This window comes from Telopea speciosissima, chromosome 2 (genome assembly GCF_018873765.1).
Source record: "Telopea speciosissima isolate NSW1024214 ecotype Mountain lineage chromosome 2, Tspe_v1, whole genome shotgun sequence".
Taxonomy (NCBI): domain Eukaryota; kingdom Viridiplantae; phylum Streptophyta; class Magnoliopsida; order Proteales; family Proteaceae; genus Telopea; species Telopea speciosissima.
The window spans coordinates 55462702-55524021 of NC_057917.1; the positions used below are offsets into that span (position 1 = coordinate 55462702).

General features: G+C 39.3%; 3 protein-coding genes across 3 annotated transcripts; 2 read left to right on the forward strand and 1 right to left on the reverse strand.

Annotated features, from left to right (window-relative positions):
• Nucleotides 1–22210: 22210 nt before the first annotated feature.
• LOC122650155 (2-hydroxyacyl-CoA lyase-like) lies at nt 22211–25233 on the forward strand. The gene is made up of 2 exons (XM_043843474.1): nt 22211–23671; nt 24852–25233. The coding sequence occupies exons 1-2, from the start codon at nt 22223–22225 to the stop codon at nt 25164–25166; spliced, it is 1764 nt and encodes a 587-aa protein (XP_043699409.1). The 5' UTR covers nt 22211–22222; the 3' UTR covers nt 25167–25233.
• A 9990-nt stretch (nt 25234–35223) lies between these two features.
• Nucleotides 35224–37158, forward strand: LOC122650886 (protein NRT1/ PTR FAMILY 2.8). Its single transcript, XM_043844251.1, has 3 exons — nt 35224–35332; nt 35479–35696; nt 35773–37158. Exons 1-3 carry the CDS (start codon nt 35251–35253, stop codon nt 37156–37158), a joined length of 1686 nt encoding a protein of 561 aa, XP_043700186.1. The 5' UTR covers nt 35224–35250.
• A 6398-nt stretch (nt 37159–43556) lies between these two features.
• Nucleotides 43557–59110, reverse strand: LOC122650156 (THO complex subunit 4D-like). Its single transcript, XM_043843475.1, has 7 exons — nt 58778–59110; nt 57985–58243; nt 57267–57410; nt 57087–57155; nt 46899–47089; nt 45810–45860; nt 43557–43971 (listed from the first exon to the last, which is right to left on the reverse strand). The coding sequence occupies exons 2-7, from the start codon at nt 58189–58191 to the stop codon at nt 43788–43790; spliced, it is 846 nt and encodes a 281-aa protein (XP_043699410.1). The 5' UTR covers nt 58192–58243; nt 58778–59110; the 3' UTR covers nt 43557–43787.
• Between the last annotated feature and the right edge of the window lie 2210 nt (nt 59111–61320).

Consider the following 61320-nt stretch of genomic DNA (forward strand, 5'->3'; position numbering starts at 1 on the left):
ATGAAAGGATGATACATCAAAAAGCCAGGTATGATGGAGAAATAATGAATACAAAAGTTCCCTTGGTGTTAAGAAGGTTTGGTCTTTAATCTCCCAAAAGGAGTTGCGGGTGGTCAGGAATGGGGAGTCAATCAATTTATGGTTTGATAATTGTTTGAGTGACTTTTCCATTGCATCGTCATCTTTGGATTGTTGCTTGGCTGAGGCTTCCAAAGCCTTTGGATTGACTGTGATTCAGTTGTTCTGGTATTATTACTAATTCAATCTAATCAGGTATTCAGGTTCCATGGTTTGCACTTCAAGATTGGATATTTTTGCAACGCTTACTTATCATTTATTCCTTGGAAGATTTCACACTGTCTTAGGGAAGCAAACTGATTGCTGATTTCTTGATGAAGGAGCCAAGCACCAAGGATCTCTTCTTCATCTGGTTTTACATAGATGAGGAAATTGTTGTGGCTCAAGGAAGAGGTGGTGGAACAGCTTGTGGTGCCTCGCCGTGTGACATGATTATATATATATGGATAGGGATGTAAACGGATCGAATTCGGTCGGATAGTGGCATTACCATATTCGTATCCGATTATATTCGGATGGATTCGGATAATATCCTGCCGGTTTTCGGACGGATTCGGATAATTTTCAGATAATGATTTTTTGAATACAGGTTTTCCTAAATAGATATGAATACGGATCGAATACGATTTTTCAACTATCCGTTGACATATTTACCGTTTTTATGATGAGGGTTAGGGTTGAGACTTGAGAGTTCAGTGATTACCCTTTCTTCTACTCTTCTTAGTATTTTATTCTCTTACGTTTTTAACTTTTGATTTTTTAATAGATATGTAATTCCATGTATCACATTGCATAAAACAATATATATAAATCAATAGCAAATCTAGAAAAAGAATCACATTATCTTAACTTATAAATTTATAAAAATAAGATAACAAAATCCAATAAGGTAACTAAAAGGATAGACAAACATAGAGTTATATTTCAGATATTTTATTATCATCGGACTGCTAAACGAATCGGATAATAATCGGTCGGATAGGGGGATTATCATATTCGTATCCGATTAATTTCGGACGGATTCGGATTCTCTTAAACGGATACGAACGCGGATCGAATACGGATTTACGAATATCCATTTACATCCCTATATATGGATCTCCCTTTCTCTTTTCCCTTTCTTTTTGAAAAGAAATGGCTACTGTACACATTGTAATCTTTATAGACAGAATGAGTGAATTAAAGACCAACATCTAATATTCGGGAACTTTTGTTTTCTTGGATGAATGGAAAATCAATTAAGAAAAAAGACCAGAGTACATCAAAGGAAGCCCATAGGCAAGACTCGGGTTGGGGGGAAACCAATCAAAGCAACAAAACAGCTAATAAGGATGATACATCAAAACCTTGGGGGGGGGCGGGGGGGGGGGAAGGAGAGAAATAATGATTACAAAAGTTTCCTTGGTGTAAAGAAGGTTTGGTCTTTTATCTCCCAAAGGAGCGGCGGGTAGTCGGGAGTGGGGAATCAATCAATTTCTGGTTCGATACTTGTTTGGGTGACTTTTCCATTGCATCATCATCTTTGGATTGTTGAATGGTATTTATAAGGTTATGTATCTGGGTTCCAAAACCTTTGGATTGAGTGTGATTCATTTGTTGTGCTACTACTAATTCAATTTAATCAGGTTCCATGGTTTGCACTTCAAGACTGGATATTTTTGCAAAGCTACTTATCCACCATTCTGTGAAAGATTTAACACTGTTTTAGGGAAGCAAAACGATTGCTGATTTCTTGGTGAAAGAAGCGGCGAAGAGCAGTACCTCATCTTCGGATATTGTTTTTCCTTCTTTTATTTTAAATGAAATTTTATGTGATGTATTTGGTAGGCCAAAATTTTGGTTTCTCTAGTTTATAGGGTCTTGATGTTGGTTCTCTCTACTGATGGCAATGCCGAAGTTAGGGTATTCATGTGGGTATGCCTTGATGTATTTTGTTTTATATCTGTTTTCTTTTTAATATAATTTTGCTGACCCTTAAGCAAAAAAATGTACAATTAATATGCTATGTGGAAAGCAGAATGCCGACAAATGGACTCCATTGTTGGCAGTGGCAAAATTATAATGGCACCCTTAATCACTGAGGAAGATGGTGAACCCATTCAGGATCCTTTAAATGTTTTGGAAGCAGATCCAAATAAAGAATGGGCTTCAGAGGAGATGGTAATACTTCAAACTGATCTGAGCCTTCAATGGAAAATGCATCTGATAATTGTCCACCCTATGGTTGAGTTCAAGCATGTCTACTGTTCCAAAGGGGTTAATTGAGGCAACTAGTCATATTCCAAAGGAGACCACAAGTCATGTTCCTCTGGACAAGAAGGAAAAACAGAGGAAACTTACATTACATCAAATTTGTGCTTAAACATGTGAACTTTATGAAATTGCTAAGCAGGAATGAGTGATCTTAATTTTCTCCCCAATGATAATTCTTCTTGAAGATGAAGCAGATGCATTTTTGTGCTTAATTTGAACGCTTGATGCTCAGATTGCGAGGAAATTTCAAATGCACTGAGAGCTAAGTTGGGGTGGAGGCACAACTTAGTAATCTAGCCTCAATTACTTTGTTAAGTACTTGGAAAGGAATATGATTATACAATGGTATTGATGCTAACATTAGCAATCCTTAAATGGTACAAATAAAAAGGCTTAAAAATGCCACCAGAACTTTTGGCTGCACAATTGCCCCCTCTAGTGGCAGTTTTTGCTTTTGATGGACTAGCCTTGATATTAATAAGAACAAGATTAATTATTTTATGGCAGGAAATGAAATTGAAGCTCAAGTCAGAGGGCTCCTTAATGAGATTAAGGCATGTTTAGCAAATGGGCTTAAATTCAGTTGTGGCATTATATTGCTAAGGAGAAAGAGGTGGTGTGGCCTTGGGAATCAATCAATCAATCTGTTTATGAATATTTACTTGGGATGTACTAAGTTAAGATATTTCTCTTTTAAGTGTTATAATAATTCTGTAATATGTTTCTACCAAAAAACAGAAATAATTCTGTAGTATGTTTGGTTAGATTCTTAGCACAACATGCATGGCTGAAAGGCAATAAGGGTATTGTAGCCTCAGATGAGTATAAATCTTTCTGCTCTTTTTTTTAACAAAAAACTAGTACTCAGATATATATTAATACTCGTAGGTGATTGAAACAATTACTATTTAAAAGAAGGGACGCTATTCTCTGTGCCGCAGTGCAGCCTGTACCCAAGCACATGGGGGTGGGCGCAATGACCACCCTACCCCCCTGCACAGGCTGCCCATGTGCCTGGGCACAGGCTGCGCTGCGGCACAGAGAACATTCTCCCTTAAAAGAAAACCGTGCAATGTATTTTCGAAGTTATATGAAGGGTGAAGAGAATTCTCATATTTTATATTAATACTTAAGTAGTTCTTTCTCTCTTGGAGCAAGTAGATTGTTCAAGATAATATTACTATTCATATTGGTCAGTTGTATAACATACATGGAGCTGCTCCTATATCTTTTTCGCACTTTTTTTTATTGAAAGATTCCAAGCCTCCAGAGATCATATATGGATGAACTCAGAGGGGGTTGAAATAGATATTTTCAATACATATTCTGAAAGTCTTAACAGAATATATTAGACTGGATGTTCATGGATATCAAGCTATGCCAATATTTGTTGGGCTGTAATCTTGTCAGCTGTTGCCTTTGGGAGATATTCCATCTCTTGTTATACATATTATGAGGATACTTGAGACTGTTTGGCATGCCTCTGTTCTTCTAGTGGTATGAGAGTACATCTTTTGTGTCTTGCATTACCCGGTATTTGGTGAAAAAGATGGGTGTTTATTTGCTCCTTACTTTCTTCTTCTTCCTCCCTTAAACCTGGAAGGTAAACAGGTGAGGGAGTGAAGACATCTTTTATTTTGTAGTAGAATGATAGTATGAGAATGTGTTTTGATGCTTTAATACGAGTTGGGTATCAATAATCAAGATGGAATTGATTAATACTGAGAGGAAATGATAGAGCATAGCTACTAGGGAGCATGGTTGACCTTATCACCCAAGTATTTCCATTCAACATGAATCAAGACCATAGGCTGATGTAGTGAACTAAACAAATAGGTCTATGTTAACTAGAGGTTGTTTGCAAAAGCAAAAGTACTTACCTCCATAATGTGACTAGATGGGAAGGGCCAATGAGCCTGTTAGAATGAAGCAATAATGATATTAGGAAAAGAAAGTATAAGCTTGAATATTATTCAGTGATGATTTATGGAAGATATGGTACAAGTAAATATAAGTATGGGATTTAAAAGACTGAATATTTTGATCGGGACAATTATTCTTTGTAATTGTATATTGGAACTGAGTAGAGCTATTTATTGGGCTATTGGGATAGCTTTGTGGATTGTGACTTCCCACCCTTAATTAGAGTCTCATTTATTCTCATGGAAGCCTTGATCTAGGAATTCTTTGGCAGGTGAGGCAGCAAAGCATGGGACTTTGATCTACATTTAATTATGACATGTCTCCATCAATCCTATCAGTGATTAATATATTAATTCATATTACTGAATCATTGTTTATGAACTATGCTAATTGAGTATTCCATGTTGATCTCTCTTCTTCAGCTTCTTCGAAATCTCTATCTTTCATTTTGGGGTTATTTGATAATTCAATTTCAATGTCTCTGTTGATACTCAGATGGTCTGTGTAGAAAGAGGAGGAGAAGAAACAAAAACCTCCCAATTTTGTAGAGAAATTATTGTACTTGTCTTTCCCTCTTCTCTTTCTAGGCTCCTACTTAATTCATAAAATATACTAATTTATGAATTTTGGATCTTCTTCAAGGAAGTTCTATTAATTTTCTCTAATTAATCTCTCTTAGGGGGTATTTTAGTAATTTTAAATTTACATAAAGTGGATCCTCATTTTTGTCCTACATCATCCATCCATCTCAAACCGCTACCTGCTGAAGCAGGTCTTGGAATCACTTTTCGTGATTGTAATGGAAAACCACTACATGCTGCCTCTAAATCGCCTATATTCTCGACAATTTTGATAGGCGAAGTAATGACAGTTCAAACAAACATCCTTCAAGCTATTGAAGAAGATTTGGGAACATCTTGATCTATGTTCTCTTCCACGAGGACACCAACCCAATAATTTTGGTGATCCCTATTTTTCAAGATATCACTCATTTCATTTGGCTTGAGTTTAAAATCATGTACTTTTGCTTTTATTCCAACCGATGATTCCCTTGGGACGAAATTTTGTTGTACAAGGCTGGCAGCTAAGGAATCTCATCATAAAGGGTATTTTAGAAAATACTAAAACCTAGGAGGGTGTATATGAACCCATAGTAGAAGTGAATTATTCTATTTTCTTGGCTGCCACCCTTGTAGCAGGAACATTAAGTGTAGCAGCAAAATTTCTTCCATTGGGACCCCATCCTTGATGTGTAGGATTGCTTGGTTACTTTTGACGTTCTAATTACTAAGTCTTTATTTAATATGGAAAAAAAAAATTATTTATTTCATCAAAAACGAAGAGTTATCGAAAGCTCTTCTTCTTTATTTATTACATACTCGAGGGCTAGATGGATCACTTGCTACTTGCATGGTTAACTTCCTCTTGTTGTTGGTCTTTATATCTCTGCTTACAGCGTCGTTGGCACTGTTGTTGTTGTCGAGGGTCTCTCTCTTGCTACTGGCAGTGCCTTTGGCATTGTTGGTACTCTCTTTGAGGATCACGCCGGTTATTCTCATCTGATCTCTCCTGGCAGCGTTGTTGGCATTGTTGTTGCTGTCGAGGGTCTCTCTCTGGCTGCTGGTAGTGCCTTTGGCATTGTTGGTACTCTCTTTGAGGATCATGCCGGTTATTCTCATCTGATCTCTCCTGGCAGCGTTGTTGGCATTGTTGTTGCTGACGAGGGTCTCTCTCCTACTGCTGGCAGCGCCTTTGACATTGCTGGTACTCTCTCCGAGGATCACGCCGATTATCTTCCTCATCTTGGCCGCACTCTTGGGATCTTTCCTCGCAACATCTCCGGCATTGTTGTTGCTGCCTTGGGTCTCTCTCTTGCTGTTGGCAGCGCCTCTGGCACTGTTGGTATTGTCTACAAGGATCGTGTTGGTTGTCTTCATTCTCGTCCCACTCTTCAGATCTCTCTTCACAGTGTCTCTGGCACTGTTGTTGTTTCCTTGGGTCTCTCTCTTGCTGCTGGCAGTGCCTCTGGCATTGTTGATATTGTCTTCGAGGATCGCGTTGATTATCTTCGTCCTGACCCCACTCCTCAGATATCTCCTCGCAGTGTCTCTGGCACTGTTGCTGCTGTCTTGGGTCTTGCTCTTGCTGCTGGCAGCGCCTCTGGCATTGTTGATATCGTCTACGAGGATCGTGTTGGTTATCTTCCTCCTCCCGAACCCACTCCTCAGATCTCTCCTTGCAGCGTCTCCGGCACTGTTGCTGATGTCTTGGGTCTCGCTCTTGCTGCTGGCAGCGCCTCTGGCATTGCTGATATTGTCTACAAGGATCGCGCTGGCTATCTTCCTCCTCCTGAACCCACTCCTCAAATCTCTCCTCGCAGCGTGTCCTGCACTGTTGTTGCTGGCGTGGGTCTCTTTCCTGCTGCTGGCAGCGCCTCTGGCATTGTTGGTATTGTCTTCGTGGATCACGTTGGTTATTTTCATCCTCATCCCAACCCCACTGCTCAGATCTCTCTTCGCAGCGTCTCCGACATTGTTGCTGCTGTCGTGGATCTTGCTCCTGCTGCTGGCAGCGCCTCTGGCACTGCTGGTACTCTTTCCGTGGATCACGTTGGTTGTCGAGTTCCTCATTGCGACCTCTCTCTCCGCAACGTTGTTGGCATTGTTGTTGCTGTCGGGGGTCTCGTTCTTGCTGCTGGCAACGGCGTTGGCATTCTTGATATTCTCTCCTTGGGTCGCGCTGGTTATCTTCCTTAATTTCAACTTCAGCTAGAGACAAGGTAGTAGAGAGAAGGAAAAGGGAAAGGAGGAAGAGAAGGGAACATAACTTTGTTACTTTGATCGCCATGTTCATAACACAGGGATATGATGCTTCGCTAGGTGAAGAACACGGGTGAGGGTGTGGCTCTATTTATAATGGTGAAGTGGTGCTTAGTGTGCTCCCGATCCTACATCTAACGAGAACATTTGGCAACTTTCCATGGAAAAAATTTGGTTGCAACCTCCTGCTGCCCCCAATTTTAGGCACAAACTTGGAATAATTCCTTTCCTCTTTGGGTTTACAAATACTCTCTTAGATTTTGCTATTTTCCAAAATACCCTTCTGAATTCCAAATCAACATCTACAATTGGGGCAGCAGGAACATAGGGCAGCAGCCAATTTTTGTTTGCTTCCTATTACATCTTACATGACCGTGTCGCCTCATCTAGAAGAACCGGTCACTTGGCATCAACTACGGGATAAGATTTCATAGCTACCAGGAGATGATCACAGGACTCGGGTCAGGTTCACATCACCTGCAAGTCATCTAGATGGAATCCAAAGGAGGAGTGGATTCCATCTGGATGGCTTGCAGGCGTGTGAGAATGTTAATCTGAGCCGGCCTCTTGATCACGAGTTAATGGGTTGGAGCATCCGAATACAAGTACGTGGTGGAGTTTCTTTGTTCCTATTAAAGAGATAATTGAGGTAGGAGGTTTTCCTATAATGGCAACGTAGGCAACAACAAGACAACGTATGTGACTATGTGAGACATGTTCGAGTAATTACGGTGCAGGGAGGAGGATTTGGATTTTGGATTCATCATATGTGAACAAGAATGCTATGATTCGGAGTTTGGATCCTATCTCTCTGCGTAAGGTGGAATTTTCTCAACATAATCTAATGTTGATATTTGTCTCACTCATGATGTTGTCAATATGGTAAACTCTAATATTATTTTTTATTCAAAATCTAAGATTAAGTTTTTATAATGTTTTGGAGTTCACTTCATAATGTAATGGTTATAAGTTGGGTAAATTACGTGTACACCCCCTGTACTATGGCCTGATTGCTTGAAACCCTCAAGTTAGAAACTATTACTTGAAGCATCCTGCTTTTTAAGATTTCTTACAACTAGTCTCTGTCTGTTAGTCAATTGTTTAGTGAATGAGGTCATGGGTTAGAAAATTCCTACCTTGTCCAAACTACCCTCCAGCTCTAAACCGTTGATATATTTTAAATGAATCGTAGCCATTCATTAATTTATAGGTCTCTTTCTCTCCCATCTCCGGCTGCAGCTCATGGCCCCCACACCTTGTCTGCTCACCCCACATCTCCTTTGCCTCACTGCCCCTCTCCCTCCCCCAGTTCAGACCTCTACAACTCCATAAGTTTCTTGATCAGACCCTCATCCAGCATTGCTTCTCTCTCTCTCTCTCTCTCTGTCTCTCTGTGTCCATCTTTGTTTTACTCCAATGACAGGATAACTTCAATTTCATTGTATTTGCTTGAAAACAAAACAAGGGTGATGTGTCAATTTCATTGGTGATCATTGTCCTAGTTATGATTCTGTTGAATATCGTGCTATTGCAAACACTGCTGCCAAGCTCACACGGTTACAATCTCTACCAAAGGAACTACATATATATCTTCCTCCCATTGGTTCCAATTCTTTGGTGTGACAATATCGGGGCAACTTATCTCACAGTAAATCCAGTGTTTCATACAAGAACAAAGCATGTAAAAATAGATTTTTACTTCGTCCGTGACAAAGTGGCAAAAGGAAATCTTGATGTACGATTCATTTCTACAAAAGATTAGTTGGCTGACATATTTACCAAACCTCTTTCCACGCAGCTTTTCACAACTCTGTTGTCCAATCTCAAGGTGCCTCCACCCTCCTTGAGTTTGACTGGGAGTATAGGAGAGAATCTCGCACTAACAGCAAGATTTGCTAGGGACCAGCTGGACAAGAGGATAAGAAAAGACTCCACACATGATAGGCAAATCAATTGGATCAATTCAAATTCAAATTTGAAGGGGATCAACCACAGTTGTAAACAAAAATATGTTGCCTTGTATAGAAGGATTCTTTCCTCAATCACTCAACAGTCTTCCTTAAATAGGACTGTGATTACAAGAGGATAATATAGTGAAAATATTTCCCACTGTGGATGTAGGTTGCTTTAGCACTGAACCACATTATCTCTTAATTTTATCTCTTCCTTTCTTCTCTCTCTCTCTCTCTCTCTCTCTCTTTTCTAAGAATCCTACTCTAAAAGGATATTACCAGTTACTAATCCTTGGGCTTTCTGTAGTCCAGCTCTTGCATAATTACATGCCACATTTTCTTCTAGTGGAATGAGAATACATTTTTTGTGTCTTGCATTACTTGGTATTTATGGTGCTTTACTTTCCTATTTTTCTATCATTTATTTTGTTATATTTGAGTTCCTCATACTTTCATCTTTTATTTCTAAACTTCTGTGATCAGATTCTCTTAAATCTGGTCTCCAGTCTTGATTAATTTATTCTGCATAGTTCTCTACTACTGACCTCCCTATTTTGATATTAGATATAAAATCAGGCCTATTTATAGATTAGAATTCAGCAGAGAAAAATTCTGTTTCTAGTTTCTATTTACTGCTCATACTTTTATGGTTGTTGATATCTTATTTATAGAGGATGGACATTGGCGCAACAGTAAGGTATATTGGAACTGAATAGAGCTATTTATTGGGCTATTGGGATAGCTTTGTGGATTGTGACTTCCCACCCTTGAGAGTCTCATTTATTCTCATGGAAGCCTTGATCTAGGAATTCTCTGGTAGGTGAGGCAGCAAAGCATGGGGCTTTGATCTACATTTGATTATGACATGTCTCCATGAAACCTATCAGTGATTACTGTATTAATTCATATTACTGAATCACTATTTATGACCTATGCTAATTGAGAATTCCATGTTGACCTCTCTTCTTCAGCTTCTTTGAAATCTCTACCTTTCATTTTGGGGTTATTTGATATTTCAATTTCAATGTCTCTGTTGATACTCAGATGGTCTGTTTAGAAAGAGAAGGAGAAGAAACAAAAACCTCCCAATTTTGTAGAGAAATTATTGTACTTGTCTTTCCCTCTTCTCTTTCTAGGCTCCTATTTAATTCATAAAATATACTAATTTACGAATTTTGGATCTTCTTCAAGGAAGTTCTATTAATTTTCTCTAATTAATTTCTCTTAGGGGGTATTTTAGTAATTTTAAATTTACATAAAGTGGGTCCTAATTTTTGTCCTACTTTATCCATCCATCTCAAACCGCTACATGCTGAAGCAGGTCTTGGAATCATTTTTCGTGATTGTAATGGAAAACCACTACATGCTACCTCTAAATCTCCTATATTCTCGACAATTATGATAGGCAAAGTAATGACAATTCAGACAAACATCCTTCAAGCTATTGAAGAAAAATTGGGAACATCTTGATTTATGTTCTCTACCGCGAGGACACCAACCTACTAATTTTAGTGATCCCTATTTTTCAAGATATCACTCATTTCATTTGGCTTGAGTTTAAAATCATGTACTTTGTTTTTATTCCAAGTGATGGATTCCCTTGGGATGAAATTTTGTTGCTACAAGGCTGGCAGCTAAGGAATCTCATCTTAAAGGGTATTTTAGAAAACACAAAAACCTAGGAAGGTGTATATGAACCCAAAGCAGAAGTGAATTATTCTATTTTCTTGGCTGCCACCCTTGTAGCAGGAACATTAAGTGTAGCAGCAAAATTTTTTCCATTGGGGCCCCATCCTTGATGTGTAGGATTGATTGGTTACTTTTGACGTTCTAATTAGTAAGTCTTTATTTAATATGGAAAAAATTATTTTATTTATTTCATAAAAAACGAAGAGTTATCGAAAGCTCTTCTTCTTTATTTATTACATACTCGTAGGCGAGATGGATCACTTGCTATTTGCGTGGTTAACTTCCTCATGTTGTTGGTCTTCATATCTCTGCTCACAGCGTCGTTGGCACTGTTGTTGTTGTCGAGGGTCTCTCTCTTGCTGCTGGCAGTGCCTTTGGCATTGTCGGTACTCTCTTTGAAGATCACGCCGGTAATTCTCATATGATCTCTCCTGGCAGCGTTGTTGACATTGTTGTTGTTGACGAGGGTCTCTCTCTTGCTGCTGGCAGTGCCTTTGGCATTGTTGGTACTCTCTTTGAGGATCATGCCGGTTATTCTCATCTGATCTCTCCTGGCAGCGTTGTTGGCATTGTTGTTGCTGACGAGGGTCTCTCTCCTGCTGTTGGCAGCGCCTTTGACATTGCTGGTACTCTCTTCGAGGATCACGCCGATTATCTTCCTCATCTTGGCTGCACTCTTGGGATCTTTCCTCGCAACATCTCCGGCATTGTTGTTGCTGCCTTGGGTCTCTCTCTTGCTGTTGGCAGCGCCTCTGGCATTGCTGGTATTGTTTGCGAGGATTGTGTTGGTTGTCTTCATTCTCGTCCCACTCTTTAGATCTCTCTTCACAGTGTCTCTGGCACTGTTGTTGTTTCCTTGGGTCTCTCTCCTGCTGCTGGCAGCGCCTCTGGCATTGTTGATATTGTCTTTGAGGATCGCGTTGGTTATCTTCGTCCTGACCCCACTCATGAGATATCTCCTCACGACTTCTCAGCTGCTTATTCTTCTTGTCTTGGGTCTCGCTCTTCTTCTTTGCGGCGCCTCGGCATTGTTGATATCGTCTACGAGGATCGTGTTGGTTATCTTCCTCCTCTCGAATCCACTCCTCAGATCTCTCCTCGCAGCGTCTCTGGCACTGTTGCTGATGTCTTGGATCTCGCTCTTGTTGCTGGCAGCGCCTCTGGCATTGCTGATATTGTCTACGAGGATCGCTTTGGTTATCTTCCGCCTCTCGATCCCACTCCTCAGATCTCTCCTCGCAGCGTCTCCTGCACTGTTGTTGCTGGCGTGGGTCTCTTTCTTGCTGATGGCAGCGCCTCTGGCATTGTTGGTATTGTCTTCGTGGATCGCGTTGGTTATTGTCATCCTCAACCCAACCCCACTGCTCAGATCTCTCTTTGCAGCATCTCCGGCATTGTTGTTGCTGGCGTGGATCTTGCTCCTGCTGCTGGCAGCGCCTCTGGCACTGTTGGTACTCTTTTCGTGGATCACGTTGGTTGTCGAGTTCCTCATTGCGACCTCTCTCTCCGCAACGTCGTTGGCATTGTTGTTGCTGGCGGGGGTCTCGTTCTTGCTGCTGGCAACGGCGTTGGCATTCTTGATATTCTCTCCTTGGGTCGCGCTGGTTATCTTCCTTAATTTCAACTTCAGCTAGAGAGAAGGTAGTAGAGAGAAGGAAAAGGGAAAGAAGGAAGAGAAGAGAACATAACTTTGTTACTTTGATGGCCATGTTTATAACATAGGGATGCTTCGCTGGGTGAAGAAAACGGGTGAGGGTGTGGCTCTATTTATAATGGTGAAATGGTGCTTAGTGTGCTCCCGATCCTACATCTAACGAGAACATTTAGCAGCTTTCCATGGAAAAAGTTTGGCTGCAACCTCCTGCTGCCCCCAATATTAGGCAGAAATTTGGAATAATTCCTTTCCTCTTTGGGTTCACAAATACTCTCTTAGATTTTACTATTTTCCAAAATACCCTTCTGAATTTCAAATCAACATCTACAATTGGGGCAGCAGGAACATAGCTGCAACACGGGCAGCAGCCAATTTTTGCTCGCTTCCTATTACATCTTACACGACCGCGTCGCATCATCTAGAAGAACCGGTCACATGGCATCAACTACGGGATAGGATTTTAGAGCTACCAGGTGATGATCACAGGACTTGGGTCAGGTTCACATCGCCTGGAAGTCATCTAGATGGAATCCAGAGGAGGAGTGGATTCCATCTTGATGGCTTGCAGGCGTGTGAGACTGTTACTCTGAGCCGGCCTCTTGATCACGAGTTAATGGGTTGGAGCATCCGAATACAAGCACGTGGTGGAGTTTCTTTGTTCCTATTAATTAAAGAGATAATTGAGGTAGGAGGTTTTCCTATAATGGCAACGTAGGTGACAAGAAGACAACGTATGTGAGACATGTTCGAGTAATTACGGTGCAGGGGAGAGGATTTGGAGTTTTGGACTCTTATCATATGTTTGAACAGGAATGCTATGAATGGGAGTTTGGATCCTCTCTCCCTGCGTGGGGTGGAATTTTCTCACTATATAGTCTAATGTTGACATTTGTCTCACTCATGATGATGTCTTGTTTTATAGTTTAAATGGAGTTTTAATTTTTCTTCATTTTGATTATGAAATATGATAATGTAATCAAATGTTCTCTCTATAAAACCAAACACGATGTATTGAAAAAATTGAGATGAGATGAGATCTATTTCACTATCTATGGAGAATAGGGTTACAGTTGCTCGTTCTCAACACATCTCAATTTTTTCAATACAGAAAAAGAACTCTCGCTACAAATTTATAGCGAAACCCTGTACAAAATACCGAAATACTCATATCAGCAGTCCATCATCAAAAGTCAAGACACCAAAACCTCAACTCTCTCTCTCTCTCTCTCTCTCTCTCTCTGTGTGTGTGTCTATCTGTCTTACCCCAAGGCCAGGATAACTTCAATTTCATTGTATTTGCTTGAAAACAAAACAAGACTGATAGGTGAATTGTGAAGTGAAAAAGAAAGGAACCCTCGACAAGAAATCCAGCAAATCTTAGCAAAGAAGAACAAGGAAAGCGACTTTCATTTTACAAGTTCATAGAGAAAGAGAGGAGATAGGGGTGAGATGATTTGCAAATGTGTAAGAATAGAGGACAGTTGCCACTTGAAAATTCGAGAAAAAAAGCGAATCATCAGAGACAGCAATTGCCCAGTCCCTTTCTGCATATTTCCTCTAAACTCTTTAGGATTTCAATGTCTCTGATTCCATGCGATTCCTTTCTGAATCCTTCCCCTCAAAAGCTACTCTGTCATTCCTTTCTTTGCTCCCTTTTAGGTGAGTGGTAGCAGCCACCTTAAACGCCCCACTTACAAATGAAACCATTGGAGAAGAAACAATTTCTGAGTAGCGATGGAGATGTACAAGTGAAACCGCCGAATAATAGAGAATTTTCGAGCAATAGAAAAGTTGCTCCACTTACTTAGCCGGTTAAGGGTAAAATGGATTTTTCAATTCAACCACTAACAGCAAACTAACACTCTTGTGTTTCATGGGGCTTCAAGTAAAAGATTCAAACGTTGAGGGTGTCAAGCAATCAGGCCATAGTACAAGGGGTGTACAAGTAATTTATCTTATAAAGTTTCTATTTTAATTTTGGGATAATCTTATTGTCACCCTTGAAGGTGTTAAATATTTGTAATTTTAAATTTTTGGCGTTTATAACAAGAATTTTTTTCCCAATGAGGGTATCAGTGTCATTTCAACTTATTTTTGAAAATCCTTTTATATCTCTATGGTAAAGGACTGAATAAGTCAAAAGGGCAATTATAAGAAGGTGTCAAGTTCTAAATGCATATGTTTACCAAAAAAAAAAAAAAAAGGGTTCTAAATACATATATAGAGGTGTCATTCAGACACTGCTTTAAATTTTAATTTGATTTTACTTTTTGTCCTTTTCTTTTTCTTACAACCATACTTATAAGAGTGAAAAGCGTGAGTAAAATACGATGATGGGGATCACTGAATGTGTCTTTAGATTCTCGGGGGTTTCATGATATGATATTGAGTTGCTACAGTGAATAAAAATCTGCTATTCTTTTCAAAAGAAAAGGGGCTTCTAATAGTCATTCCTTTCAGATGAAATAGAGCTTTTAAAGACGTAGAGTTTCCACCTAGATTAGGCTATGATCCATAAATAAAAATTGGCTTTAAATATGACAACCTCTTGGTTAAGGAGAATGTTGTCCACAATATTCCCCCAGGAATGAAAATAGCCTGATTTGTTCTAACAATATTATGTACAACTCCCTTACGATAAATGACAAGAATTTTGGCGATAAATTTGTAAAGAAGATTGTTTAGGGAGACCAATGTGGTCTTCTCAAACTCATATGCTTCTCTTTAAAAAGATCTTTCATTTTTTATTTTTTCCATTCCAAAGGGATCTAGATAATAGCACAGAGTATAATATTTTATAAGATTTAATTTGCCTTATGTTAGAACTTAAAAGAATATGTAATTGTGACTGTCTAAGGGAAAGGCATTTGGTTTGTGCAGGTCTCATGAACCGTTGAAAATCAAATTTATGAATAAATGGTGTTGTTTAGATAAATATCTATACCTAAAAGGAAATCAATAACTTTTTCAGAAGGATATTATGATTAAAATAAAAGATAGGCAGATTCAAATTATGGGCTTTTGAGATTTTGATTGGATTCTATTATGTTGATTCTAAGGTGGGACCATTAGAATCTTAGAAATTTATAAATCTTATTTTGTTGCAGATTATTAAATTATGGGCTTTTACCTCTCATTTGAAACTAATAAATAAATAAAATTTTGTCTGCCTCAAATGTGATATATATTATTATTATTTAAATTGATAAATCATTTCTGCACTAGACATGAATTGAAGGATGAATAATGTAGTCTTCATACATGATTATCAAAGTTATTAACCTTAACATGTCTCATGTTTAGATGAATAAATGGTTTTGTCTAGATAAATATCTATACCTGAAAACCACTAATTTTTTAAAAAATAAATTTTAATTAAGATAATAGTTTTCATGCACGGCCTGCATTGAGTACAGTTTGGAAATGCCTATTCAAAATGACCAATGCCCCTCCCCCTCCCCAATAAGACAAGCTCGATGAGGAGAATCTCCCGTGCACGAGTCTTGTCCCCTTTAATTAAAATAAATACAAATGGGCCTTAAGAAAGGCCAATAATAAAAAAATATATATATATATATATATAAAGATTGAAAGAAATTGTGAAAATAAAAGAAGATAAATCATCCTAGATTATTTGACGGTAACAACTCTAAATTACTTCTCAAGCCATGCCAATTAAGGACATTATGTAATATGAGTTGTAAAACCATGTACCTCCCCTAAAGATGATCCTTATTGTTTCTTTCATTCTAAAGGATCTAGATTGTAGCACAGTGTATCATATTTTATGAGATTCTTCTTTAATTTAGAACTTAAAAGAACATATGATACGATTGTGACTCTTATGAAAAATATATTTTGATTTCTTGTCTCTTGCACCATTTAAAAAAACAAGGAAAATTACATGATTACAAATGGGTTTCAAAATTAATAAAGAAAGGCCAATGAAGGCCATGTTTGAGTTAACAAAAATAGCAAAAAAAAAAGATTTAAAGAAACCACAAAATAAAGAAGATCTCTCCTCTCACACTTGATTTTTTAGACATTTTTAACAACTCTAAATTGCCTTCTGCCTAGGCATCTTCCATTCCAGGACACCCTAATATGAGTTATAGAACAAAGTCGCCAAATTCATTTACCCCCAAGTAAAAAAGAAAAAAAGAGTTTTTTCATTCTAAAATCAGAGGAAGGAAGGAGAGTCACAGTTTTATCTACTTTTTAAAACTAAACTTGTTTCTTTATTTTTGTTAACTAAAAAACATATGATACGATTGTGACTCTTATGGAAAATATATTTTGATTTCTTCAGGTCTCTGGCACCATTTAAAAACAATAGCTTGTACCACAAATATTTAAATTTTTATTTCATATATGTTTGACTAAGCTCCTAACTCTTTTAGATTTTGATAAAATTCTATATTCTTGATTCTGAGGTTGGACCATTAGAATCTAAGAATTCTAGAAATTCTATTTTATTGTAAAGGGAGAAAAAAATGACTACCACACCCCTGGTCATTTCTATCTTTCTAAAGGGTGTGGTGGTCATTTTGTGCATCCTTGTGTCTAAACGCAGAGGTAACGTGCGCTATGCTGCATAATCGGATGGCATTCTTTATCCCTATTGTAAATTATTAAATTGTGCTTTTAATGGGCGAAAGTCTATCAGAAGAAATGACTGATGTCAACTCTTTGAACTGTTTCTAACCAAATTATACCGAAACATGACTGGCTCTTAGTGCCCAGAGTTCCGAATGTGCCTCTTTTTTTTGTATCCCTTGCATCTGCATGGACATAGTGAATTAAATCACCAACATCGGACTATAGCATGAAACATGGGTCACAAAATAAGTTGACCAAAGAAGAAATAGATAATATAGAGGGAGACCTTTTGATTTCCTAGAAAGGCCAAAGAAATGAAAAAAGTTGACTCCATTCATTCATACATGTATCTTCCTTTATGAAGAAAAATGAGTTCTAATCATAAGTTCATAACAAAATTTAACACTTCTACAAGTGTGTTTAGAACATGTAATCTTCTTTTGATTATCTTTCATCGTTTTTCAAAGAGGATTTTAAAGTAGGGATAAAAATGATTTTCAAAATAATTTGAAAATATACTTGTCATTATGTCATTTTCAAGAACTAACATTGTTTCACACATGTTTTGAGTACAGATATGCAATGACGAGAAAGAAGTGTGCACTAAAAGGACAAATTAAAAGATTACAAATTATTTGACAATTTAAGAGGTATCAACTATCAATATAAAAATCTCAAATTTAAAATGTTAAATGAATATTCCTATTGCAAAGGACTGAGTTTTCTTTCACCCACGATGAAGGACGAACCCCCTCCCTACTGGCATTGGTCCCGTCTGATTGGATTAGGAATGGGGTGTTTTCAACCCTATACAATAGGTGGTGGAGTTTATGCGGACACATAAGTCCAAACTCAAGGTCAAGTCACCGAGGTAACGGGATTGTTTCATTTTCCATGGGTGAAGGAAAACTTTTGTCTATAATAAATCAAAGTTTTAAAAATACTAAAATATAATGGTTAAATTATATCCTTTAAATTAGAATATTTTAAATTTTTTTTATTAAATAAAATTTGGGAAAAGTATCTCTAAAATTTTAAAACTATTCCTCTTAACATGAAGCTCTTTTTTTTTTTTTTCCTAAAAAAATTAATGGAAAACTCAATGTGCGGAGGCATTCGCTACGTCAATGATTCAAAGAACCCTTTTTCCCATAAATTTTTTTTTTTGGGGTAGAAAGATGCAAACTTTATTAAGTTAAGATGTATTACACATCGAAGGAGTTGAGCATAACCCCAAAATCCATGGATCGGAATTTGGCCAAACTGTTGTACATCTAACCAACAAGACGCCTTCTTTGCCAAAGAGTCAGCAACACTGTTTATCTCTCTTGGAATATGAGGAAAAGTACATGAAATATAATAAGATGACAAGTGAATAATGTCTTCCACTATATGTTTAATCTCCAATGGAGGGTGGCAATTCGGTTGCACAAAATAAGTGATCAAGTCCTTGTGGTCTGATTCCACCTCTAGATGGTCAAAACCTTCTGAAATCCCTTCCAACAAAGCCGACCGAATAGCAATAGCCTCTCCCACGAGAACTGTAGGAAAAGCCAACGGCATGGAAACAACAAATAGTGGTGTGCCAGTAGAATCTCTGAAGATAAAACCAATCCCACCCTTACAGTCCTTCTGGCAAAAACTAGCATCACAATTCACCTTGACATAGTTACATGGTGGAGGTGACCATTGAGAACAAGTTGTAATCTGACTACCAATCAACGTAGTAGTAGAAGACACCACATTACCATAAAATTCCTGATAGCTCTTAGTTGCAAAACGGATAACATCCTCCGGGCTCCAAGTTCATTTACCAAATATGAAATCACAACGAGCAATCCATATATACCAAAGAATAAACAAACAAAGTGAAGATAGAGCCTTACTCCGCCGACTTGCAAAAGACTTCCAAGTCATCAGAAAATTGGAAATATGAAAAACCTCTGTTGGAATAGAAGAATAACCCAAATCACTACCAAACCAGACAGCCTGCGCAAAACTACAGCCAAGGAGGGGCAGAAAACGATTTCATACATAAGGGGCAGAGAGGCCATATCCTATGAGGAGAAGAAACATAGAGATAGAAAGAGGGTACCGGTGTTCCCTAGTCACTGTTAGCAAAAACGTGTTCCCGTTTCTTACCGTTTTAAACACATTTTGTCGTTTGCTTCCCAAATATATGGGAAAAAATGGAAAACAACAAGGAGGTACCCTGTGCACGAGACTCCCGCCACTTCGGGGTCTGGGGAGGGTCGTAATGCACGCAGGGTGTTTCCAGATACTTGAACCTGTGACCAAGTGGTCACAATGGAGCAACCTTACCATTGCACCAAGGTCCACCCTCTAAAAAATGAAAAAGGACAAGCATTTCCATTTTAAACACATTTAAAACATGTCCCCGTTTTTTGGCCTTTATGTAGTATTGCATGTCGTCCGCAATGACTCCCTTAACTGACCATATCTTTCTCTCCTGAACTTCGATCGAGCTGATTCGTTCGTTGACGTAAAGATGACTCGAATGGCTATATTTCTCATGATATCACCTTCAGCTCAAGATCAATGCACGGACCCCAAAAATTGAGCTACAAACTGATGCATCAACTGAAAAAGGGTTTCTAAATCGATGACTCTGAACTCCAATTGAACATGCATCACTCCACGAGTATGAGTGTGTTGGTTGTGTTGATAACAATGGGCAACACCATTGCCAAGCCACATTGTTCAACAAGACTTTGGACATTATGGTGTATGAATTGGGAATTGATATTGGATGATACTAGATGACATGTCTTGGAAATTACAATGGATTATGTAACATAAACGGATTAATTTTGGATGTTAGTCGTTAACTTGTTATGAACATTAGAAGCAGGTATTCAAGTAAAAATTCCTCAATTTATATGAAAATAATGCTTTTTTTGTTCCCATTTTTTTAAATCTACACGTTTAAAACCCATATCGTCTGTTTCCCATTTTTTTCGTTCTCTATTTTTTTTTTACCATCCATTTGTAATTTTTTACCGTTTAAAATCTCTACCCTTCATTTCCCCTTTTTTTTTTATTTGGCATCTATGGTGTTCTCGAAATGTTCTGTTGTTTTCATCGAAGGCTGAATCTCCTAATGATGCGATCTTATCAGCACATCATGCATGCTCTGATTTTTTCTTGGCTACCATGCCTACTCCAAGGTCAACAGCTATTCTATTGCCTTCTTCAACCTCCATGGTCTCAACTTGGACGGCCCCTCCTTATGGTAGTTTCAAGCTCTCAACTGTGATGCGTCACGGAACCCAAAAACTAATCTAAGTGGTTTGGATTTTCTAATTCGAAATCATCGTGGTGAGACTCGGGTAACTATATCAACTCCTTCTATGTTCAACAACATTTTGGTTGGAGAGGCAATGGCTATTAGGGATGGGTTACTTGAGGCTCTTTCAGAAGGAACCTATATGCTGATGGTGGAGAGTGACAACCAAGAGGTCATCTGGTATCTGCGTGATTTCACGAAGATTCCAACCCTTTCAATTAGGCCAATTGTCACCGATATTAAACATATGGTTACTTATTTTGTCTAGGTTTCATTTCAGTATATTCCAAAGTAAGCCAATGTTGTGGTTGATTCCCTTGCCAAGAGGGCTCTATCTCTTACGGGCCCAATCCTGATCCATGTGTTTCTGTTGATTCAATCTCAGATCCCAGGAGTGTAATCCGTGTTCTTCAATAGTATTTCTGTTTACCAAAAAAAAAAAAACAATATGTTATTGAACCGATTATACATACTAAACTGATTAATCCTAGCATTTTATATATATTTTCTAGATTTTTGTAGTGAATTTAGGTCATGTTAATTAATTTGGATCGAGTTTTCCCTAAGTCACGATGAATAGGAGTCCCTTAACTGTAGCTTTCAGATGGGCAGGGAGGATATTTAGGATCCTAGGATGGTGGCTAAATCCTTCTCACGTGGGGAAAATTTACATCTATCGACTTAAGAGATAATTTCCTAAATTCATGCGAGAAAAAAAATTACAAAACAAGTAGATTTGTAAGATATGTAAGCGTGAAACAAAGTCAAATCTACTTGTTTTGTAATTTTTATCTTGTAAATCTAAGAAATTGTTTAATAAAGGAATCACTTATGCTTTTTGCGAGTCATACCTTGAACTGAATCAAAACCAAATCAATATTAATCAAAATCGAATCAATTAACACCCTTACGAGTGTTTTGATGTGTCATCCTACCAGTTCCTGTCGGATCCGGCTCCTCTGTAGCACACGGTTGCGCTACAGATCTTGTAACGTGGTACCAAAACTCACCACGTAGACGAGCTCCCATGTGGACGGCACGGATCAACCTGGAAATCTGAATTTAAAAATTGAGAAATTCGATATCCTTTCCATCAGATGTGCACTAAACTCAGGATTTCTAGTTCGATCCACCCATCCAAATGGGAGCTCGTTCAAGTAGCGAGCTCTGATGCCGCGCCACAAGATCTAAAGCGTACCCCACGCTACAGAGCAACCCAATTCGTTCCCGCCCACCACCGGATGCGAAAAGACAGGGTCTAAGCTTTGAAGGGTAGGCCAACTAAAAGAAGCGCGAGCGAGTAACTGCCAGCGACTCGTTGAGAACTTGAGATCCCAGGTCTGACATGTTTATTAAAACAACACATAACACATGAGATGAAAATCATTTGGACCAAAATACCCTTGGAAGTGTACTTTTATCATTTCTTTCTTTAGCGTCACCATTATTAATAGTACTAAAAAAATATGTTAGAGTGAGTAAGGTGTGTCAAAAGTATGTCTGTTCGATCAATTGAAGCGCCTTTACCAAAAACAAAAAAGATCAATTGAAGTGCAAGGCCGGGCAAATATGACACTTTTACCTTTTAAAAAAAAAATCCGATTGTTTTACCTTTATACCCTTATCCGTACAAGTGGATGGGATCATTTCGGTAATCCAATCCGGCTAAAATCGACCGATCCAATCCGAAATTATGAACCTTGGTTGGTACAACGGTACAATCCCTTTTCTTTTGTAAACCGTTACCATTACAGTCAAAATCTCCTGTAAATAACTGAAAGCTGGAGTTGTAATCATCAAAGATAAGATCAAAGATCAATGGTAGAGAGGGCAAAACCGTACTTCTAAAAATACACTCCACACTATATATGTATACTGAATCACAGTTTTCCAGTGAACCTATCTCTCTCTCTGGGCAACTTCTCTCGTTGCTTGCTTGATAAGGTGAATGAGTTTGAGCTCAGCTCTAATGGCGGTTCACAATCAAAACTCAGAATCCAAAGATTCTGAATCCCAAGTCGATGGCAATCTTCTCGTAGCTCTAGCCTTTGCTCGCGCTGGCATCGATTGTATGTTCGGTGTTGTTGGCATCCCTGTAACATCTCTTGCGAATCGTGCCGTTGCTCTTGGCATTCGATTCATTGCCTTTCACAATGAGCAATCTGCCGGCTATGCTGCCTCTGCTTATGGTTACCTTACTGGCCGTCCGGGAGTTCTATTAACTGTCTCCGGACCTGGTTGCGTCCATGGCCTTGCCGGTCTTTCCAACGCAGCCGCGAACACCTGGCCCATGATCATGATCTCTGGATCCTGTGACCAGAAGGATTTTGGCCGGGGAGATTTTCAGGAGCTTGACCAGATTGCCGCTGTGAAGCCCTTTTCCAAATTCTCTGCAAAAGCGACGGATATTTCACAAATTCCTAATCATGTCTTTGATGTCGTTGATCATTCCGTTTCAGGGAGGCCTGGGGGTTGTTATTTGGATATCCCCACTGATATTCTTCATCAAACGGTTTCTGAATCCGAGGCTTCAAGGCTCTTGTCTGCGGCCGAGAGCTCTAGGGCCCAACTAGCGACGGAAAAAGCTTTCCCAAGCCTTGAAAGTGAAATTCGGAAAGCGGTGTCTTTGCTCCGAAGCGCTGAGCGACCTTTGATTGTGTGTGGAAAAGGCGCAGCTTTTGCTCGAGCAGAGAATGCCTTGAAGAACTTGGTTGATACCACGGGAATTCCCTTCTTGCCCACTCCAATGGGGAAGGGTTTGTTGCCTGATACACATGAGCTTGCTGCCACGGCTGCTCGGTCGCTTGCGATTGGTCGCTGCGATGTTGTGCTTGTGGTGGGTGCGAGGCTTAACTGGTTGTTGCACTTTGGTGAGCCCCCGAGATGGTCCAAGGACGTGAAATTTATTCTTATTGATGTCTCCAAGGAAGAAATTGAGCTTCCGAAACCACACCTGAGTTTGGTTGGTGATGCTCGACATGTTTTGGAATTGATAAGTAAGGAGATTAAAGATGACCCGCTCTGCTTTGGTAAATCGCATACATGGGTCGAAGCAATTTCGAAGAAGACCAAGGAGAATGTATCAAAGATGGAATTGCAGTTGGCAAAGGATGTTGTACCATTTAATTTCATGACTCCGATGAGAATTATAAGGGATGCAATTCTAGCACAGGGGAGCCCTGCTCCGATTCTTGTCTCAGAAGGAGCAAATACAATGGATGTTGGCCGGGCTGTATTAGTCCAGACAGAGCCCAGAACAAGGCTGGACGCAGGGACTTGGGGCACCATGGGGGTTGGTCTCGGTTATTGTATTGCTGCTGCAGTGGCATCACCAGGTCGACTCGTAGTTGCTGTTGAAGGAGATTCTGGATTCGGATTCAGTGCCATGGAAGTTGAGGTTTGCTCCTTTTCCTACACTTTCCTCTTGCTCATACAGAAAACGCATGTAGAATGCATAAACATGTCGAAAGTTGAAACATCTATTTTTTGGGATCTTATTAGCGTGATCACATGCTAGCTGTACATTCCTTCCTTCTTCTCCATATCTTCTCTCTATGTTTGTAATTTCTTCTCCATATCTTCTTTCTATCTTACCCATATTGGTTTTGACAGATCTATAGAATTACTTCTAAAGTATTTCACCATTATAAATGAGTTTCTGCTTATCTAGTTTTAATATCTTCTTTTCAAACAGTTCTTTTGATTAGTTCGGGTTTTTCCCATTACTGGTTTGATCTAAGGCTATCAACAATATAGTTGTTGGATCATAATTTTTTTGTTACAACTCTTAAGAGTTAAGACTGCAAAGTGATTGCAGTGTAACTGATTGCAGGACAATAGGTTGCCCTAGAAAATCTCCATATCCTTGTCATTATCTAGGGACCCATTAGTCTTCGGCTTTTCGCTCTTGCAATTTCACCCATTCAAAGGGAAAACTGATGGTGGCAGGCCATTAGAATCTCTGGAAGAATGTTATCCCACACTTTTAATTTTATCTAGGGCTCACCGATACTATTACCTAGTTGATGTCGGGTTTAGTCTGTCAATTAAGTGTGAATTAAGGATTTTTTTGGCATTCCATGCTCTGTTATCTTTGTTGTACAAGCCAACCTTTGTCCTCTGTTATTTGTTTTACAATACCTTATTAATACATTTATCTGTTATTTTTAAATTGATAATTCTTTCTGTGGTGAGGAAAGACATGCATAGCTTAGGCCTTGTATCAGTATTACTTCGAATAGAGTTGATTGGAGGGAAAGGAGCCATGTAGCCAACCCCATTTAGTTGGCTGAGTTTGAATGCTTTGGAACTTTGAATGGACTTTGGTTGAGCCATTTTTGGTTGCAAGTTTGATTCTTCTCCTATAAATTTCTCCAATTTCATGTCTTTCTTATTTGAAGTTACTGGGTATTGCATTAATGCAGTCTTTAAGCCAGATTTAATGACATATTGATCATTTAGCTAGTTCATCTTGTATATTTTTGTTTTGTTCGGTACTTATATTTTGTCATAGATAACTCTGGTGGTGGTAGAAAGTTTCATTTGGTTCTGATTTCTGCTTTTCTGTACCTCTACAGACATTGGTGCGGTACCAGTTGCCTGTTGTTGTTATTGTTTTTAATAATGGTGGTGTATATGGTGGTGATCGGAGGAACCCTGAAGAAATCACTGGGCCTTACAAGGATGATCCTGCTCCTACTTCTTTTGTTCCTGGTGCAGCATATCATACTCTAATTGAAGCTTTTGGAGGGAAAGGATATCTTGTTGGGACACCAGAAGAACTGAAATCTTCCCTCGCTGAATCATTTTCAGCACGAAAGCCAACTGTAATAAATGTAACTATTGATCCCTATGCTGGAGCAGAAAGTGGTAGAATGCAGCATAAGAATTGAGGTAGGACTTTCCAGTTTCTGTGTGGATTTGTGTTATCAGCTCTGGCCAGTCAAATTGTCATTGTACCAAAACCTTTTGAGGCCACATCAACACTTTTTGCTAGCACTGGCCACTCATATGGAAAGTTGTAGTGTAGCCCATTGATGATTGATCCCAATAAATTCTATGCCATATTTTGCAGAGTATCAATTCAAGACCCTTTCTCTATATTCAGTACAATGCTCGACTTTATTCACTTACTAAGCTTCTATTTGAGTTTCATTTGTTGAGGGCAAAAAGAAATTAGAAAGATAATAAAGACAATAACACAAGAACATAAGGTGAAAAGGGAAAGGAAATGGAAGCATATGATTATTATCCTGCCCTCTAATGTGGAAGATGAATGTTATTTGTTCAGAGCAAATACAGTATCTGAAGGAAATCCCACAAGATAATAAACTCGAAGATTAGAAAAAGCACCAAAATCTTCTATCACCACTTCTCATATCAGTGCCTACGTGTTGTGTTGATTAGGGGTGGGTACCTAATGATAACTCACTCGTGAAATAATTCACATTGTCAATTAACCATATTTGTTGTTTATATTTAATTTGGCAGAGTAATGTTTACTTACATGGAGGGAAAAGAAATTTAACACATACAATTGCATATTTCAAGACCATTTTTATGGTTAAATAGAGCTTCTGATTTGTATCTGATTTCAAGTTACTGAGTGAAAGTAGCAGACTGGATGCTGCAACCAATGGCATCATACTTGCCACATATGCACTACTTCACTGCTGTAGCAGTAGCCCCAATTTCTATGAATCAAAATCATGATCAAGCCTACTAAGAAGCCTTCTGTGATAACCGTGTATATGAAAACACACACTGCTAGTTTCAGCACTCAATTTTTCTGAAACTCTCCTGTTAAGAGGTGAAGAAAGGGAAACCAATGAGTAATGATAAAATTTCAACAATTTAAACAAGGAAATGGTAGGAAATGTTCCCAATCTTGTAGGAAACCTGTTGGGGTAGGATGTCTTGTATTTGTCGAATGGGTTTGTGGGCTGATCCCGAAGCGTCGTTAAAAGCCCATAGGGCCCGAAGGAGGTAATTCGGAAAATTTGTATCTCTTTATTTCTCTATAGATTGTTGCGATGGGATGGGGGCTATTATAGTTGCTGGGAATTCTTTGTAAACACAGAGAGGCATGATGAAGAGAGTGTAACCCTTTATCCATTGTTAGTGAAAACTGTTCTCATCTCTCCCATAGACGTAAGCAACTTGTTGAACCACGTAAATCCTTGCATTGTGGTTGTGTATTATTGTTTCTTCTTTCCATTTATCATGTTTTTTGGATCGTGGACAGGTTTCAGTTTCTACAAAACTTTGTAGCTCTGAGTCCCATGGCGAGGGATCATAAAGACCAAGGCACATGTGTTTAGGCTGAGGCTTTTGAAGGTTCATCAGTGCTCCAGGATAGAAATCATATAGGAAGTTTTATTGGTTGTAGTAACAAATTTGAATACATGAGTAGGAATTTTAGCCAATTGAAGGAAATATGTATAAAACTGTAATTTGAAAAATGACTACTTAGTCCATGTATGACTAACAAACTAACAAACATTGGTCTGCATTCCACCACTTACTACGATGCTGTTTGAAAACAAACTGCGCAATCTCATGCGGAACAGTTTTTGTAATGGACTAGAGAGACATACATAACAACAAAAGATCTAAAATCTTATTAGCTCCCTTTGATAGATGATCACATTTTTGAAGTTCTAATAACTCATCTTAACTGAATGGACTCGGGCAAGGAGATCCGATTTTACCCCATGCTCTTTATTATTGCTGAGGAAGTGCTATGTAAGGGTTAACTTAAAATCTCTTACCTCAAATGAGAAGCTAAAATTGATCCTAGGACCGTGAGGTACAAATGTTCCTACTCATTTATTGTTTGCTGATGACATTTTTATTTTCATGAATGCATCAATTATAGATGTGCGGGGAGCCTAAGTGACTTTCTTGAGAAATATCAAGGCTTCTCTGGGCAGTGTATCAATTTGGAGAAAAGCAAGTTTTTCTTGGGAAAACTTCCCTCTTCGAGGAAACATGTCATTGTGGAATTGTTTGGGATTCCTATATGCAAATTTCCAACATATTATTGGGGATTCCAATATACAAATTTCCAACCTAAGGGTGAAAATTTTTGAAGGAAGAGTTAGATAAGAGTTGCTTTTACCAATGACAGGTCATATTAAAGGCTAAATGGTTCGTTGGAAAGGGAAATTATTTTCGATGGCAGGTTGGGTGGAACTTGTCAAATCTATGATTTCTAGCATTCTGGTGCCTAATTTCTCGTTGTATTGGTAGCCATCAAGATTGATTGTTAGATTAGAGAGGTGGATGAAAAATTTTATTTGGATTGTGGACATTGAATCATCTAAGTCCATCGTTGTTAAGTGGAATACCGTATGCAGACCGAAGGCTGAAGATGGTCTCGGTCTTAGGAGGTTGCGAGATATTAATAACGCTCTCTTGTGTAAGTTGGTTTGGCAGATTAAACATGGAGCGTCTGTAATGTGCAAGTTCCTCATAGCTCAATTCTTGGACTCCCAATAGTAATAGAAGATCTTATGACTCTTCTTCTATTTGACCTTGTATTATAAGAGTTGGAATTTCATTTCTAGTAAGGAGAGGTGGGTTATTGGAAATGGGCAAAAAATTAATTTATGGAGTGATAGATGGTTAGACAATTCTTCTATTAAGGAGATGTCGGGGTTGCATCTTTCTTATTTTTAGGATTCGTCTACTATAGTTTCGGATTTTATTGATCACTATAATTGATCCAATTTTTCTAAGGCTCGCTCTAATAATAGGGGGATGGGAAGTAATAATGACCCTGGATTCTTGAGCGTTTCCTTACATGACCAGAACCATAAATTCACCTTAGTGGTCCAGTCTAAGCTCCTAAACATCCACAGCTAGGTTGCCAACTGTTACGTAGGATGTCAACAAGTATTCAAAAATTCATATTTGATCCACGTTCGTATCCATTTAGGAGAATTCAAATCCATCTAAAAACTAACCGGATATGAATATGATAATCTCCTTATCCGATCGATTATTATCTGATTCGTTTAGCAATCCATCGGTAATGAAATGTCTAAGATATATCTTTGTGTCCGTCTATCCAATTAAGTTACCTTATTGGATTTTTTTTATCTTATTTTTATAATTTTATAAGTTAAGATAATGTGATTCTTTTTTCAGATTTTCTATTGGTTTATATATATTGTTTTATGCACTATGATACATGGAATCACATATCTATTAAAGTAAATACAAGATAAAAACAAAAAGTAAAAAATGGAAGAAAATCAAAGACTAAGAAGAGTAGAAGAAAGAGTAGTTGTTGAACTCTCAAGTCTCATCAACCCTAACCCTAACCCTTATCACCAAAACGATAAAGAAGTCAACGGATAGTCGAAAAATCGTAAAAGATTTACTTAATCCCCATAATTAGTTATTGGGCATGCCACCTAAGAAGAAAATAAAAGTTAACTTTCAAAAACACACCAACCTCATTTTTTTTTTTTTTTTTTTTTTTTTTGAAAAGTTTCGTATTATATCCCAGCCTCTATATGTTGGGATTATAATTGGAAAAAGGGAAATTATCATCCCCCTCCCCTCTAAGTTTGTCTAATATCAATCCAATACCCAAGTTTTGAAAAATATCTACCCCCTCCCCTACTTTATAAAGATTATATCAACCGTACCCTAAGTATGTAACGGTGTTAAAAAAAACCTGTGTAAAGACAAAATTACCCTTTTTAATATCTATTGAAAGCATATGTCTTTCTCCCTTGCTAATGAAAAGACTATATTACCCTTTTACTTCTACCACCAAAAAAAAAATCTTTTCTTTTCACCGGATTGTTGAATGATCGAACTCCAATCCATTCGTTGTTTTTTTAGCTTTTCTTTTGTTTATGGTTGGTGACTACAACCAACAGGTTAATTAATCTGGTTTTCGTCTCTTTAATTACATCCTTTCCCTCAAATCGTTTCGTAAGATTTGGATTCCTGGTTTTGTTTCTCTTCTTTTGTTTGGCCTTCCAATCCACTGGCCACGATGGATCTGTCAAATTTCAAGAGGAAGTGAGAGAAAGAATGAGAGATTCCTCTGAAAAGTTCGGAGGTTTGAACTTTGAAGGTGCTGCAACTGCCTGGTGTTGCTAGTTGAAATCCGGTGTGCTTGGCTCGAGTGACGAAGTTGTGTATTATTTAATATAAGTTTGCAATTTTTTTCCGTTTGAAAATCTAGAAATCTGAATAATAGATTGGATTAGAAAAATGGAAGGCATATGGGTTTGGGATGGAATCAACGTGGGCTGAGGAAGGCTGAGGTCCCAACTTCCCAACTAAGATCTAGAATAAGTGGAGGTGTAGAAACTAGAAAGAGACGCCCTCTTTGAAGTTTGGTTTTTTGTCTTTTTTTTTCCGGGTGCGGTGGTTGTGGGATGGAAGAGATGAGGGCGAAACAGGTGACAACGGCGTCGATGGAAGAGATTAGGGCAAAGCAGATGACAATGGCGTCGAGGCCCGCATACACGATGTTTTTCGCACATTCTCCTCTCCATGGCTCTTTTGGTTTTGGTTGGGTTTCGTTCCAAGATAAACGGAAACCCAGATCCGGATTTTTCAAAAAGAAACCCAGACGGAGAAACTTGTGAACGGAGAAGAAGAAGAAGAAGAAGTCGGAGAAACCTGAAGCACTCCCTGCAACGAAGAAGAAACCTGTGAACCAAGAAGAAGAAAATGGGATTTGATTTTGAGGGAAAACTGATATAAAAAATAAAAAATAAAAAAAAAAGAAGAAGAAGAAGGGGATTTTGGGATTGGAGGGGTAAAATTGGAATTAAAATAACCTAAGGGTAATTTGGGGTTTTAGATAAATTAGACCTATCCACGTCATCAGTTAATAGTCATTTTTAACGGTTAGGATACGATTGATATAATCTTTATAAAGTAGGGGAGGGAGGGGGTAGATATTTTTCAGAACTTGGGTATTGGATTGATATTAGGCAAACTTAGAGGGGAGGCGGATGACATTTTCCCTTGGAAAAATTTCTTATTAGATCTCAATCTTCTACATGTTAGGGATAAAAATTGGAGAAGTTTCCTATTAGATTTCAATCTACTACGGATAAGAAAATTTGTCTTACATTCATTGTTGGAAAATGTGTGTCACACAGGGTTGGTATTATTGGTGTCGGATTAGTGAATTCGGTATCGGCCGAGATGATCCCAATCCGGTACAGATCCATTGATATAGCCAAAGATAACAAAAGAATACAAAGTTTTTCCTCCACCCATAGAAGACGGTTCACCCATCATCCTAGGGTCCACAAACCCCAATAGGGTTTTAATATTTTTCCAAAAGACCCTCGTGATGCCTTCTCCCATCCTCTCCTGTCCCACGGTGAATGGGATCCCATTCATCGTGGGTGGAGGGAAACTCCGCCCAACAAAATTTTTATTAAAACAAGGGGGCAAATGCGTTCAATTCAGCTTGATTCACCATTCTAGGTGATTCTGAAACTGATCCAATACACCTTAAAATATTCTACGTAATTCCGAAACTGATCCAATACACCTTAGAAAAGATTTTCATTGGTTATAAACAAGAATTGAGGTTGGGGTGTTTTCATTAGTTATAACCGATCAATACACCTTAGAATATTCTAGGTGATTTGGATTATGTAGATTTGTGAAACACGATATTAATGTGAGACTCCAACTTAGCAATTATGACAGTTATAATCAGAAGTGAGGTTTTGGGGGAAAAAACGAAAGGTGAGGTTGGGGTGTTTTCGGAAGTTCACTATGGTATGCCCAATAACTAACTATGGGGATTAAGTAAATCTTTTCAAAATTAATAATAATGAATGTAACACAAATTTAAAATCTACTTATCTTGTAATTTAGTGGATCTAAGAAATTATCCCTTCAATGATCCAAATCTGTCCGAAAACTAATAGGATATTATCTGAATCCGTCTAAATATTCGGATACAAATATGATAATGCCACCATCCAACCGAATTCGATTCATTTACAACCTTACTATGTGCCCTCAAAACATGTTGCGTGCCCTCAATAAATGGCCATAGTTATAATTGGGAATTGAAGGATGATGTAAGTGGATAGTTGTGATAATCGTGTATGATTGTGGACAAAGACCCTTTAAGTTCGATTCGAGTGTATGTGGCTGCTTCACGAGGAGTGCCATAGAACTGCGACTCATGCTTGGTCTGTAAATGCTACTAGCTCTGCTGCTCATCGAATTTTATGGAAAACACAGAGGTGTAAAAATGTGTTCAAGAGGTGGAATATTGAAGTTTTTGGTAATGTTCAAGAGAACATTAGGACCTTGAAGGCCAAGCAGGAACACATACAAGGTCTACCGAAATCCCTTTTTTCACAGCAAGAAGAAAACGATACCCAAAAACTACTAGAGGATGAGCTACGCAAAGAGGAGGAGATGTGGAAGCAAAAGTCAAGGTTGCATTGGCTGCGACGAGGTGACATGAATACCTCATTTTTTTCCATGTATCTACTTTACAAAGGAGACACCGCAACAGGATTATTAAATTGAAACATCCTTCGGGTCGTTGGTCTACCACGGAGTCAGAGCTTTCCAACATTCTTTGCGATCATTTTCAAGCCTTATTTACTTCTGAACCGGTCCATGATGATGCACTGCAATCGGTTTTAGATTCGGTACTGCCAATGGCGACGGAAGATGTTAATGCTGGCCTTTGCATAGAACCAACAATGGAAGAAGTCCAGAAGGCGTTGTTCGCAATGGCTCCGTTGAAGTCGGCAGGTCTTGATGGCATACCCCCTGTCTTCTATCAGAGGTATTGGAGTCTGGTTAAAGATGACATTTTCTCTCTTGTAATTGATTTCTTCAGGACTGGTCATATCCCAAAAGAGTTCAACCGAACTTATATTTGCCTCATTCCAAAAGTGAGTGTACCTGAAACTGCGGACCAATTCCTCCCTATCAGCCTACGTAATATTCTTTTTAAAATCGTTATAAAGCTGGTGGTGGATTGTTTGCATGGTGTTTTGGATCAGATTATTGGCCCAAACCAATCGGCTTTTATACCGAATCGCCTCATCTCTAATAATGTTTTTGTGGCACTGAAATGTTCCATTATATAAAAAAAAATAGAAGAGAGGTAAAACAAATTTCCCAGCCCTTAAATTGAATATGTAAAAAGCATATGATAGGTTAGAATGGAAATTTGTGGAAGGAATGTTGTTAAAACTGGGTTTTTGTCAGTTTTGGGTGGATCGTGTGAGGAAATGGTTATATAAAGGGCTCTATCTCCCCTTCTAGGGGTATAAGGCAGGGTGATCCCATCTCCCCTGCAATTTTTATTCTCTGTTCAAAGGCCCTAACTTCAACTATTTGGCGGGTTGAACAAGCGGGTTCCCTACATGGAATCAGGGTGCGGCAAAGAGGAGAGGCCATTGCACACCTTTTATTCGCTGACAACTGTTTGTTATTTTCCAAGGTCAACTTGCAGGAGATAAATTCTTTGAAAGATAGCCTAGATCTTTATTGTAGAGCAACGGGCCAGGCAATAAACCTGCAAAAGTCATGCCTCACTTTTAGTCCTAATACACACATCAAATTCCAAAGATGGTTATCAAGAGTTCTAAAAATGCAGTATGCTAATGGGTCATCAAAGTACTTGGGACTACCAGCTGTTTTTGGTTCTTCAAAAAAGGCTATGTTTGAGGAGGTGAAAGAAAGGACTATAAACAAACTACAAGGGTGGAAGGGACCTTACTCTCTCATGCAGGAAAGGAGGTCTTATTAAAGTCAGTAGTATCTCCAATGTCAAATTATGCAGGGTCACATTTTAAGTTGCCAGTTTCTTTCCATGATGTGATAAAGAGGGCATCAACAATTTCTATTGGGGGTGGTGCTAGTGATGTTCGGAAGACCCATAGGATATCTTGGAAGAGACTATGTAGGCCAAAGTCGTAGGAAAATCTGGGGTTTATAGATACAAGGAGGCAAAATCAATCTCTTCTTGCAAAAGCGGCATGGTGGCTATGGTCCTCACCAGATTCTTCTTGGGCTCGTTTTATTAAGTCCATTTATTTTCCCCACTCAAATTTTTTACAAGCGAGACTAGGTAATCAACCATCGTGGGGATGGAGGAGTCTTGGAGGGAAGGGATGTGCTATTAGAAGAATTGATGTGGAAAATTGGTGATGGCAAAAGTGTGGACATTTGGTTGGATATTTGATTGTGAATTTGTTCACGTTTCTAATCTTATAGATCCAATTAGGCGATGTTGGAAAGGGTTTTTACTCCACAGATTATTTCAGCCTTGTGACATTGAGGCAATCTTAAAGATCTCACTTAGCCTGTTTGAAGAGGAGGATAAACTAATCTGGGGACCAGCAAAAACTGGAGTTTTCACTGTCAAATCGGCATACTACTTGTTGTCAAAGAAAGAAGAAGAGGAGGAACGTGCAGGGGCTACTTCTTCAAAAACACATCAGTGGGAACAATGCTTCCACCTGGAACCGGATTTGGTCTATCAGGACTCTTCCAAAAATAAGGACTTTCATGTGGAAGATCTGCAATAATGGAGTTGCCACGGGAGCTGGTATGTTTACTCGACATATGCCTATAGATCCTTCTTGTATCCATTGCGAAGCAGAGATGGAGATTGCCGATCACCTTATGCTGGACTGCCCATTTGCAAGGGCCGTGTGGCATGGCAGTGCCTTACAGTATTCTCCTTCAACAAATCTGGTTCCAAAATTTACTGATTGGCTTTGTAGCTGGGACTCTCTTCTTCGAGTTGACAAGAGGAAGGTGCGGGAGGCTTTGTCTGGAGTCTCATTTCTGTGTTGGTACCTGTGGCGAGCACGCAATGAGGTCGTTTTCAATGGGAAGATATGGTCCCCTATGGAGGTAATTACTGTAGCTGAAAAGGCTTTTATTGAGTGTAATTCTGCAAAGACACACCCAACTTCTGTGGGCAACTCAAATCAGTCAAGGAGCGGCACTGTAGTACAGCAGTGGAGTCCTTAACTGTGATTGTAGCACTGCAGCAAGGGAAATCAAAAGGTGGATTGGGTTTGATTTTTAGAGCTTCTTGCCATTCGGCTTGCACTCACAATGGCCATTGCGTCGACCTACTCTCAAATCTGTATCGAGACTGATAGCAAAGAGGCGGTGGAGTATATTCAAAGCCACAGTAAACTCCCTCATATTGGTCGTGCAGCCTTGGTCTCAGATATGAGAAGGCTTTCTCAATCCTTTGGTTCTTGTTCTTTTTTATGTATTCCACGGGGTGTTGCTGATGTCCTGGCTAGGAAGGCCCTATCACTTGTGTATGATGGACTGACTATTATCCACTCAGTAGCTTCATGAACTTTACTTTGTATTTCTGAAGCTGCTGCTTGTACACACTCCCCCTATCAGTAAATTTCTCCATTACCCCAAAAAAAAAAAAAATCGTGTAGGATTGTAACTGTAAAGGAATCCCGCTCATAGTTAGCTATTTATGTGGCAGAGGAATACATTCTTTATCTAAAAAAAAACAGGAAAAGAATGAATTACCAAGATTATCTTATTACCTATAATTTCTCTTCCAGAGAACGAGGCATGACTTCCTCTATTGAGTCAAACTTATCTGATTCTCTCTTCTCTTCGGCAAAATAGGGAAACACAACTCTATTTACCAACCATCAACTTAACATCCATCCAGACAGTTTTTCCAAGACATGTTAGTTATTCTGGATTTTCTAATTTGAGGAGGTTCAAAGATGGAGGTTGATCCAGCTAAGAGAAAATGTGGACTAATGAAGAAGCGCGCTGTATTCTTAAGGAAATTTCAGTTTTGTAAGTTGCAACAGCTTCCAAAAGAAGAATTCTCCTTCTTTCCTTTTTTTAAGGCAAAGAAGAGACGAGAGAGAGAGACAGAGAGAGGTTTGACAATAATAGCAAGAGAAGCAGAGGGAGTTGAGGATGGAAGCGTCAGAAGGAGAGCAGAAGACCATGGAGCAAGGACTCTCCATCCCTCTTTCTCCCCATTCCCAAAGAAAAGCCGGAGGATGGAAATCCATGCCTTACATCATCGGTAATACAAAATCTTCTCAATCTTCAAATTTCTTTCCCACTATTTGGGTATTTCTCTCTCTCCATTTCTTCTGCAATTGCGAGCAGACAATTAAGAGAGACTTAAATTAACTCTGATCTGCTTCATGTGATTGGATGGGTGTGTAGGGAATGAGACGTTCGAGAAATTGGCTTCGATGAGTATAATAGCTAATATAACGGTGTACCTGAGGACCAAATACCACTTGGATGGGATTTTATTGGTGAATGTGGTCACCATTTGGTTTGGGTCCTCTAACTTCTCACCTTTGCTCGGCGCTTTCATTTCCGATGCTTATTTGGGGAGGTTTGGTACTCTTCTCTTGGGATCCTTCGCTTCTCTGCTGGTGCGTTTTCTTAAACTGGCTAATCTCTCTCTCTCTCTCTCTCTCAAAAGCTTATTGGCTTTTTCAATTTGAACAGGGTATGGGAGTGATGACCTTAACTGCAGCTGTACCTCAACTAAGACCACCCACCTGCTATAAAGGAACTGATTGCGTACAACCTCAAAAATGGCAGCTCGGTGTCCTCTTCACAGCTCTTGGGTTACTCGCCATAGGTGCTGGTGGTATTAGACCCTGCAACATTGCTTTTGGTGTTGATCAATTCGATCTCAGAACAGAGAAAGGAAAAAGAGATGTAGAAAGTTTCTTTGATTGGTATTACTTGTCCTTCACCATTGCTCTCTTCATTGCTTTCACCATAGTTGTTTATGTCCAAACCAATATCAGTTGGGTTGTGGGTCTAGCCATTCCAACTGTTTGCCTTGCAGTCTCTATCTTTGTCTTCTTACTTGGTACCTCAATTTACTATTACATGAAACCACAAGGAAGTGTCTTCACTGATCTCATTAAGGTTGCTGTGGCTTCAATTCGGAAACGAAATCTTACATCGAAGCAAGTCGAAGAACATGAACTTTATGATCCTCAGGTTATGGAAGCTGAACCACTTGTTACTAAACTCCCTCACACTGATGGGCTAGTGTGCCTTGACAAGGCTGCAGTGATCACTGACCCAGCTGAGTTAGACAATGAAGGTGTAGCAAGGAATGGTTGGAAACTATGTAGTGTGCAACAGGTCGAACACTTGAAGTGCATTATAAGAGTAATACCTGTTTGGTTGGCAGGGATCACTTGCTTTACTGTCATGGACCAACAAGGCACTTTTGGAGTTCTTCAAGCATTACAAATGGATAGACACATCACACACAGCTTTGAGGTTCCACCAGGTTTAATGGGTATTGGTCCAATGGTCACTCTATCTTTATGGATAATTATCTATGAGCGAGTAATTATTCCCTCTGCAAGCAAATTGGCTAAGAAGGAAGTAAGGTTATCTATGCGTACAAGAATGGTAATTGGTATTATAATGTCTATACTTTGTATGGTAGTTGCAGGGACTATTGAACGGCAAAGACGCAATAAGGCATTAAAGGATCATTCTTATGCTGCATCCATGTCCTTCGCATGGCTCGTGCCGCAGTTCATGTTATCGGGCTTAACTGAAGCTTTCATGGCTATTGCAATCATGGAATTCTTAACTATGCAATTGCCTCAGAGTATGAGAACCATTGCAGGTTCTATTTTCTTCCTGAGTTTGGCTTTTGCAAGCTATATAAGTACTTTTGTTGTCAACACCATTTCTTATTTAACTAAGAGGAATGGAGGGGAAGCTTGGCTAGGTGGTCATGATCTCAACATCAACAGGCTTGATTACTATTATTATATCATTGCACTGCTTGGGATACTAAACTTAATCTATTTCTTTGTTTTTGCTGGTCATCGTGTGCCTTGTGGTAATCCAGCCTAACTAGGGGAGAGAACAAGAGTAGAGAACATACATGGAAGTTGTATTAGTTTTTTTTTTTTTTTAATGGTAAAAAGTTGTTGTATTAGTTAATCTTGTTTAATTGAGAGTTTTTTTTTTTTTTGGTCTTTATGAAATAAAGTAAAATGTTCTTATATAGAGAGAGAAAGGAATTTACATTGTAGTCTTGTAGAGAAGTATTACAATTTACAACTGTCTATTATTGCCTTAGAAGCAAGAAAACTAACCTTGTTATAAAATTTATCATCAGTACTGCAGGCAAAACTAATATTAGTAAAGTTATTAGTTAGGTCAGCTAACTCAAGAAAAGGCTTAACTATATTCCATGGTATGTGCATGTTGTTAGAAGGGTGTAGAAGATTGTTGAGCTCTCTACTACTGCATCAAATTCCTTTGAGTTTGATCCTTGGTTTTTCAGCATGTTTCCACCCCTGCAAGAGCCCGAATAATTCTGCTTCCATCTTATCTTTTGTTGTAAGGTAACCTGCAGATGTTAAAAACCCTGTCCAACTAGTAAATGCAGAAAGCCCAACCGATTAATCTTAGTTGAGGGTCATATATGTCTCCGCATATTAAAACAAAGAATTGGAATTCATGGTTAGAAACATAAGTCATCAAATTGGGGTGGGGTATAAGTAAGGGAGATGCAGTTGTAGCGGATGCTAGGGTTGGGGGTAAATATTTAAATCCGATAGCAACTTATTTACAGACCGAATTACCAAATGAGGATCAGCCATCTCTAATCCTTTAACCATCTTGTTCCTTACATGCCATACATAATAGCAAGTAATAATAAAAAATGAAAATAAATAAATAAAAGATTGTTTATCTAAGACCATGGAATGAAAAAGAGAAGCACATAGTTGTGCCATTGTAGGGTTGGAGTGAAGCTTTGTTCAAAATCTGAGAGGACCTGTTGCCCAGATATGCTTAGTCCAATCATATGATAGAACAAGATGTCAAATGGATTCATCACAAGAACCACATAAAACACATGTAGGTTCGATCACCATCCATTTCGAGAGAGTCGCTTTGACAGGCAATCCTGCATTTAAGACACACCAAAAGAATATTTTAAATTTCGGATGAATATTAATTTTCCTGAAAAATCGCCACCATTTTGAGAGATTGGGGCTAGATTGTGCAGTCGTCGTAATGAACTTTGCAGCCTGCTGAGTAGTAAACAACCCATTACTAGATAGGGAGCAACTCCATTGATCATCAGAATTTGTGAGATTGATCTTTAGTTTCTCATCAATAAACACAGAGAGTAAGACATTGTTGAGCAGTGCAATATTCCAACCATTATTAGAAATTAAATCCTTGACCCTATGTATAGTATGAGTAGGTTTAATTTCTGGTGGGATTGAGTATCCTGGGATCGAGGGGATCCATGGATCAAACCAGCAGTGTACTCTGTCTCCCTTACCAATCTTGACCCATATAACTTTTTTTAGAACTGGTAACAGTGAGACAATGTTGTTCCAAGTCCATGACCTTCTTTTTGAAAGAACTTTTGGGTCAAACAAGGAAGTTCTTGGAAAATATTTGGCCCTGAAATTTCTGGCCCACATGGATGTCTCCTCAGTTAAGAGTTGCCATCCCAACTTTAAAATTAGAGTTTTATTGCGAGTCATAGACCTTCAAAGGCCTAATCCATCAAAGAGGATTGGGGTACAAATTTTGTCTCATCCAATTAGATGGAGTTTATTATTGGTCCCAAAGTCACCATTCCAGAATCAAAGACAAATAGAATCAAGTGATTTACAGATTTTTTTAGGGAACAAAAAACATGACATTAGGTATGATGGAACAGAGGCCAAGACAGATTGAATTAAAATCCTCCTACCAACAAATGATAAAAAGTTCGACTTCGAAGTGGGATAGTTTATAACTTACCCTTCTCACAATATAATCTAGGTCTTCTATTTTTGATCGGGAATGACAAAGCTTGGTGCCCAAATAGGCCGAACCAAGTGACATTTTCGAGATTCAAAGGAAAGAGCAAATTTTCCTTCTATGTGAGATATCCACATTCTTGCTAAAGAAAATTTCACTCTTGGAGTATTTGATTTCTAAACTTGAAAGATCAGAGAAATGGTCAAGGATAGACTTAATAGCAAGAATGTCCTCTTCATTTGCCCTGCAGAAAACAAATGTGTCATCTGCAAAGAGAAGGTGGGTTATTTCTAGAGCCTCTCGGGCAATTTTAATACCCTTGAACATCCCTAAGTCTCTGTAGACTATGAGGAGTCTAGAGAGAACCTTCATTGCAATAAGAAAAAGGTAAGGGCCCAGAAGACACCCTTGTCTAAGCCCTCTAGCTGGTTTAAGAAACCAAAAGAACTTCCCAGCCTCAAGTTTGAAAGAAAAAGATGTGGATGTGATAAGGATATGGATAAGAGATACCCAAGTGTCATTGAAACCCAAGTATTTAAAAAGATTGCAAATAAGAGACCATTCCACTTTGTCATATGCTTTGGCCATATCAATTTTAATGGCCACAAACCCAATTTTTCCCTTTTTTCGATTAAGGTAGTGAAATATTTCCTGGGCAATGGTAATATTATCAGTGCACATGCAATTTGTCTTCCAGTTAGGAAAGCTGCCTAAAATGGTGAAATTATAGAAGAGAGAAGACCTTTAAGTCCACTGGCCATGATTTTTGCAATAATCTTATAAGAGACATTACAAAGACGTATAAGTCTAAACTCAGAAGCAGATGTAGCATTATCTTTTTGGGAATCATGCATATAAGAGTATGGTTACATCCAGGAGGCAATGTAAGGGAAGTGAAGAAGGTATGAACCATACACATAACATCATCACATATTACATCCCAAAATTTGTTATTGAGTTGGAGCTATCCAAACAACTAATTAAATTAAATAATAGTTCTATAATTTCTCGTCTTATATATGATTTTCTGCTCCATCTCCTTCCACTTTTTTTTTTTCTTTCTCACAAACTCACGCACACACTATGGACAGAGAGAGAGGGGGGGATTTGTGTTTATAACCGGACCAAGCCTACTTGGCAAAAAGACGTTTGTATATGTTGGAGGGTCCAATGCCAACTCAAATTGTTAAGGCGTTAGGTGGGAAGAGCTCCTCAAGTATATGACTATACCAAGGACCTAAACAAATAAACCGATGTGAGACTATAATTCTATAACTCTCAATATCTCAACACTCTCCATCATGTGTGACTTCATCTTACCTAGCTCAATACATGGATAGACAACAAAAAGACTGGACTCTTATGCCATATTGGAAGGTACAACCCAAAACCTTAAGAGAACATTAGACAGATAGAGCTTTTTAAGCATATGAAGATACCAAGGACCTAAACAAACTAATGTGAGAGATTATCACTGTAACCCCCAACATCTCAATCGTATAAAAAATTTCTCATCATTTCTTTGCAACTAATGATCAAAGTATGTGGTCTCAACCAAAATAGAAGTAGTAGTTTGGGGAGGGTCATAAAGTCATAGATAAAGACCTGAGAATTGTGGCTGCAAAGGAAATCTTTCACTGATTTTTTTTTTTTTTTGTTTGTGTGTTGTTGGGGGTTGGGGGGGGGGGGGTTGGAGGGGTAAGTATTAATTCCAGAGTTCTAGATAAAGACCTGAGAATTGTGGCTGCAAAGGAAATCTTTCACTGATTTATTGCTGACACCCATATTTAAGCAAATTTTACTTGAGAAATGGATAGTCAAGGCTAGACTTCTGATCTACATTTTTTTCATGTTTGTGACACGTTGCCTCACTATGTTTATGACTGTTTACCAAAATAAAAGATGTATAAATTTTGAATTAAAAAATATTAAATTTGTAATCCATAACCTGTAATTCCATACAATCCTGAATTTGATGTTCAGCTTGAGACTGGCCACCAGAACTTGTCATTATAAACTTTGGTGTCCATTTCACCTGTGAGTATATATTTGTAATACATTCTAAAAGTGATGCTAAAGGGACCGTCACTTGAAAGACCTGCCTTGTTTTAGAATCAAGGCAATCTTTGGGTAGCTCTAAGGCTTCTTTTGGTTGCCCTTAATTCCAAAACAATGGAGGTCCTTTGGGGACCACTTTCAAGGTTATTCCTTTAGCATTTCTAAATGTAAAGAGGCACTTAAGATGTTTGCTCAAGCCTGCTCTCGTTTCCCCTGGGTATTGTTATTCAGGCTCCAAATTGTATAAACTACTCAAACTTCTTTTTATATTTAGTACTGATACTTTTTAGATGTGATTTTAATTTTACTTTTCAAGTGAAATGTAATAACCAAATATGGAATGATTTGGAATTACTGACAATCATATTGAGTAATGATTATAAAAGTTTATTTTTTAGGTTTGAAAAAATTCATTTACCTTCCCTTTAATTTCCCTTGCAACTAAACGGAGCCTGGTTATTTCCTTTATTTAATATTTTTTTTCCCTTTGATAAAAATTAATTTTTGTTGCATTATGTATCATGACTCATGAGAAGGAAAAATGGCTAAATTGTCTCCGAGTCCATCCTCCATACTCGGATTTCTTTTGTTGAGCTTCACTAAAACCAGCTCTTATGCTCCATTTAATTCTCAGAGAATGAGGATGAGCAGTGCCGAAACCATGACAACAGCTCCAACAGTGCAGAAACTTGAGAGGTTAAAAACAATTGAGAAAGAGCACAAGGACGCATTAGAAAGAGCTGTCAGCTTGAACATGCCTAATGCTGTGGTACCAGAAGAGCAGCCCATTGGAGATTCAGATATGGTAGCACCACATGATCAGGGGATAAACCCCTCAAGCAGCAGATCAAAGTCCAGTGGTGGAGGAACTAACTGGGATGAAGTTGTTGAGAAGCTTTTCAACAGAAATAAATCAGGAGAACTTAAACTGAAGAAAGACATTACTGACACAAATTGAAAGATGAATTCATCATCCTCATTGTTGCATGAATTCAGAGGGATTTCTTTGGGCTTGCTTCATTCCTCTTTCTGTTCTTTGGCTTCGTCTGTGTATTAAAATCAGAGAAAGTTTTCCTTCAACTATGGAAAATGAAGAATCCCTTAATCACTTATGATTTGACCTTGTGATTGGACTTGTGCTATCCAAAATTCCTACTTCTTATTGTACAGGGTCAAATATTTTTCCTTGGTCCAATCAATGGGACCGATGGCAGTGGTTGGGGGATTCCTCCTTCACCATGGATGAATGAAAACTCAGCCCACTAGAGTTTGAGTTTGTACATTATCTCTATCCTTATCTTTTAGGTGCAATCATATCAACACTAATGCACTAGAACCCATCAAAACTCACCGGAAAAGAATTCATCCAATTCTGCATCAAAAACCCCATCTTGTCTTACAGGAATGGGTAAAGGTGACAAGACGCGAGATGAATGAACATTTCATGCATCTGCCCTTCTTTCGATGATCCTGCCTGTGAGATACTGTGAGCGGTTTGTATTTTAGAACACTCTTGATGTGTGTTTCGAGGGGGTCTTATAAAGTTTGTTCTCCATCAATCAAGTATAGTCTGATCAAGACCCAAGTCATGTATCAATACGCCAATCAGTCCACTAAGTCGATGGATGGGGCTGCGTGCACTGGCCTCGGATGTGCGCTAGACACCCTCCCACAACACAGGGGCACCCATCCGCTTAACCATGCGGGTCAGAAAACTAGAAACTTGAGTCTGCACTGCAACACCATTCTACCAGTGTATTAAATTTGATAATCAGCTGATTGGCGTTTGCAAGGTTCCTAAGAAGCTAAACTCTAAGCCATCAAGACCAGCAAGGATGATTTCATCGGTAAAAAAACAGCGAGGATAAGAAATTGAATGGTAGCAGCATGTTTCGGACAAGTGCCCCTGAGCCAATCAGGCCCTGCGTGAAGCCTGGCACAAGCAGCACAAATAGGTATGGTCGGGATCAGGGGTGTAAAAATTTAAAAGAATGATACCAAGCCTGTCTAAATAATGACACTAAACAGCAAACATCTTCGTGGAACAGAACCTAAAATCCAGAAACCGATACAAGCATTAGAGAAGCCCCAAAACAGAATTGATCAACCATTTTACTTTCACTTTGGTACAGGTTTCAAGAATCCGAATCAGATCAGTCAAATCAGCCTATTCGGATCAGAATCAGTCAAGCCTGATCTCCATTCCACCCAACCCATGATACGTTTGGGTAGATTTCGATGACTTATACAACTCAAGGAATCAATCTTTAACCAAGCTTTGATACCATAATAATTATTTTTTTTTTTTAAAATAGACTGTTAACATGAGAATGAAAAAGCTAAAGCCCCCATAAAGTAAGGCAAGTATACACAACGTTATCAAAACCAAAAATACCATAGAATAAAGAACAGACAACTAATATACACAAATCAAGGTATTGAAGGATCTTACACTAACTACTTTGTCCACATTAAGATTACTTCAAATTCTAATAGATTAGAACCTGAATTCTAACCAGGAGCGAAGCATATGAACATAACAACCCAAAAAATTTACCACTGTAACAATGCCCCATTGCCAACTTCTGTATACAGCTCATTCTGCTAATCTTCTAACTACCCAATAATGTTTCAGTTCAGATATCTGATAAGAACTAGGATGTTTGCATTGCTTCAGCATGGTAGCTATCCAATTCTTTATCCAAGTCGTCAGATGACTTCTCAACAGGTTGCTTCCTCCCCTGGCCACGTCCCCGACCACGAACACGGCCACGGCCACGGCCACCGCTACCGCCACGACCACGGGCACGACCATGCCAGGGAACCCCACGGCCCCACCTGCCACAACAGGATTAAGAAATGTAATTAGCTGCACATTTCTTGACATTGAATTGTCATGGTTCAAAACACAAAAACACGCTAATATTGTCGATCATTAATAAATGTAAGTCACCAATATTGTGGTTACCCAGCTCAACTTGTAACAGAAAAAGAACTCTGATGCTGGCAAGAATTTTAAGGGTTTTTATGGACTTGTCCCATCAAATTTCGGGAAAGGAAAAGGTATTTGATGCAGGACCTATCCAGCTTACATCCCGTAACATAAAAGAGCACTGTTTCGCAGCTAATCCGAGGCTATAAAGGAGAGTATCAGATGCACTCGAATGACTGGAAAGTTGAGTATATAACTCATCCAATAGGGCCTAAATACACCAGTAACTGAATACAGACATTAAAGGAAGCGATAAAAAAAGGGAGTTATTTTGGTGCTTGCAGTTTCTCTGCTCACTCGTCCGGGCCAGTCTTGTTCAAAGCACATCTCCCTTCAAAGGTATCATTTCCTGCATGCCTGGGCCTTTCATTGTAAGATTCTAACACATGAAGAAGACAATAACATAAAGGATACCATGTTATGTAGTACATTCATTATGAATTAGCTACAGAGGTATAATAATATCAGTCTCTAGAAGTATGCTAAGGGGTAGAGCTTAGACATGGTTGGAGAGCTTATGCATTTTTTATGGTGAGCATGTTCTAATTAGAAAAAGAAGGCTTATGCAATTATTATGGCAAACATGCTTTAATTAGAGAAAGAAGGCTTTATAGAGAATGTTCTAGTCTACAACTTAATGGGCTATATCGAAAGAAAAGAAACCAAGGGTATCTAAAAGTTTCTGATCCTGGATCACATGAAGAATTATTCTTTTAGGCTCTCTGTATAGAAGAGTTCATAGAGATCAAGAGCAAGAACTAAAAACATAAAAGATCCAACGTATTGTTCCTATGCATAAGCCTCACTACAAAATAAGCTGTACCAAACTTCAACTATTCCATTTCCGTGACTTACTATGAATTCTAAAAAATAAAAATCATAGACTTCATACTTAAAACTCAATCAGTATTTAAAAGCTTAATTTTTAAGTAAGCTACAATAGTAAAATAGTAAATACAGAAACTAAAAACAATAAAATTGGGCTGGCTTCTGGTAAAATAATTATTATTTATTTGGTAAAAAATATTAACAGAATTTACCCAAAATAGTAAAAGAAGAATTGACTTAAAATAATAAGTTGGGATAAAACCCTGAAAATACTAATCACATAAGTAGTAATACCACCATGCTTTGCCATGCAAAAAACCCAAAACTAAATCGATGACTGATTAATACCCAACTGGGCTTGGTTCCACACCATGCACGTGCAATTATGTGTGAATAATAGTTTCTTTAACGTAAAACATTATATTTGGCACCATGCAGATATTTTTTTTCTTGAACAAGATTGATGGGTTTCCATCTTACATACAACACTGTGCCTTCAATTTTACAATATGTTAATACTTAATCCATAAATGAACGTTGGATCGCCAACACCATGAACAAACTCAAACATCTGAACAGCATTAAGAACTGTATGTCCACTGTCCAACCCATTAACTAGTCCATGATCCGAAGCTCATGTAGACCTCTTACATGTTAAAGAGTCATTCATAGTGATTCCAGACCCAGTGGGCAACAGATGAACTACACGACTAGCATGACAGATCAGAAAATTTTCATATTCATAATAGTTCCAATCATTTAAAGTCTATAAAATTTAGTAACTCTTGAATAAAAGGCAACAGTTCTTTAGATTCTATATGACCAAAAAAATGACTACTTGAATGAAATAACTTACCCAGAACCACGATTTGCTGGAACAGAACCTCCACCTCGACGCACTTGAGGCCTGTTAAAACATCATGTGTCAGACAAAAACACAATCTTTCAGTGAGATAGAATGATATAAAAACCTCAAGCGATGACTTTTTGTTTGGCAAACAATTTGGAGGCATTAAACTTTCCATTAATTCTACAAAGATACGATAATGGTAGAACCTCAAGATTTTTTGTTATTGATAGCCGGTGGGTGACAATAAATAGAAGGGTAAATTACACTTCACGCCCTGTTTTTCAAACGAAACTCAGATCACACCCTGGTTTTTGAAAAAACTCAATTCACCCCCTCTACAGTAACGGTGTAAGTCTGCTGTTGGTTATTGGTGTGAAAGGACTATTTTATCCTTGTACTAAAACATTATAATTAAATTTACAATACACTGCTAAAGGATAGTTTAGGGATTTAAATTTATTTAACTGGGTGACATCATCACTTAACGGCATAAACGCATAAAATTAACGTCAGGGACTAATTTGTCATATTGGTGTCTAAATCAAGGGGTGATTTGAGTTTTTTCAAAATCCAGGGGGTGATCTGAGTTTCATTTGAAAACTAGGGGATGACGTGTAATTTACCCTAAATAGAACACCAAAATAAAGTTATCCTGTTTAACAATTTTTGTAAGCAGATCTTGCCTCCTAACTATTTTGGAATGAGACTTACAAGAGGGGGGGCAATTGAAGAAATTGATCTTTGAAATACACAAATTAAAAAAATAAAAAGCACAAACTGTCAAAATAATAAAATCCTACATTGTGCTAACTACCTAAACCTACCACATGAATACTAACCAAGATGTTATCCATATTCGACCCCTCATATCAATCATTTGCCTGTTCCAATTTTATAAATCCCCAAGTCTGTACCCAAATATAACCAAGATGTAGATCTGCTCATCCAAGGATTGAGAGATCCATGGGGCTCCCAATCCAAATCAGAGCCACTTCATGCCCAATTTGTATTTGCGACCAAAGAAATAACAAAGAAAAATTGAAATACCAGAACTATAATATACAAACAGCGAAGGGAGCAAGAAATATCACATACGTCATAACAACCGTTCTCTTTCCTCTTCCATTTGCTGCTCCAATTACATTCACCCGAGCTGAAACAGGAATTTCCAGATTGGTGCCAATGAGTTCAATCTTCATTGGCTTCCCATCCAGTATAACATTATTATATCGCTTAACAGCCGCTAATGCATCACTTCTTCTAACAAACACCACCTCGGCCGTACCCTGCAGATGAATAAACACCACCAAATTTGAATTGTCATTTAGAAAATCAAGACCCTTGAACAAAATAATAACACTCAGCTTAAGTTATTATTTTTCTTTCTAAACAATATTCAGACTAGTAAGTACAAAAAATTAGCAACCAGAACTACAAAGACTGGAATAGATTATGATAGAAATCTGTTCCTTCGTGATTTGGTGTCTGTCATTTTAGTTTTTGAGGTTTTGAGTCCCTTTGGGACTTTCTTTTCTTTGTCATTGCTATGCTGCGGTTGTTGTATATTTAATGTGATATTGTTCTATCAATAAAATTGTTACTTAACCCCCCCCCCCCCAAAAAAAATCTCCACATGAAAGAAACTATATAGCTCAATAAGATATATTGGTGCAGCAAAAAATAGACTTTAACAACAGAAACTGCAACTACAAAACAACATAATTCCAGTAACAAATGGATATTGATAAAACAAACATATAAGTGGATTTAATTTTCCACTCCACAGGTTTGTAATTTGCTGAAGCACAATCTGGGAGCAAATGAATCTATATTTTGACCTTTTTTTCTTAAAGTAGAATCTTTTTTCTTTCTAATTTTCCTTTCAGATCCAAAAAATGGGTGGGATTGTATTTGAAAGGCCTCCCAACATCTTCCACCACATTTGCTTCAATCACCGCACTCAATAAAGTCACACTACTCATTCCTATCTTCTGATAGTTTCCTTTAACTTATTTTTATGTGTGTCCATGCACCCTATTTTCACACACATAATTTTCAAGGGTAGTTTAGAAATTTTTTTTAATGCTTTGTTTCGTCACTTGGCAAATTTTATTTAGATCGAAAACTGACATGTGAATACGAAATCCACAGGTCTACCAGTATACAAAATACAAGGAATGTGAACCAGTCTCTAAGCTAGAATAGCTGAGTAGAAGCTACATCACAATGCCTCCTGTTTGAAAAAAGCAAACAGAGATACTTTGGCTGCTTTGATTGTTTCAAAACGTTTTTATGAGCATCATCTATTGAAATCCTCCATTCTCTAGATACGTTTAGCTAGCCTATTCTAGGGGGCTTGAGAGAAGAGAACCCATCGGAAAGCCGACCAAAGCTATGCAAGTTTGTGAATAGATACAGGAAAAGAAAACGACAACAAAGAAAGGGGAAAGGATCTTCTCTTCTCACCTTCATTCTCCAGGTTGCAGTGGCCGTCGATTTTGTTTGTGCAACCCTAGAGTTTCAAGAAAGGGGAAGGGCAGGAGAAATCTTCGAGAGTTGCAGCGCTCATTGAGAGTTGCAACGTCCAGTCGCTCTTCGAGAGTTGCAGCAGCCATCAAGAGTTGCAACGGTTGTCCTCCTTCCCTTCATATTGAGCAGAGGACAGAAGCTCTTCTCTTCTCACCTCCGTTCTCCACAGACTGGATATGGTAGAAAGATATGGAAATAGGGTTTTGTTATATTTTAATGCCAAAATACAGAAATAACCCTCACTCACTTAAGTGAAGCTGGCGTTTCTCTGCCATTTTGCCAGAAGCGTTTCTGACATGCAGAAACACCACATTGGTGTTTCTCAAATGTGGATCAAAAGTGTGCCAAGTGCAAATTACTGAAACACCTCCTTGAAACCCTCATTACTGTGCTGCTGATTCCTTCCGAGCTGTCGATTCTTGAAACCCCGAAGAGATATGGTATTGGCAGGCTCACCTCCCTGAAACTGTGCATGCCAGCACATCCCACCTGACCTTACGGGTCCATGTAAAGCTGCAAATTCAGGAACTTTAAAAAAAAAAACTGCTTCAGATGTGCTGCAGGGTGTTTGAATGAAAAGAGGTTGAAGACGACAGGTGTTTGGTGCTAGAGTTTATGTGTTAGGGGTATATTTGTCTCTGTCTCTATTATAAGCCATAGAGTTGTAATTTTACATTTTATTCTTTTTTTTATCTTTTACCTCCTTAGGGAGTCCTATGTAATTTCCTTAAGAGTTATTAGTGAAGTAAATATAGGAGTCAGGAGAGGTTTTCTCTCCAACTCACGCTTCTCTCAATCTCTCTTCTTCTTCCTCTCTTCTCTTCCCTTCTCCTTCTCCTTCTCCTTCTTTGCCGCAAGTCACTTCTCTATTACCTAGAACCGATCCAACTAGAGTTCTAACTTGGTATGCCCTCTAGTTTGAGAGTCGACTCAGTCTAGTTGGTTCTTCTCTCACCTCTCTTTGGAACCCTAAGAGGATAAAGGGTTCCACTAGAGGCTGTAATAAGTAAGCATACCTTCCTACATTCTTTGGACTGCTGTGTGTTGGTTGTTGGAAGTGTTTAGTTCCCTTTTTTCATCAAAAGTGTGCTCTCGGTTTCCCTGTAGCTTGCTGATTTGATTCTTGTGCTTGGGTTGAGGTTGCTCCCCACTTGTGCAAGACTATATTGAGTCTTTTTTGTCATATTTTCCACCATAACTAGAAATGACTCTGAAGTTAGTGGGTCTTTGGGAGATATACTAGTGGCAGCTCAAGTGGAACTCTCCCCACCATGGCTGTCTTTGATAACCCCAACACCCAACTTTCTATTGTGAAACTCGACAATACCAACTACTTGGATTGGTCTCGATAGGTGAAGTTATCCATGAATGGTAGGGGAAAGTTGGGGTATATTACAGGCTCCATCAAGGCGCCTGCTTCTATTGAGCCAGACTATCTAAAGTGGGAGACAAAGAACTCCACTGTTATGACCTGGCTGATATACTCCATGAAGCATGAGATAAGAAGAAGATTTATGAGTAAGGAAACTACGAAGGATATTTGGGACAGTGCCTCCAAAGTTTTTTATAGGGTTGGTGATTCGGCAAAGGTGTATCAAATCCTCCAAAAAATAATCCATATGAAACAAGGTGATCGGAGCATATGTAACTATTATAATACTGTTATAAGCTTGTGGGACGAATATGACCACTAAAGCAATCTCCAGCTGTCTAATTCTGAAGATGAGGCCAAAGTCTACAGCAAACAAGAAAAAGAAAGGATTCTTATTCTACTTGGTGGTCTTAACCCAAAGTTTGAGCCACTTTGCTTGCAAATCTTAGGGAGGTCTCCTCTCCCATCACTGGATGAAGTGTGTAGAAGTGTGTAGCTACTTGCAGAGTGAGGAGACTAGCAGAGGATCCATGGACATTGCACCATCACTGAGGAGATCTACTCTCGTTTCTAGTTCCCACCGCGACCAGAGAGGTGGAGGGAGAGGTTGAGACAGATTTAAATGTGACCATTGTGGAAAGTTAGGGCATACTAAGCACAGGTGTTGGGCCCTTCATGGGCAGCCTCCTAGTGGGCGTGGTGAATCATCTGGTACCCGAGGTGGTAAGATCGTGGGAGCTCGAGCCCATTTTGTGACAGCTGATACAGAGTCACCTGGACCACAGCCTGATCCTAATTCTCTCTCCAGAGAAGATATTGCAGCACTACGTCGGATGATGTCCCGACTTGGTCAATCTTCTACTGCTCCTGCAACGTCAGACTCAACATCAGCCTTGTAGGCCTCTACATCTCCCCCTCCACTGCTCCCACTTGGGTCGTTGACTCTAGTGCCACAGATCATATGATTGGTATGTCTCAATGTTATGACTTTTATTCTATTTGCTCCAGTAAATATAATGTTAGAGCTGTCGATGGTCCTCTTTCCTCTATCTCTGGTAAGGGCAATGTTCGAGTCACTTCTTCTCTTTCTCTTGATTTTGTACTTCATGTTCCCAATTTTACCACTAACCTATTATTTGTCAGTCATTTAACCAAGTCTTTGAACTGCTGTGTCACTTTCTTTCCTTCTCATTGTCTCTTCCAGGATTTGGTGACAAAGAGGGTTATTGACAATGGACATGAGTAGAAAGGACTCTACTTTCTGGAGCCCCAACCACCTGCTTTGCCTGTTTTGCCTATTTTCCTGCTGCTAAGTCCTATGTTTGTGGCCAGACTAATAGGATTACTGTGGATGCTGTGATGCTTTGGCATCAACGTTTAGGTAACCCATCTTTTGTTCTTATGAGGAAACAGTTGCCTCACTTGTTTACTTCTTTTTCTTCTTCTCATGTTTTTCAGTGTGAACTATGTATTTTTGCTAAACATTGTTGCACATCTTATCCCTATCATGGTAATAGATCCACTGTTCCTTTTCATATTGTGCATTCTGATGTTTGGGGACCCGCTCCCACTACTTTGTCTGGATACCATCATTTTGTTTCATTTGTTGATGACTACTCCAGGACCACTTGGACCTTTTAATGAAACAAAAATGTGATGTTCATGATGCTTTCAAGAATTTCTATCAATTAATTTTTACTCAATTGGGTACCCGCATCCAGATATTCTGCTCCGATAAAAGGGGGGGGGGGAGTACATCTATTGGGGGCTCCAACAGTTTTTTAATTGATCATGGTATTATCCACCAAATTGCATGTGTTGATACACCTCAATAGAATGGTGTGGCTGAAAGAAAAAACCGCCATCTATTGGAGGTCACTAGAAATCTTCTTTTCAGCATGCATGTTCCCCAGACCTTTTGGACTAATGCACTCCTTGTTGCTGCCTTTCTCATCAATAGGATGCCAACTCTGCTACTTTGCTCCAAATCCCCTCTAAGAACTCTGCTTCCTCAGACATCTGCCTTTCCTCTTCCTCCCAAGGTATTTGGATGTGTCTGCTATGTCCATGTCAATAAATCGGCTAGGACTAAGCTTGATCCCAAGGCCCTCAAGTGCTTCTTCATTGGTTATTCATCTTCTACCAAGGGGTATAAGTGCTATCATCCCGCTTCCCGAAGGCGCTTTCTCTCCAAAGATGTCACTTTCTTTGAGTCTATACCCTTCTTCACTCCTTCTCATCAGCATCCTTTTTAGAAAGAGAATAGAAGGAATGAAGAGGATGTTGATATCCCTTTCCTCCCACCTTTGCCTACTTCCCCATTTCTGTTTGATAATGGGAAACCTAAAGAAGGGGTTGTTACTGATATTAGTGATCAAGAGGCAGTTGTTGAAAGTGGTAAGGAGAAGGATTAGCACATTCAGTACAAAAAAGGTGCATGCTTGAAGAGTACAGGAAAGAAGACCTGCCAAGAGCCCTCTTTGGGGCCACATCCTGAGCTCCATCCTCCTTAGTCAGGCAATCTTCTTTCTGATTTAGATCTCTCAATTGCTACTAGAAAGGGAAAAAGAGCTGGCACTAATCCTATTGCCCAGTTTGTTTCCTATGATGCTATCTCCACTACAGGTCTTGCCTTTACCACTGCTCTCTTATCTACTACTATTCCCAAGAATCTTACTGAGGCTATATCTGACCCGAAATGGAAGAAGGCCATGTTAGAGGAAATGATGGCTCTTGAGAAGAATGGTACATGGACTCTTGTTGATCTTCTCAAGGGGAGAGTTTCAGTTGGATGCAAGTGGGTCTATACAATCAAATACCGATTAGATGGTACAGTTGATAGATACAAGGCTCGGTTGGTAGCCAAGGGGTACAGTCAAGTTTATGGTATTGATTACCAAGAGACTTTTGCTCCTGTGGACAAGCACAATTCAATCAGAGTCCTCCTATCAGTGGCAGCCAACAAAGAATGGCCATTGTATCAGTTAGATGTGAAGAACGCTTTTCTTCATGGTGATCTAGAAGAGGAAGTGTATATGCAACTCCACCTAGTTTCAAGTCTCCTCCAACAGAAGGGAAAGTGTCTTCTTAAGAAGGCACTTTATGGTCTCAAACAGTCACCCAAAGCTTGGTTTGAGAGGTTTCGACAGACCATTCTAAGGAATAGATATTCCCAGAGTCAGCCTGACCACACCTTGTTTATCCGGAGAGGTAATGGTACAGTCACTGCTCTTATTGTTCATGTTGATAATATTGTTATGACTGGGAATGACGAAGATGAGATAAAGAGGTTAGAATCTTAGCTGGCCGAACAGTTTGAAATAAAGGATCTTGGACTTCTGAAATATTTCTTGGGGATTGAAGTATCAAGATCAAAGAAGGGCATCAATATTTGCCAACGGCAATTTGTTTTGGACCTATCAAAAGAGACAGGAATGTTAGGATGTAAACCAAACAACTCCCCATTTGATTAGAATCACAAACTTAGTGCAGACTGTGGTTCTCCTCTTGTAGATGCAGGGAAATACCAGAAGCTGGTTTGGAAATTAATCTACCTCGGCCAGACATCAGTTATGCAGTTGGAGTGGTGAGTCAGCTCATGCATGCTCCCAAAAGTGGCCACCTTGATGCTGTCTGTCGCATCATCAGGTACTTGAAATCCTCTTCAGGAAAAGGCCTTCTATATGCTAGACATAGTCACTTGAGGATAGAGGGCTACACTGATGCAAATTGGGTTGGTTCTATTTCTGATAGACAATCTACTTCCGGTTATTGTACCCTTGTGGGTAGTAACCTTGTTACATGGAGGAGTAAGAAACAACTAGTTGTAGCTAGATCCAGTGCAAAGGCTATATTTAGAGCCATGGCTCATGGGGTGTGTGAACTTAGCTGGCTGAGGCGATTGGTTCAAGAATTGGGGTTTGAGTGTGAGAGACCTATGCAGCTCTACTGCGATAACAAGGCTGCTATAAGTATTGCTCATAACCCTATTCAACATGATCGAACAAAGCACATTGAAGTTGATAGGCACTTCATCAAAGAGAAGCCGGATTCAGGTTGCATTTGTACTTCATTTGTGCAGACCGGTGATCAATTGGCAAACATTTTCACTAAGGGCCTTATCCCTAACCAGTTCAGTACTATTCTATGCAAGCTGGGAATATATGACAATTATTCTCTAGCTTGAGGGGGAGTGTTAGAATTTATGTGTTAGGGGTATATTTGTCTCTGTCTCTATTATAAGCCATAGAGTTATAATTTTACATTTTATTCTCTTTTTATCTTTTACCTCCTTAGGGAGTCCTATGTAATTTCCTAAGAGTTATTAGTGAAGTAAATATAGGAGTTAGGAGAGGTTTTCTCTCCAACTCACGATTCTCTCAATATCTCTTCTTCTTCCTCTCTTCACTTCCCTTTTCCTTCTCCTTCTTGCTGCAAGTCACTTCTCTATTACCTAGAACCGATCTAACTTAGAGTTCTAACTTTTGGATGAAGAGAGATTGAAGAAAACAGGTCCTCCTCTCCTGTAAATGATGATAATTATTTTTTTAAAGAGAGAGAGAGAAAGCAACACGCTGTTTCAGATGCCTAGCAGGGGGTTTTGGATGGAGATTGAGAAAGATTGAAGAAGACAGGAGGATGGAATAGGATGGAATTCTATCCTCCTGTCTATTCATAGATGGTGCTTCTTTGTTTTTTAAATGAAATCCATCCTCCTGTCTATTCATAGATGGTGCTTGTTTGTTTTTTACATGAAACCCTGTCATATTCAATGGTGCCATGATGGCCTTTTTTTTTAACGAATGTAAGTCTGAGTGTCTGTTATTTAACCAAAAAACAAAAGAGCGCATTCCATCCCGTTTATGGCGAAAGGGATCGGTATTGGATACGGTATCGGTTGAAGTCAATATCGATCAGGATCAAATCGGTATGGATCAGATGGATATGTCCCTTTTTTTTTTAAAAAGAAATTTACTTTTTTACCTTTGATCTGTACCAATACACTGATACAGGATCGGCCTCTGTCGATATCGACAAGGTTCGGCCGATCCGGCTGATCTTATACTGATTGCTTGAACCATGTCTTACTGTCATAATGGCATTTTCATAATTAACAAGTTTAGTCCTCTGATTCAGTAAAAGGCCTTCCAAACGCTGTTCTTGGTCTTTCATGTTCTGGAGTTGATCCCAAAGTAGTTTTACCAAACGCCATTTCTCAATCTATCGGAATAGAATCAAGAAATGCTAATCCTGCCTAAGATTGACTCCCGCGGAGCAGGAGTACCAAATGTAGCCTTAATACTTATACCACAAATACCAGATCGCGATGGAGTGTAACAGCAGACCTTCAATGAACTCTCCTCAGGTAAACAGTTCTGGTAAGTTGGTAACAAGAAAAAGGAATGTAAGAAAGAAAAGAGAATAAGGGAGAAGGAAGGAGTGTGAAGGAATATGGAACTGCAGGGAAAGTAAGGGAAAGTAAGGGTAAAAGAGTGAAGGAAAACTTTTGAGATGGAACTCAGAGTTGCAGGGAGAAAGAGAGTTAAGCACTCACAGCTCTTCGCAGCAACCAACAAAGCAATTCATTCTCTCTTCAAATTTGTCCTTTTCCTTGGGTACATGCAAGTATATAAATAGAAAAATAAAGATTTCTAACTAGACACTAAAACTGAAACTTGCAATCAACCTCTATCTCCAATTCCTGCTTATCCTACTCAAAACAAAACATGATAAAAGTCATAAAGGCTAACTAAACTACTACAAGCCCGTATCAGACCAAATCCCAGGTTCGGCTAATTCCATCTCTGTTTGGGTATGGGTTTCCAAATCCGGTCATGCTAATCCAACTAGTCGAGTGCTACTGCGTCAGTGGGTAGAAAGAAATTCTGTAATTGCAAGCTATAAACTCCCTCAAATGGGCCCCACAAGTTGGATAAGCCTTATCTGGCTAACAAAACCTTATCTGAACCAAAACTTGAACTATGGTCTCAGTTGTGAAACAGAAAATTGATCCAAAACCAGAACCAGGATCATGCTTCTGCATTACTTATACAACTCTATCTAAGTATTATGAATTGCAAAGAACAAAATAGAAAAAGATTAATGATGCATGGATACACATACAGAAGGATATAGAACTTGCATAGGTCCCCATTAAAGTAGAGCATGAGAGGCAGTCCTCCTAGACAAAATATTATAGAGATGAAACCCTAGCCTTCACATTGCTATTAAAGTTTGTGACTTAGTGTTGCTCCATTAATGGGGTGGGCCATCATTCGCCAGGTCTTTGAGTGCCCGTCGTCAGAACACATACTTCGTGAAATGGTTCATGCATGTTTGTTGCCAAGGGCAACAAGATCAAGTTGGTAGGGATCAAAATATCCCTTCGTTTTTTTTTATTGATCTCTATGATCACCGATCATAGGGACCCGCGCAAAAGATGCTTGTACGGTTTTTCAATGCTATCTTTTTTTTTCCTTCTTGGTATTCTTTATCTCTTCCCTTCGCCCCATGATGTGAGATAGAAAAACTTTTCATTATGTTATATCATCAGGGTAATGATTCACCGACCTGCCAGTTCTTTTTATGAGGATCGTTACGCCTTTCATGCGGGTCGGAACTTACCCGATAAGGAATTTCGCTACCTTAAGACCGTTATAGTTACAGCCACCGTTCACCGGGGCTTCAGTCGCCGGCTCCCCTGTCATCAGGTCACCAATTTCCCGAAAGTAATGACACAAAGGGAAATGATCATGGTATCCAAAAGAGTGATAAAACAAGCATGAAACACATAAATAGCTTGTTTTTGTCTACCGTCATAACAACCATGTGGCAAAAAATGGAAAACCACATAAAATTATAAAAAAAAAATACTACAATCAACAATATAAAAAACTAGATATGTAAGCCACATGCTAACATAGCTGAGTTTCAGAGATCAAAGCATACAATTCTGAACACTAATACACCGATAGTCATAAAAATACCATTAATCAGCAGATTTTGCCATTATGTTTAAAACCTGTTGATACTCTTTAATATTCTCAATTTAAAATACTGTATTATTTAATTAATATTCTAATTACTAAATAGAAACAAGCACATGCAATGATCATGACACTGAGCTACATCAGCCCAACATATGGTCACTACCACTACAAAATGCAAGGATGATCAATGGCTCTTCCGGTATCATAAACTCACTATTCCACCACATCAACCAAAGTCTAGTGTAATATGTGCATACATATCAACAAATATATTCTCAAAGATGTCAGCATCATTAATAAAATGCCAATTGATCACCCACCAATACTCCATGACCAACATGAGAGGGTGAGATGCAACTGTAAGCAATATAACTACCAAGCACCAGTGCTTACACTTGATCGCCCATTTCTGTCGTGGTGGATTGCATACCGCTTCAGCTCTCCAATCTCAAAGAAAAGTTCCTAGATTGAAAGTCAAGAATCAAATAAATGATAGAAGGGAGTCTACCATTATGGAGGAACATGGATATAATACCTGGAATAGCATTAATAATAATGTGACATATATTTTACCTTTATATCTTCATTGCTAACACCATAGTCCAAATTTGAGACATATAATTTTGTTCCAGATTCAATTCCAGATATCCCTGCAGCCATCAGGCTATCTTCAAACAAATCATGTTGCCATGTAAAATCCTTGGGTCTGCTGAAAGACTGATGTTGGGAGAACATGTCAGCACATGACCAAGAAATAGAACAATTGGCGCTCTTCAAGAGTCAATGTCAGCAAAATTCCATTAGACAAAAAATGCAACTGGTAGCAGGGTAGCAGCCTGTTATACTGTATTTGTAGGTGAGCTCAATAAGCAAACCTAAAATGTTAACAACTAAAGCAACATATAAAAATGGGAGTAGGGAATTCCACCCACTATAAACCGATGATACGGTACTGATCAGAGCTCCAGTTCTGAAATTCAACCAGGGAAGCTACACTGCATTAAACTCCATGAACTGGTATGAAAATTGAAGGCCCGCACTGACGAATATCCGCATATACCAAGAGGATCCATCATAGTTACCCCCCCCCCTTAAGAAACCAATAAATATGGATTATCAGTGACGATCATTCTACAAAAGCACTGCAACCCAAGAGTGCTTTAGTTGGCACTTCAAATTGAACCTCTCCATGTACAAAACCATCATATAGATCCTCTCGTTTGTGTAGTTTCAGTTTCTAAAGCAAAACATCTTGAACATATGCAAATAACAGCTATAGTTTCGAGCTTGCCTTGGCAATTGCATAAGATGATGTCCGTGCATTCACCCTTAGAGCCCCTCTACGATTTCCTCCCGTTCTTCCACGGCCAAAACTCCGTCCTGTGACTTGACCTCTGCCTCGGCCTCGCATGGCCCGGCCTCGTCCTCCTCTCCCTCTCTCGCTAGTACTTCTGCTCTTTATCAGATCATCAAGTGACATATCCAAAGATGTTGCCATTGGGATCTCTAAATTCTAACAATGACGAAGAAGGAAAAGAAAAAAGCACCTGCGAAAGAGAAAAGGTTGAAGAAAGTCATATCATAAGGACCTTGTCCTTTTTGGCTTCGAATGCAAGGATGGTTAGAAAAACAAGTCAATAAAAAACAGAAAATCAGAAACCAAAAAATGTGGCTAATCAGGTAAAGCTCCTAAAAACCAACAAAACTGCCATCGAATGTAAGACGCACCAATGCACTGAGGGAGGAAAACAAGACAAAAACAGCAAAAATAAAATTTTATTTCTTATCAAGCCACAGTAAACCATGTTAAAACGATGCAAAATGGCAATTAAATTCATAAAATTAAATCTTTGAGGAAGCTAGGTATTTTGCTCACATAAGACTGATCAGACATCAAAAGTCAAAGACCTAAGCTTTCGCTTGAAAACCTGTTCCACTGAACCCTCTGAACTCTAACCAAAACTTAACAATGCCGGCTTAGCAAAAAAACCACAGTCGCGAAGAAAATAAGTTACAGGTACGTATAGAGAAAAAATAGAATTCCATCTGTTGATTATACTTATATCCATCGATTGAAAAGAAAAATAATTAAATACCTAGTAAAGCGCAGCAGATCTCGCCGGTAACCAGAAAACAATGAAAGAGGCTGAAACAAAATTCCAGCAAAAACAACAGAGCAGTAATTTTCTCGATCCAGGGAGACGATGATGAGAAGATGACCAGAGCTAGGGTAGAGAGGAAGATTCGAGAACAGCGATTTGGCAAGCTTGGGACGTTTTCCTGAGATTTAAAAAGATCGAGCTTCGAAGATAATCAAAATTACAATAGAATGGAAGGAAAAGGAATCTCAGAGATTCATCTTAGGGTTTCTGAAAGTTTCGCCTTTATTTCGTGGAAAGGCGAGGAGGGTTAAGGCTAGCAAACTGTCACGGCCTTAGACCTTACTAAGCAACCGCGCGCACTAAGCACTCACACTACAAGACTAAGCTCACCCTTCCACAACTCTAGCAAGGGATTTGGGAAGGGAACTTAGAGTAACACAAGAGAGTTTGAGTGAATCAACTTCAGATCGCACTGTAAAGCTTCGAGTACAAAGCCTCAACGCTAACTTGCTTGACGCTCACAAACGGAGCCACCTCTATTTATAGGCAACCAAGCCTATAATGAATGGCTACGATATTTACACGCATGTCCTCCATCCAACGGTGGAGAACCTTCTAATAGTAGCCTGAATAATCCAGATATTTACAAGAACGCTCTGTGCTTGCTAGATCTTTCCTAGCTTCTGTGAGGTTCTTCAATACTTCTGAATGAGTCTAGCCTCTTCCAAGATGGAGAGTTCTAGACCTTGGTTCTTCCTGGCCCAAGGTCCATGTCAATGGGCCTTGCAAGTCTTAGCCTGGGCCATAATTAGGCGGGCGTGACATTCTCCCCCACCTAAGTTGGCGACGCCCTCGTCGCGTCCTCTTCGTGGAACCTTCGTATTTGCTCCAAACTCGCCATAGAGAGTCCGCATGTTCCCAACTTGCTTCGCTCTCCCGGTAGCTCTTTCCACTTGACTAAGTACTCCCTAGTAGGAGGTACTCGCCGCACAACTCGGCCTCGCGATCATGTACTCACCTCCTTATCGTAGGACGTTGTGACACTCATTGGTGCCCTCGTTGACGCCCACGGCTTGGGTCTTCCATGTCTCCATGATAAGGCTTTAGCATGCTTGCATGAAAGACTGGATGGATCTTGAGCTTAGGAGGTAGGCTCACCTCATAAGACACCTTGCCTACCTTCCTTGTGATTTCAAATGGGCCCTCGCCGACGAACCAGCCCCTTGTGTACCTTCCGTAGGGACTTGAATTGTTGAGGTAGAAGCTTCACAAGTACCATGTCCCCAACCTCAAACCTTCTGGCCGTCCGTCTTGTCCGCCCACTTCTTCATCTTCTTAGTGGCTTTGTCTAAGTATGACTTAGCCACATCCACCTTCTCTTGCCACTCCTGGCAAACTTGAACGCCGATGGGCTCTTCCCTATGTAGCATGTCATCACCGTATGTGGCGTTAAGGGTTGCCGTCCGTGGCAATCTCAAATGGACTTTGATTGGTTGCCTCGCTCCTTTGGAGATTGTAGGAGAATTGGGCTACATCAAGCAACTTAGCCCAATCTCGTTGGTTAGCACTCACGAAATGCCTCAAGTAAAGCTCCAACAAACCGTTGATGCGCTCCGTCATCCATCGGTTTGTGGATGGAAGCTTGTAGAGAAGTGTAGTGCCGACCCCATCAACTTGAACGACTCCGTCCAAAACCTCCCCGTGAAGCGAGGATCTCGATCATCGATGATCGATCGTGGCACACCCCAATACTTGGCGACGTGCTTCAAGAATAGTCTTCGCGCCCTTCCGCGTGCGTCTCTTGGTGCCGCCACAAACGTGCCATACTTAGAAAATCTATCCACAACCACCATGATTGACCCACACCCCCTCGACTTGGGTAGGGCACTCGATGAAGTCCATGGAGACACTCTCCCATGCTCTCTCGGGTATTGGGAGTGGCTCCAACAATCCCCTAGGTGGTTCCGCTCCACCTTATCTTGTTGGCACACAAGACAAGTCTTCACATAGGCCTCTATGTCATCACGCATCCGAGGCCAATAGAGTACGCCGCCCAACAATGCTCGCGGCGCGCGTTGCCTGGGTGACCAGCCCATTTGGTGTCGTGGCATTCCCGAACCAAATTTCTCCTCAAGTTGTTCCATTTAGGAACATATAGTCTTCTCTTCTTGGCGTAGAGCAAACCATCTTGCTCCCAAAACCTCCGTGTCTTGCCTTCTTTGGCAAGTGCAAGTAAGCTCTTAGCCACCGGATCATGTTGTAGACCTTCCTCGATCAAGCCCATGAGCTCTCCTTCCGGTTGGCTAAGGGAAGCTAACTCCGCCTTTCTACTTAGCGCATCGCCCACCTCGTTGGCCTTGCCGCTTGTACTCGAAGACGAAGTCAAATTCCGCCAAGAAGTCTTGCCATCTAGCCTGCTGGGACTTAGCTTCTTCTGGTCCGAAAGTAGCTAGTGGCAACATTGTCCGTCTTCACCACGAACCTCGACCCCAACAAGTAGTGTCGCCATGTTCTTAGGCAATGCA

Bases quoted from the DNA above. Each gene is read 5' to 3' on its own strand.
- LOC122650886 (XM_043844251.1), top strand. From the start codon at position 35,251: ATGGAGCAAGGACTCTCCATCCCTCTTTCTCCCCATTCCCAAAGAAAA. The intron at 35,333-35,478 runs GTAATACAAAAT...ATGGGTGTGTAG, and splicing joins ATCCATGCCTTACATCATCG to GGAATGAGACGTTCGAGAAA. The intron at 35,697-35,772 runs GTGCGTTTTCTT...CAATTTGAACAG, and splicing joins GATCCTTCGCTTCTCTGCTG to GGTATGGGAGTGATGACCTT.
- LOC122650155 (XM_043843474.1), top strand. From the start codon at position 22,223: ATGAGTTTGAGCTCAGCTCTAATGGCGGTTCACAATCAAAACTCAGAA. The intron at 23,672-24,851 runs GTTTGCTCCTTT...GTACCTCTACAG, and splicing joins TCAGTGCCATGGAAGTTGAG to ACATTGGTGCGGTACCAGTT.
- LOC122650156 (XM_043843475.1), bottom strand. From the start codon at position 58,191: ATGGCAACATCTTTGGATATGTCACTTGATGATCTGATAAAGAGCAGA. The intron at 57,411-57,984 runs GCAAGCTCGAAA...TCCCAACATCAG, and splicing joins CATCTTATGCAATTGCCAAG to TCTTTCAGCAGACCCAAGGA. The intron at 45,861-46,898 runs GTATGTGATATT...ATGTTTTAACAG, and splicing joins AAGAGAACGGTTGTTATGAC to GCCTCAAGTGCGTCGAGGTG.